At 47.3% G+C, this 71,692-nt stretch overlaps 1 protein-coding gene and 1 pseudogene across 10 annotated transcripts; one reads left to right on the top strand and one right to left on the bottom strand.

The window, feature by feature from the left end:
- The first annotated feature begins 35,617 nt into the window (after positions 1-35,617).
- Positions 35,618-36,698, top strand: Csnk2a1-ps1 (casein kinase 2 alpha 1, pseudogene 1; annotated as a pseudogene).
- A 3,037-nt stretch (positions 36,699-39,735) lies between these two features.
- P4ha2 (prolyl 4-hydroxylase subunit alpha 2) lies at positions 39,736-68,583 on the bottom strand. 10 transcript variants are annotated; one of them, NM_001399543.1, is made up of 16 exons: positions 68,329-68,583; positions 67,937-68,067; positions 59,863-59,962; positions 59,096-59,192; positions 58,567-58,718; positions 55,885-56,022; positions 52,379-52,618; positions 50,802-50,995; positions 49,883-50,059; positions 46,192-46,262; positions 45,872-45,971; positions 45,067-45,120; positions 44,588-44,647; positions 42,207-42,275; positions 41,799-41,895; positions 39,736-40,241 (listed from the first exon to the last, which is right to left on the bottom strand). In NM_001399543.1, the coding sequence occupies exons 3-16, from the start codon at positions 59,942-59,944 to the stop codon at positions 40,171-40,173; spliced, it is 1,602 nt and encodes a 533-aa protein (NP_001386472.1). In that variant the 5' UTR covers positions 59,945-59,962; positions 67,937-68,067; positions 68,329-68,583; the 3' UTR covers positions 39,736-40,170. The 10 variants fall into 10 exon arrangements, with proteins under 10 accessions (NP_001386472.1, NP_001386471.1, NP_001386469.1 ...); NM_001399542.1 differs by having other exon boundaries at positions 67,937-68,064; positions 68,459-68,583; NM_001399540.1 differs by having other exon boundaries at positions 68,518-68,583.
- Positions 68,584-71,692: the final 3,109 nt, after the last annotated feature.

The raw sequence follows: 71,692 nt of genomic DNA, 5'->3' as shown, positions 1-71,692 counted from the left end.
TCTCAATTAAGAAATTACCTCCATAAGATTGGGCTGTGGGGCTAGAGAGATGGCTCAGCAATTAAGAGTACTGGCTGATCTTCCACAGGTTCTGAATTCAATTCCCAGCAACCACATGGTGGCTCACAACTATCTGTAACGGGATCCGATGCCCTCTTCTGGTGTGTCTGAAGACAGCAACAGTGTGCTCATAAACATAAAATAAATAAATAACTCTAAAATAAAATCAAACTCAGGGCTGAAATCAACCAAGTAGAAACAAAAAGGACTATACAAAGAATCAACAAAACCAGAAGCTGGTTCTTTGAGAAAATCAACAAGATAGATAAACCCTTAGCCAGACTAACCAGAGGGCACAGAGAGTGTATCCAAATTAACAAAATCAGAAATGAAAAGGGAGACATAACAACAGAATCTGAGGAAATTCAAAAATTCATCAGATCCTATTACAAAAGCCTATATTCAACAAAACTTGAAAATCTGGAGGAAATGGACAATTTCCTAGACAGATACCAGGTACCAAAGTTAAATCAGGAAGATAAACTATCTAAACAACCCCATAACTCCTAAAAAATAGAAGCAGTTATTAAAAGTGTCCCAACCAAAAAGAGCCCAAGACCAGATAGGTTTAGTGCAGAATTCTATCAGACCTTCATAGAAGACCTCATACCAATACTGTCCAAACTATTCCACAAAATAGAAACAGATGGAGCACTACCCAGGTGGATCAAGGACCTCTACATCAAACCAGATACACTCAAACTAATAGAAGAAAAAGTGGGGAAGAGTCTCAAACACATGAGCACTGGGAAAAATTTCCTGAACAGAATACAATGGTTTTTGCTCTAAGATCAAGAACCAACAAATGGGATCTCATAAAACTGCAAGACTTCTGTAAGACAAAGGACACTGTCATTAGGACAAAACAGCAACCAACAGATTGGGAAAAGATCTTTACCAATCCTATATTTGCTAGAGAACTAATATCCAAAATATACTAAGAACTCAAGAAGTTAGACTCCAGAGAGCCAAATAACCCTATTAAAAATAAGGTACAGAGCTAAACAAAGCATTCTCAGCTGAGGAATACTGAATGGCCGAGAAGCACTGAAAGAAATGTTCAACATCCTTAGTCATCAGGGAAATGCAAATCAAAACAACCCTGAGATTCCACCTCACACCAGTAAAATGGCTAAGATCAAAAATTCAGGTGACAGCAGATGCTGGCGAGGATGTGGAGAAAGAGGAACACGCCTCCATTGTTGGTGGGATTGCAAACTGGTACAACCACTCTGGAAATCAGTCTGGAGGTTCCTCAAAAAATTGGACATTCCCCTACCTGAGGACCCAACTATACCTCTCCTAGGCATATACCCAAAAGATGCTCCAACATACAACAAAGACACATGCTCCACTTTGTTCATAGCAGCCTTATTTATAATAGCCAGAATCTGGAAAGAATCTAGATGCCCTTCAACAGAGGAATGGACACAGAAAATGTGGTACATCTACACAATGGAGTACTACTCAGCTATCAAAAACAATGACTCATGAAGTTCATAGGCAAATGGATTGAACTCGAAAAGTTCATCCTGAGTGAGGTAACCCAATCACAGAAAAACACACATGGTATGCATTCATTGGAAAGTGGATATTAGCCCAAATGCTGGAATTACCCAAGATACCATCCACAGACCACATGAAGCTCAAGAAGAAGGATGACCAAAATGCAGATGTTTCATTCCTTCTTAAAAGGGGGGAACAAAAATATTCATAGGAGGGGATATGGAGGCAAAGTTTGGAACAGAGCCTGAAGGAACGGCCATTCAGAGCCTGCCCCACATGTGGTCCATATATATACAGCCACCAAAACTAGATAAGACTGATGAAGCTAAGAAGTGCATGCTAACAGGAACCGGATATAGATGTCTTGAGAGACACAACCAGAGCATGTCAAATACAGAGGTGAATGCTAGCAGCAAACCACTGAATTGGGAACTGGACTCCCACTGGAGGAATTAGAGAAAGGATTGAAAGAGCTGAAGGGGCTTGCAACCCCATAAGAACAACAATGTCAACCAGAGCTCCCAGGGACTAAACCACTACCCAAAGACTATACATGGACTGACCCGTGGCTCCAGCTGCATGTGTAGCAGAGGATGGCCTTGTTGGGGCACCAATGGAAGACGAAGCCCTTGGTCCTGCCAAGGCTGGACCCCCAGTGTAGGGGAATGTTGGGGGGGATGGGAAGGAGGGATGGATGGGGAGGGGAACACTCTCATAGAAGAAGGGGAGGGGGCTTATGTCCGGGAAACTGGGAAAGGAAAGATTTGACATGTAAATTTTAAAAATTCAAATAAGAAAAAAGATTGGGCTGTGATCAAAATCGGGACGTTTTCTTAATTAGTGATTGATATGGACCAGTGATCCTGTGGGTCATGACCCTTTGGCAAACCTCTACCTCCAAAAATATTTACACTGCCACTCGTAACAGTAGCAAATTCCAGTTGTGAAGTAGCAATGAAAATAACTCATGGTTAGTAGTCACTTCAGCATGAAGAACTGAATTAAAGGATCACAACGTCAGGAGAGTTGAGAACCATGGCCGTCCCTGGGCTGGTGGCCCTAGGTGCTGTAAGGAAGCAGGCTAAGCAAGGCATGAGGAGCAAGCCGGTAAGCAGCACTCCTCCGTGGCCTCTGCTTCAGCTCTGCTCTGACCACCTTTGATGATAAACTGTGGTACGGAAGAGTAAGAAAAATAAACCTAACTCTTCCATAGGGGTCCCTGCGAGGGTGATCACCCTCTCCGAGTGGAAGGGGAAAGAAACGAATCCTTCCTTTCCCAAGTTGCTTTTACTCATGGTGGTTCATCACAGCAAAAGTAACCGTGACTATGACGGGGCTTTTTAGGATAAAAATCATTTATAAAGTGGGACAGTTGAAAGTGAAAGATATTTTTAGTTGATAATTTTGTCTCTTCTGCCCCTTGACTATTTTCAACAAACTTCAGGTATTAGTAGAGTACTCCAGAAATGCCGGATGAAGAATCAGTCTGGAGCTTGAGAGATGAGGGCATTGAATGTAGTTTTGTTTGTTTGCTTGTTTGTTTGTTTGTTTGTTTGTGAGACAGGGTTTCACTGTGTAACCCTGGCTGACTTGGCTTGGAACATGCTGTGTAAGCCAAGCTGATCTTGAACTCACAGAGATCTGTCTGCCTCTACTTCTCCAATGCTAGGATCGAAGGTGTGTGCCACCACACTTGACTGACATGTAGTTTTAATGGTGGCGATAAATGTACCTAAAGTCTTGCTTCTAGAAGGAAAGGTCTTCTTTCTGCTGGAAAATCCCTGGGAGAGAAGCCTCAGACCATAGCACTGACTTCAGGATATTTTTGACCGAAGTGCTTAGAAAGTGCGCTAGACCACAGGTTGCCTCATAGAAAAGGTGCTATTTGGGGGTGAAAAGGGAACCTCGAAAAGTGAAATGTCCTCTAGAGGTTTGGTGGTGAAGAGAAGGAGGAAGTGGCTGAAAGCAAAGGTCCTCTATAATCATACAAGAAACGATTCAAAGAAGACTGAACAAGAAGCACCATTAAAGGGACCACAGTTCACCCAACAGAAGAGAAACAGTTGCCCTAAGACCAATGATACAGAAAAGGCTAACACAATAGGAAAGCCCAACACAGTAGGAAAGCCCAACACAATAGGAAAGCCCAACACAGCAGTCATGAAAACAACAGAGATGTCACGAATAATGCTACTATAAATAGCAAAATAGAAAACGAAAATCATCTTTTCAGAAGTTGAAAGCCCAACAACACAGTTAAGCCCCTCCAGGAAGCAGACGAGACTGTAAAAACCGTAATACAACAGTGAGGAGTTTCTTCCAGGTGAACAGCGGTTAATGATACCATGGGTCAGAAACGGTTAAACTCGGGATAGATACTGACAAGAAAAGTTATGAAGAACCAATGAAGCCCAGGAAAGACTACAAGAAACTCAGCTCAGAAGTGAAGATTAAATCATAAGGTGCCCAAGAAAGGAGGAGGCATGTCCAAACGTGCTTAGAAACACAGAGAGCGGAGGTGGGAAAAAGAAAAAAAAGAAACACAGAAGTCAAACAAAAAAGCAAGCAATCAAAGCCGAGATGAACATAAAAGAGACAGGATCAGAAAGAGTGACAGACAAGTAAATGTCAAGAAAGAGAAGCAGGCGGATGTGAAGAGTCCTAAAAATAATTAGATAAATAAGTAAACAAACAAATAAGAAAAGACAAAGGGAAAGCCAGGCTCGGATTATAGCAATTAAAATGCTTGCCCTGCAAGCACTCATGAGGATCTGAGCCCATGTTCCGACGCTGAGCATCTCGGCACCTGCACTGCTAATCCAGTTCTAAAAAGATGAGGTGGAATTTCATGCATTGACCTGAGCCCTCAGGAGGCTGATACAGTCAGATCTCTTATAAATTAAGTACTTTTATTTTATGTCCAAATTGTCTGCTGCTGTTGTATAAAATCTTGCTAAATTAACTAACTTAAAAGGTTGTGTGTGTGTGTGTGTGTGTGTGTGTGTGTGTGTGTGTGTGTGTGTTGTGCATGCATTGTCTTAGGTTTTCTATGGGTGTGGTGGATCATAGCTGTACATTTTCTTTCAAATACATGTTAAGTTTTCTTGCCTTAAGCACCAATTCCTCCAGTGTGCATATAATGTAAACTGTAGAGTTCTGGTTTTATTTATTTATTATTATTATTTTTTGGTTCTTTTTTTCGGAGCTGGGGACCAATTTGGTTTTATTTTTGACAAGCACTTTTTTATCAAATAAAGGACATTTCCCTTTGCTCTTTAAGAAGCGGTTTTATCAGAAGCACATGTTGGGTGTAATCAAATTCTATCTTTTTACTCTGTATAAAGAGGATCTTGTAGCCTTTTTCCTTAATTCTTTTATTGTGGTAAATTAGGTTAATTTACTTTTAACAGGAAACCAACCTCCCACTAATGAAACAGATCTAATTTGATTAGAGGCTGTCCTACTTTCGTTATTGTTGCTATGACTAATACCCTAACCAAAATGCAGCACTGAGGGGAGGCATTTACTTGACTCACTATTCTCGGTTACAGTCCATCACAGCAGGAAAGCCATAGTGGCAGGAGCCTGAAGCAGCTCCTTATATCATGTTCATGGTCAAGAGCAAAGAGGATGAACATATCCTTGTTTACTTGTCTCAGAAAGCCTTTTCCTCTCTTATACTGCTCAGGACCTCCTACATAGGGAATGGTATCACCCACAGTGGGCTTCCCACACCAATTAAGAATCAAGATAATCCCTTATAGACATGCTCACCCAAGCTTATATGGACAATTCCTCAGTTAAGACTCTCTTCCCTGGTGATACATATTGTCAAGTTGGCAGTTTAAAATTAGCCATTAAAGACATATTTGTGCATTTTACATGTTATTGGATTTGATTTGCATAAGATTTTGATCTGTATTCAAGGGAGAGGTTAAACTGGAGTTTCCCTTTTAGAAAACTTTGTTAGACTTTTTTTTTCTTTTTCTTTCTTTTTTTTTCTTTAAAAGGGGAACAAGAAAACCCTTGGCAGGGAATAGGGAGGCAAAGTTTAGAACAGAGGAAACCAGGAAGGAGAATAATAATCGAAATGTAAATAAGAAATATTCAAGTTAATAAAGATAAAAAAAAGATTTATTTATTTCATGTATGTGGGTACGTTGTCACTGTCTTCAGACACCAGAAGAGGGGATCGGATCCCATGACAGATGGTTGTGAGCCACCATGTGGTTGCTGGGAATTGAACTCAGGACTTCTGGAAGAACAGTCAGTGCTCTTAACCACCAAGCCATCTCCAGCCCCCTGTTAGACTTTTCTATAAGGCTTTTGGTGACCTTCTAAAAACAGCTGAAATTTTTAGATAAATTTCAAACAGATTAAATTTAATCAAATGTATTAATGATATTCATGTATTTGATTTATTATTAATATCTATCATTTCATTTATAGTTACTATAGTAAGCATATAGTCATATGTTACTATAATTTACTATTATATAATTAATATAATAATTATAATTACTAAGTAATATAATTGTGTATAATTAACATAAACAATTTATTGTTTAAATTATTAATATAATAAAACTATTAATTTGTTTAATTTAAGCAAATTCAATTCCATTTAATAAAACATCATTCTTGCTTAACCTATTCCAGAACATAGAAAAGGCAAAAGTACCACAATTTGCTTTATGCTGACAGCACAACTATAATATCAAATGTTTCATTAAAACCATTAAAAAATACAGCCCTAAAATAGTATTTAACAGAAAGAAAGAAAAATTTGAGGTCCAGCGAGATGGTTCAGTGAGTAAAGACACTTGCAGCCAAACCGGATGACCTGAGTTCGATCCCCACAATCCACATAGTAAAAGGAAAAAACTGATTCCCACAGTTGTCCTCTGACCTGAACATGTACCGCATGGGACATGCATGTGAGCATGCACACATGCTCACACACACACATGTGCACACATACATACACACATGCTCACACACACACACATGCTCACAAACACACACAAACACACACACAAACACAAACACACACACAAACACACGCTCACAAACACATGCAAACACGCACACATACACACATGTGCACACATACATACACACACGCTCACACACACGTGCACACACACATACACACATGCACACAGTGTAAATAGATAAAAGAATATTCTCCCATTCTCATTATATTGACAAGATTTCCTGATGCTTTTAACATATCCTACAAGACTAAAAAGGAGAAACAGACTTTCTAGTTCCTGAAGGATCACTGAGAACTGATTAAAAGAAATAAAATCCACAACTACCCTCTAAAGCTATTTTAGAAAGAAAAGTACTTTCCATGGAAGTAGATTTGCCCAGAGATATCAATCATCCCAAATCCAGAGGAATGAGTCCCCCTCCTCAAACTCCAGCAGGAAAGCAGAGAGGAGACCAGCTAAAGTTGAACATGCAACAAGAAGTTTTAAGCCCTGAGGCGTTCTGAAGCTGACCAGGGTTTCTGTGGGTGTGAGACAGATTCCCTCTGACCCTCACAAGTTTGATAGTCTGATGAAGTAATTTTAGAATCTGCTCATAAACAGAATCAACCCAGTGCTGAGGATACAGGTGTTGCCACATAAGCACCTGTGTCACCTGACCTTAGTTCCCAGACCTCCATGATGGTATGGGTGTCCTGTGTACATGCAAGTCTGTGCACCAAGTGCATGCCCAGTGCCCAAGAAGACCATAAGACTATGTTAGATGCCCTGAGACAGGAGTTACCACATAGGTGCTAGGAATCGAACCCAGGTCCTCTGAAAGAGCAGCCAGTGCTCTTACCTGCTGAACCATCTCTTCAGCCCTCAGAACCCAGATACTTTTAAAAGGTAGTAATCCTACCTTTCTAAAAGTACTCGTAATCCTTGTGGTAGGGAACTGGAGACAGGCAGACCCCCAAGGCTTGCTAGCCGACCAGCCTGGCCCATCTGTAAGCTCCAGGTCAGTAAGAGACCCTGCCTCAGAAAACCAAGGTGGGCAGAACTTAAAGAATGACACCAAAAGTTGACCTCTAACCTCAACACACTCAAGCTCACACACACACACACACACACACACACACACACACACACACTTGCCCCACCACACAAATGTGCACACAAAAAGAAGTAAATTAATTATAAGTAAACAAAGGTTTATTGTTGTCAAAAATAACACAGAAGCCACGCACACATCATTCAGCATCACCTTCTGCTATAGGAGCGTCCCTCCTCACATCTACCAGCCCCTGAGAGAAGCCACTCTCACACTAGACCAGAACAGCAGCCACAAGTCAAAAAGCATTTCTCTCCAAATATGTTCCCAGAATGTCCAGGAATGCCTGGTGGACTAAGCATGCTCTTGCGGCTGGGGCTGTTAGAAGAGAACCTCCTAGTCTCTTCATTATTAAATATTAACCTAACTTTATAAGATCCTGAGGTGAGGTGCACCACCCTCCAAAACCCAACTTCTACACCATGGTCTTCCCAGCCTTTCACCTACAAGGCAGCTTCTATTGAAAGCAGGAATGCCCAACTGGACACTGGGGTACACACATACAATCCCAGCACTTGGAATGCTGAGATAGTGAGGTCATGTGTTAGAGGCCAGCCTGGGCTACATAGCAAGACCTTGTATCAAAAATTCACTGAGTTCTACATTAAAATTTCATGTAAATAAAACCTCAAACATTACCCCTTTTTTCAAAATGTATGCTCTACTGACGTAGCCCAGTGTAACTGCTGTATTTTATAGTCTTTTTAAAAGTACAGTGAGGCTCTTGCCCTCTAGCTCTCTTACTCTCTAACCCTCTTCCCCATCTAACCCTCTTCCCCATCTGTCCCTTTTCTCCCCATTCCCCTCCCCCTCCTCCAAATGCTCATGACCGGCCTCTCCTCCTCCTCCTCTTCCTCCTCCTCCTCTTCCTCCTCCTCCTCCTCTTCCTCTTCCTCCTCCTCCTCTTCCTCCTCCTCCTCCTCTTCCTCCTCCTCCTCCTCTTCCTCCCTCCCCTTTTTCCTCTTCCTCCTCTTCCTCTTCCTCCTACTCCTCCTCCTCCTCTCCCTCCTCCTCCTCCTCTTCCTCTTCCTCCTCCTCCTCTTCCTCTTCCTCCTCCTCCTCCTCTTCCTCTTCCTCCTCCTCCTCCTCTTCCTCTTCCTCCTCCTCCTCCTCCTCTTCCTCCTCCTCCTCTTCCTCCCTCCCCTTTTTCCTCTTCCTCCTCCTCCTCTTCCTCCTCCTCCTCCTCTTCCTCCCTCCCCTTTTTCCTCTTCCTCCTCCTCTTCCTCCCTCCCCTTTTTCCTCTTCCTCCTCCTCTTTTTCCTCTCTCTCTCTCTCTCTCTCTCTCTCTCTCTCTCTCTCTGTCCCTACTACCCTTTTAACTCCCCTCCCCATACCCTGAATAAATTCTATTCTATACTATTAAAAGAAAAGTGCAACGAGTGCCTCCTTACTGTAGATTTGCAAACAGCTCCATATCAGACTAAAACTCGCCCAAAATATGCAACTCTTTCCCCCTGAGAATCCTCTCTTCTTTTCCAATAGGGACTTCTTCTGTGTTGCCACTGAGCTTGGCGTACACCGCTCTTGCATTAAAAGTAACCAGTGTGCATTTTAAGTTTTCCTTTAACCGACTGCATTCTTCCAGGGCAGAACCACACATTTCTCATTTCCCACCAGCCATCACTATGATTGAAGCAAGAATACATTGGGTACAAACTGCGGCTACTCATCCCCAAACATAGACAAAAAGGAACTTTCCAAAGACAGCGTATAAACAAATTATAAAGAACCTGAAGAATTCACCCACGTAGGGGCTGGAGAAATGGCTCAGTGGGTAACAGATCTGCTGCCCGAGCGCGAGGGCCCGGAATTGGATCCCAGGAATCCAATTAAGGCCTAATGTGGCAGCAGGCATCTATAATCTCACTGTTAGTATCCCAGAGATGGGAGGAGACAGAAGCACACCATAAGACACCCTGTCTCAGGCAGAGTGGAAGCTGAGGACCAACGCCTGAGGTTGACCTCTGACCTCCATGACCTCTACACATCATGGCATGTGTCTGATGTCACATCTGAACTGACACCTGAACATACACACACACACACACACACACACACACACACCCCTTTTAAAATACAAAATTACTCTTAAACAGTAGGTGTGAACTATATAACTGTAATACTAAAGAAGATCCAGTGGGCATTCAGGGGATAGTTAATTCATCGAATCTCACCTTGCCGTGCCTGGATCTCCAAGCACTAATATTGCCAGGTGATCTTCAGCCTCAAGATGGTCAACCCTATCGGGGCCCATCTCCAACTTTACAAGTCTTTGTCAGTCCAGTGCAGAGTGCTCTTAGAGTGTCCTAGTTTGTTTTCTGTTGCTGAGATAAAATACTGACCAAAAGCAACTCAGGGAAGCAAGGGGTTTACTGGGCTCACAGGTTACAGTCCGTCATTAAGAGAGGTCAGCACAAGAGCTCCAGGCCGGATCCTAGAAGCAGAAACTGAGGCAGAGTCCACAGTATAGTGCTCCTTCCTGACTTGTTCCTCATGGCTTGCTCAGCTGGCTTTCTTATACAACCCAGACACTCACAGTGGGCTGAACTCTCCCACATCAGTCAATAACCAAGAAAGCGCCTCACACACACATCCATGGGGCAATTTGATGGAGGTAACTCTTTAGCCGAGCTTCCCCATTCCCTGGTGATTCTAGTTTACGCTAAGTAAACTAGAAAAACTAACCAGCACGAAGAATCATAGAACTACAAACTATGTATCTGGGAGACTCGAGAGCCAAGGTCATGATGTTAGGAGGCTTGGTGTCTGGTAAGGGCCTGCTTCTAGGTTCATAGATGGTACCTTTTCACTGTATGTTCACACGGAGAGCGAAGCAGGCAAGGTCCTTTACTCTTCATTCCTGCCATGGGGCCACCTTCTAAGAGGTTACTAATCCCACTCATGAGATCTCTATTCCCCAAAGAATCCACCTCCTAACATCATCACTTTGGGGTTAAATTCCAGCATTAGTTTTCAGCATTCAAACATTGATTCAGACTGCAGCAACAAGTCTGGTATTCTCTCTGCGGCAGACACCCTCACAGACTCCCATGGTTCAGATGGTCCAGTGAACTCATCTCAGGGACACTGATGAAGGTCTACTTCTTGGTTTCTGGTTCCCCATACTCAAGATTTCTTGCCTTTTGCTCCTCAATCAACCTCATAAAGCGTGGCAGATCCCACTGATGGTGTCCGTGATAGAGCCAGGATGGGGGAAAGCTGGGGGCGTGGGACATGGTAACAATTACGGGAGGTCACTTAGAAAAGATGTAAAAACCTCTCTATCAAGCCAGCCTGACACACATGTATGGAATTTGAATGTTGTCCAGCATATGACTGCCACGGTTTGAAAGTGAAGCATGTCCTTCAAACTCCTACGTTTGAACACTTCAACCCCAACTGGTGGTGCAGTCTCAAAAGATGTGGAATCCTCACTGGGAGAAGTGTTGTGGTGACAAGCAACGGGCCCTGACCTTTTGTAGCCTGGTTCCACTTCCTGTCCAATCTCTGCTGTGAGATGAGGAGTCCCAGCTGTAAACTCTTGTCACCATGAAACCGCCGTGCCGTGATGGACTGTGTCCCCTTGGAGTGCGAGTCACGATAAAGCCTTCTTCCCTTAAGTTGTTCTTCTCAGGTATTTGATCAGAAGAAAACTAGTACAAGGACTGAGTGACGAAGCCTCACTGCCCCTCCAGTCAAAGGGCTGCAGGCACAGCAGGAAGCCAAGGGTCCTGCCTTTCCTCACAGACCCTCACCACACACAAGGCAGAAGTGTGATGGATGCCAGTAGTGTAATCAACGTCATTCAAGGGGGTGGCGGTGGAAATGAACCAATCAGAACTACCACCCAGATGTCTAACTCAGTCTGAGGGACTTACCAAAGTGTTCAAGGGATTTTCCAAAGTCATGAAGGATATGGAGAAATCTTTGCCAACTAAGGTCAAAGAACAGGCTCTAGAAACAGTATCAGCACGCCGACTCAGGGAAGCCGTGAAGTCAAATTGTGTGAAATCTCCCCAAATATAAAACAAGGCTTTGTGACGGTTTAGTTGCTTTTTTTTTTTTTTTTGGTTCTTTTTTTCGGAGCTGGGGACCGAACCCAGGGCCTTGCGCTTCCTAGGTAAGCGCTCTATCACTGAGCTAAATCCCCAGCCCCGGTTTAGTTGCTTTTAATGAAAAGGAGGCACAAGGCAGTTAAATGGCTTGTCTATCATCTATGAATCCAGTCTTTGAATTCCTTTCCCTAAACATGGTACTCGGGACCTCCAACATATTATTTCCCACAATGCATTGCCCTACCTCTCATCCCCGTGCATGATGAGAACATTTGACATTCTGAACACAAACACAAACTGTAGAAGTCTCACTTATGTGCCTCGGGGAGCATTGAGCAGCAACAGGCCCTGAATTTATTAAAATTTTGGAAATTTTAAGTAGGCCACTCCATCCTACTCCTTGCTTGGTTGTCTGCTCTGTGGCTGAACATTTATTTAAAAGGGAAGGGAAGGGACTGTCAGGGAGCGTCATCTGCTTCTTAGAAATTATATTTGAAATGGGGTTGGGCGGGTAGGATCATATTTCTTCGTATTACACATACGAAATAATCAACAATAACAACAACAACGATAATAAAATTTGGTTTAATTTCACTTCAGCCCAAACGCAAACATATCTATCTAATCGTCATGCCTGATCCACGTGCTTGTGGGCTGATCTTCAGGGGCACAGGCAGCAAACACAAACTCTCTGCTGCCTTAAGTTGGTTTTCAATACGTGTCAGGTGGGAGCAAAAACAAAGAGCCCCCACTGGTGTTCCAATCCCACAGGGGCAGGCCTTGGAAATCATTAGCCTTGGCTCTGTTGCAGTTCTCAGGCGAGCTCAGGAAGGTAGGATTGACTCCTCAGCCCTTGGCAGCATCTAACATCACTTCTGGGCAGACCTAGGTGTGGGGATTCCACAGCCTCTGTCTCAGTTGTCAAGTGGCCAAGTGGCTTGACAATTATTTTTAAATAATGTATTCATTATTCAAATTTATTTAAATATTCTTGGTAGTAGGCATTGAAGCTAGCCGCACATGTGTGCTGGACAAGTGCTCTACTACTGAGCCTTGCTCTCAGCTTGGTCCTCCCAGTTTTCCTGCTTGAGCTGCTGAGAGCTGGTTGTAACTGCTCTCGCAACCGCTGCTATTGCTGCCAGTCGGCGGCCTCTACTGCTTCTGTTTTAGTTTTCCTAGCCTAGATTCTACTAAAATAAGTAAGAAAAGAAGCTGAAGGGAGCCTTTGTTGGGCCTCAGGGTAAGGCAGTGCAGGGAAGTAAGTCTCGACAGTGGCTCGCTAGGCAGCTTGCTCCTGTAAGCCAAGAAGGGGTGTGTGGACCAATCACAACACAGCTTCCTGGAGGGGGTGGAGAAAGAGGGAGGGATGTGGTGGCTCTACTCAGCCTTAGGCACTAGTCAGCGGGCCCTCAGGCTAGGTGCTCCCAGTCTGACGGTGGTGGTAGGGGGTGGGAGGGGATAGATGCAGGGTCACGTAGAGTTCACTGAGGCTTGTGACAGCAAAACCCTATTATAAAATGTTTCAAACAGCTCTGCCTGCGGCTGCACCTGGAGCCAGCGATGTCTTCTCTGAAGACTTCCAGGGTGCTGAAGACAGCTAACAGCTGGCTGCTCAGTGGCAGCCCTCCTGCACAGGGCGGCCAGAACAGGAAGGGTCCTGCTGTCAGGGGAACTCGTTTGCTTCATCTTCCACCTTGAAAGCCAGAAGGAGCACTTACAATAAGGACAGGAGGAAGTTGTCATTCATAGTGGCTTATACAAGATTCTCATGGCTTTAATTCCATTTTAAAAAGGCAGAGATTGAAAAAAAACAAAAACAAAAACAACACAAAAACAAGAACAGATGGTGCCTGCCTTCAATCCCAGCGATCGGGAGTTAGCAGCCGGTGGAGCTCTGAGTTGAAGGCCAACCTAGTCTACAGAGCGAGCTTCTGGACAGACAGGATTACAGAGAGAAACTCAGTCTTGAAACAACAAAAACAAGAAAGAAACAAGCACACAAAAGGAGCACAGGTCTCTGAAGATGTTCACCATGGCTTTAAATGCTCAGCAACAGGATTTTACTGACTTGCAACCGATGCGTAATTGAAAACAGGGAGCTAAAGAAACAAGTCAGTGTCTAGACGAGCCTACAGCTCTTACAGAGGACCTGAGTTTGATTCCCACCACCCAGACTGGTCAGCTCACAACTCCACCACCTTTAACTCCAGAATATCCAATGCTCTGTTCTGGTCTCTGAGGGGATTGCACACTCACATGTACACACAGACACAAGAAAGTACACCTTTAGTTTTTTAATTATTTTTATTTTTTAATTTTTTTTAAATTCTAAAACAGTGAACATTTAGTAATAGAAAAGCACAAGAAGCCATGATACCAAAGTGAAGGTGAAGAAGCAGCCAGCAGAAGAAGAAATCTTTAAAATAAAGACGATTTTGTAAACGGTGGGACCTCTGTTCTGCCTCCTGGAACTTCAAGGTAAGACTGTGGCTGAAGACACCACGCATTTTGGACACAGAACTGGGAGGAGGTGAGCTGGAACTCCATCCCAGAGGACCAGATCCCAGGTATCAGAAGGTACCAGGCAAGCTGCTATCTACCTGCGAAGCCCAGGGACCAGCAAGCTATGCTCAATTGTGCAATACTGGCCCCTTTATCTTGTGGGCGGCCAACTGCTGTCTGACTGGACCTAAGACCCGCTCCATAGGAGGAAATTCATGCCTGGAACTGCAGACTTAGCAAACGACCTGTGAGAGAGCTCACGGACTCTAGAGGAGAGCCTACTGCTGGTATGTTCTTAAACCAATGCAATTTCTAACTGATTTCTAAATACTCGACTTTATATCCATAGACAATCCAAGAAACTTCTTTTTGCAACAGATGGTGACCATTGTAGAAAGCCACAACTTTCTGTTAAAAAAAAAATCAGAATATAAGTAACTGCGGATGCCCGTCCCCAATGGATACATTTACAAACCAAGCCCTGTACCTAAGGCTCAGGAAACACACAGAGACAGGGGACAGGATGCTAGATAGAGTGTTCTAGACATGGGAGAAAAGCCATACCCACGAATCTCAATGGTATGGTTTCCTAAGCAAGATAGCAACACAAGCCAACATGGATGGGGGCTTTCATAAAGGCACACACATGGATAAAGAGGCACTGGCAGTGAATGGCTGCTGAGATGAGCCATTTCCTCAGGGATGAACCCTTAATGGGAGAGAAAACCTAACTCAAAGGGTCAGCCCTAAACACGTGTACATACAACACTAAATGAATTTAGGTTACATGTGTGCATGCAACACAGGAGAAGTTTGGATGTCGGAGAGGAGAGGAACAGTGAAAATTATGTAAAAATATCACTCATGTATTAAATTCTCAGGATCATTTTAAAATTAAATTCATAAAAGAAAAATTAATTTCAACATTTCATTTTTTTTTCTTCATCAATCTAAATCCTTTAAGAAGATTTAACTTTTGGCTTTACTGTGGTTAATTTGTTGGTGGTGGTGGTTCTTGTGGTAGTTTTTCCTGTTTTACCTCCTATTTCCCCTGGATCCAGTTTAAGTCTGTTCTTCTGGTCTTATCTCCTACAATAGACATGTGATAATTGCTTTAAGATATATGTTTTTAACATAAGAATTGGCATCTAGAAGTTTCCCTCTATGTTAGCTACACCTTTAGGGGTGTGAATGCTGCCAATGAGCTTTCAGTCCCCTCTAAACACTTCCCGGTTCCCCTTAGGAGTCCTCCTTTGACCCATTGGCTATCTAAGAATCTGTTAGGTAATTTTCATGTTTGTGAGTCTCACTGTTCACTTCTGGTTTAATTCAATGTCTTCGAAGAACATACAGATTGTGGCTGGGCACGGTGGCACACGCCTTGGATCCCAGCACTTGGGAGTCAGAGGAAGACGGATCTCTATGAGTCTAAGGCTTGTCAGATCTACAGGGAGTTCCAGGACAGCCGGAGTTACATAAAGAGACCTTGTCGGGGTTGGGGATTTAGCTCAGTGGTAGAGCGCTTGCCTAGGAAGCGCAAGGCCCTGGGTTCAGTCCCCAGCTCCGAAAAAAAGAACCAAAAAAAAAAAAAAAAAAAAAAAAAAGAGAGACCTTGTCTTTTAAAATGATGAAAAGAAAGAAAGAAAGACATTTTTATTCTTTTACATTTACTGATGTTTATGTCCCGACATGTAGCCTGTTAGAACTGCAGAGTGCTCCGTGTGGAAATAAGAGAGGCGTGTGTGCTGCAGTTAGGTAGACAGTGTCACAGATGTCTATTAGTCTAACTGGTTTATCGCATTCTCTGTGTCTCCTATCTCTTCATTGAGCTACTACCCAGGCAGACAGGCAGACAAACAGGCAGACAGGCAGACAGACAGGCAGGCAGGCAGGCAGGCAGGCAGATAGACAGTGTGTTTGTGTGTATTATCTCAGCTCTTTGAGAAAGGGTCTCAATCTATGGTGTTAGCTGCTATGGAACCTGAGTTCCTTCTATTGCTGCCTTCTGAGTATGACAGGTACACAGCACCAGACCCCAGCTCTTCACTTTTCCTCCCCCTTTCCTGTCCTTCCTTCCTGTGGACTTCCTTTGTGCATAGTTTGGGGTGTGAGCTCTTTTCCTACAGGTCCACCTGACTCTCCTCCGTTCTCTTCATCCCTTTTCGCTTCAGACTGGGGTTGGACTTTTGTTTGTTTGTTTGTTTTTGTTTTCTTTTGCCAGTTTAAATCCGAATGTTAACCTCCTCAGCAAAATTTTATTTCAGCCAAAATTTCAACACTAGTATTTCCATTTGGTTATTTTTATATACATTTTTGTCTATTTATAATCTATTTGGTAGAAGACAGCCAACATCCTTTTGTTCCTTCCACATAGCTGTCACTTGCTCATTGAATATATTTATTAATAGCTGGCTTGGTGTCTTTGTTTAGTAATTTCAGAGTCTGGGCTTCCAGATTTTTTCCCCCTCACAGCTGAACTTCCTGTTTCTGCGCATGTATTGCATTTTTTGGTTGATAGCTGGACATTTTGAGCAGGATAATACGGGAACTGATAGTCACACAGTCCCTGTTCTCCCGCTCCATGACTCGGGGGTGATGATATCCGGCCCGTCACTTTGCCGGATTGAGTCTGTCCTGCGTGGCAACTGACATCTCCATTCTAGCTAAGTTGGTGGTCCACTAATGACTGGAAAGAGATTTTCTTAGAGGCCTGGACCATTCGTTTTCCTGCCTTTGTTGAGAGATTTGTGCCTCACAGGATGCTTTCAATTCTCTGATAATTATTTCTACTCTCAGAAGTGTTGGTCTGAAACAGCCTAGATCATATGTTGGTGTAAGAGAAATTCCTCAGGCCCTGACTCTTGTTCTTGTTTTCCACGTATGATCTCTCTGATACACTCTGGTGGAACGCCCCAGCTCATCTTCCAGGTCACAAATTCTCCCATTACCTGTACCTAATCTGTTTGGTGTTGGCAGAGTCCCATCAAAAAAACAAAGGCCAGACCACACAACAAATGAGAAAAGAACAGGAACCACACTGTGACCTCAAAGAGAATTCACTGTGGAGAGCGGAACAGTAGAAAGAACTGACACAAACAGGAGCTAACAGCAGCTCCCAGACCTGCATCTCGGGGATAAAGGGGAGAGGACTAAGCGTTAAACCTAGGACCTTGGTGGAAACTTATCAGACCTCTGAAAATGATGGTGCTGTCCCAACTGTTCCTGGCACTCAAGGAGGGACAGAGAGGGCCCTGGGATCAAATCTCTCAATACGGAGCACCAAGAGAGTAAGGAAATGGCTCACTTAGAGAAGTGCTTGCTTTGCAAGCATGAAGACCTGAGTTTGATCCTCAGAAACCACATAAAAAGGCCAGGCACAGTGGCATGCACTTTTAATCCCAGGGAGGCAGAGGCAGACAGATATGTGGGGATCACTGGTCTTGCTGACTTGGTGAGCTCCAGGTCAGCGAGAGACCCTGACTCAGAAAGAAAGGTAGACAACTCCTGAGGATGTTGCCTGAGATGATTGACCTCTGGCCTACATTCATTCTCTCTCTCTTCCTCTCTCTCTCTCTCTCTCTCTCTCTCTCTCTCTCTCTCTCCCTCCCTCTCTCTCTCTCTTTCTCTCTCTCTCTCTCTCTCTCTCTCTCACACACACATGAGCACATACATTCCAGTATATACATGTACATTCATACATGTATACATACACACATGCAGACATACATGTGGACACATCCTTGCATGTGTACATACATGTGCACACTCAGAGAAAGAACACCAATTCACCTGTATTACTACCTATGAGCAATAAACATATTTCTATAATAAAGATGCTTCTAGAAGACTGGGGTGTGAAATGGAAAGCCTAAACAAATCCTACTGTGTACTGTTGTTGGACTGACATGGAGAGGGGCAGCCAGCCAAACAGGAAGGAGCATTGTCTCCCTCCCCCTGAGCTCTGGTGTGCCTCTAGTGCCCCTAGTTGGCAGAATCTGACAGGAAACCAACTGACAAAGGGGAAGTATAGTTTGCCAAGCCCTGACTCAGAACCACGAAGTAGAGTACAGAAGGGAAGCAGCGTGGTGACCCAATGCTCTCATTCGTTCCTACCCAGTGACTTCTCAACTTCAAGAGTCAGAGTTTTAGAAAGCAAACCTGGCTCTCGTCTGGATTCGGTGCCTTTTTTGAGGGAACTGTGTTTACCTCCTTGCATTCCCTGTATCATGCATCGGATGCACAGTCCTTTCGAGCATGCCTCTTCCCATAAGCTCCACTACTATCCGAGCTCACTCTGATTTTGACTGTCTTTGGAACCAAGAAGAGTTCTTTTTGGATCTTAAATTGTGAACTCAACCAGCAGGAAACCAGCTGACAAAGGGCTTGGTTTTGCCCCGGCACCAGGACCATAAAGCAGAGCTATGGCCTGGGTTTCACGTGCATCACCTCAGTCGAGACAACCCAGTTCCTCAAAGTTGTGTTGGTGCCTATGCGAAGGGTAAGAGGAGGCCAGTCCCAGTCAGCCTATGGATGAAAAGGTTAGCTTTTCATTCTGCTTGGATGAAGAGTTTTCCTTCACCCAACAGGCATGTGATTTCATCTGGTTTCCCACAGAAATCAAGACCCTTATGTGCCCTGGAAGAAGGTTAAGGAGTTAATTAGAACTGAGTACATGACTTCCAAGCTTGCTTCACTGATACAAGAGCTCCAAACAAGGATAGGCTCAGTGATCCAGGACAGAGCCTTCCTGATCCCCTGTGTATTAAGGCTCACAAGTTCTGATGTTCACATGGTTCTAGCCTCTGGCTTCAAAACCAGAGAAAGATAAGAACTCCTGCAGAAATGTTCAAGGTTACAACCTGCATAGTGTATTTGATCCTCCTCAGAAAAGAGCCCGCATCTCACCTCAAAGCTAACTATGTCATGTGGAAACTAGCTATGTCATGTGCCACCAGTAGCATAGAAACTCTGAGAGGCAAAGTCTTGTCAACCCACAAGAACAAGCTCTGATGTTTTGAGGAAGAAGGCTGCAGGCAAGTTTCTAGCCATGAAACACACTCTGCCATGACTGATGACACTCCATAAGAAATCCATAACAGTTTAGAGACCATGAGAGAACTTAACACCTTACAGAAAAGGACACAGCATGATTGTTTGTCCCTGGGTATGTGTGTGGGGGAGGAATCTTTGTATTGCTAAACTCCAGTCCTTTTATGACCTCCAAAGAAGTGTCAACATCTAGTTCATTCACACTTTCTGCAAAACTTGATGCAAATATGTGAATTAGGCTCTCCCATCCTGGTGGAGAGCAGGCTCACTGAAGACAAATGCACCCCTGCCTCCTGATTGCTGGCTGCTTATATTCAGCTAGCTTTCTCCTCTATTCTCCATTCTAGGCTCCCAAGCCAAGGGAATGGAGCCACTCAACATAGGCTTGGAGCCAAGGGAATGGAGCCACCCAATATAGGCTGGATACTTCCACATCAATTAAAAATCAAAACAATACTTACAGGCCCACCTGATGTAGATAAATCCTCATTAAAACTCTCTGCCCAAGCCTGTTTAACAGCCTGTTTGACTGAGAAGTAATATAGTCCATTGCTTTGCTTCAGGTCTAAAAAGAAATTGGCTGTACAGACCAGATTGAGGGTAGGACCCAGAGAGCTAAGAATGACTGAAATACTCACGTAGCCTCTAGCCCCTCAGATGTACTCAGGGTGGTGATGAGATACCGGCCAAGAGCTTGGATGCTTTGGTGGTAGCACATGTCAGGAGTCATCCTTGCAAGGAATCCTTTATATATCTGCTTTTCCACATATGGTCTGTGACAACTGGAAAATGCAAGAATGGCACCTTTGTCTTGGGTCCTGTGGAGACTGCTCCTCACCTCTCTGACGGTGACAATACCATAGGCACCGCTATCTACCATCCGCTGTCCGTCTCTTCCACAGCAGGCTGTGTCCTCCATGTTCTGACATTTCCATGCCTCCTGAGAAGCAGAAAGTCACTTTGGTGCCTTTCATACCCATTACCGGATGCTGGAGGACCATACGGCCAGGGCTAGCTTCAATACCATGCTTAACTATTGGGAGAACCCAGCAATCGTGTAGAGAAAGCAGTGACCAAGGGTCCTTTGAACTTTTACCACCTTGTGAGTTCTACATACTTGTTGTTCCCTTTGATATTCCCAGAGACACCCGCGGTAACAAGATCCAAAGGAGCAAGTGCAGAGGTTTTCAATGTCAAACTTCAGGAGGCAAGGAACAGGAACAACAACAACAACAACAACAACAAAGGAGGTGGTGCCCATATTAAAACCATATTATGAAAGTTTCCTTGCTGCTTTAGGAACTCTGAGGATTTTCTCTCTATGTAAGAACTTTAGCATTTCCATGGTATACTACATTTAGGTTGGATTTTGACTGAACCTCTGACTTTCAGATAAGCACACTGGTTTTTAGAATTCCAGAAGAGCCCTGTTTGCCATGCTGAAATAAAACATTGATGAAGGGAGCCCATGACGTAGGAACTAATAGTTAAGTAATTCAGTAAGGAATTGCAAGTTCATTTCGTATTTTAATTTGTAAATTAATTAATTTAATTCATTAATTTCATTAATTTAATAATGAAAATGGTTTCATTCTCTCTAGAACTAAAAAAGAGTCATATAGCTTCTTGTAACTATTTAAAAGGTAACTGCTATTCCTTGTTAAAAATTAGTAAAATGGGCATATGCCAAGCTGGTGTATAAATACAGCAGAGATGTCCTTAAAGTATAAAACTTAAAAAAATAATCTTTCATTTTGGGCTTCAGTGTGTGTGTGTGTGTGTGTGTGTGTGTGTGTGTGTGTGTTTAAGACTCTCTTTCCAAGCGATCCCAAGTTGTGTCAAGCCAACAGTTAAAATTAACCAGGATAGGAGCTAAAAATCACTTGTAGAAAATACCACCCAGGCTGGCCAGTACCAGCAGATGTGAAAACTTTAGGCCATGTGCAGCCCAGGAGCCTGAAGCAAGCCATCAGCACTGTGGCACTGTGAAGTTCATGGTTTTAGAGGTCAGCATCTGCAAGGCATTTAGGGGCGCTCATTAGTCTGCTACAGCTGTTTTAAGTGACCAATGTGTGCAAACTAACACACAAACGCACACACGTATGGACACATGCCACAGAAACTAAATAACTAATGGACACAGGAGTTGGGGATTTAGCTCAGTGGTAGAGCGCTTGCCTAGCAAGTGCAAGGCCCTGGGTTCAGTCCCCAGCTCCGAAAAAAAGAAAAAAAAAAAACTAATGGACATGGTAGACGCCTAAAGGGATGAAAGGCTCCACAGGAAACTGGACCGCCAAGAAGCACCTCACTAGGATGTAGCCAGAATGTAAGCGTGTTATAAATACTTTGGTTTGAAGAAAAAGCAAACCAGCTTAGCATAGAGGAGATATCAAATGAATCAAATCTCCTAACTGGAACCTTTGGTCTCCACCATGATGATCATAAAAAATAGTAGAGTTTGGGCTGGAGAGGTGGCTCAGCAGTTAAGAGTGCTTGCTGCTCTTCAGAGGTCCTAGGTTTGGTTTTGGTTCCCATCACTCAGATCTAGCAACTCACAATCACTCTAACTCTAGCTCCAGGGGATCTGATGCACTCTTACACACACACACACACACACACACACACACACACACACACACACACAATTAAATTAAATTAAGCTGGAAAAGATTTTCAAGGAAACAAACTAGAATGGACAAGAAACAAACCTGGATTTAACAAATGACTTGGATGTCTGTCATTATATTTCGTCCAAATTATATTTGGCACTTTGTGCCAGAGTGACTTTAGATACTATGTAAATGAACAAGGGTGAGTGCATCTGTGGGTGGCATATTATTTTAAAAGCTGTCCGTAAGCACAGAGGATACATGAAGCTGCCTCAGACCTTGCGGAAGAAAAGGTTCTTTACCGATAGGGTAATGTCAGATCCTTAAGGCCACCTCTGGTTCCGTTTGCATCTCTGATATGCATCAAAACCCACTTCAAAGAGGAAATGCAGGCTCTTATTTTTGTGGTATTTTGTGGTAGCTCTAGAGTAAGAGATTTTTCCATTTACAAGCTGAAATATCTTGGGTAGATTAGTTCAACTTGCTAAGTTCTAGTTCTTACTGTGTAATGCTGTTAGTGTAGCACGGATTGAAATAGATGAGGTTCACCTGACACACAGCCCTCTGATTACTATAACTAATGGTAGGATGATGTCATACAGGTGAAGGCAGGTGCAAGCTAGAATGAGGCTTGTCATTGGACAAGAAGGGTGGGCGGGAGAAAAGTTTGAGGGAAGAGGAGGAGACTGGAATGGAAAGTGACTGCAGAGGAAGCCACCAGGAGAATGTGGAGGCAGATGTTAAGATTCCTCTCTATGTATTTACAGGTTGCTATGGATATTCTTAAGGGATGGATGTGTACAAGGTTTTGTGTGTCTAGGTGAGCAAATTATATCTTATCAACTGGATCAGAGGTTATTGTGTTGTGTGTTCTTTCACGTGCAATTAAAGTTTGAGAGTTTGTGCCACGTGGTGGAGACACTGGGCCACCACAGAATTGGGATGTATATTTCTGGCATGGTGGCAACCTGCCTTGGGAACTGGATGTCTAGAGAGATTGTTGCTCAGATCAGAGAGAGGCCTTCGGCAGTGTGGTATGGGATGGAGCAGAGTGGGTGAGAGGCTTTGCTGACTGAGATGAAGACGTCTACCAGAGATCTTGGGGCACTGGACCTAGTGGGAGTAAAAACAGCAGTTTTTTATCTTGTTTTTTGTTTTGTTTTTATAATTTTACAGCAACAACAAATTACTTGTGTCTCCCAAATGTAAAGTATCTTTCTTTTTAGAATTACCATATTTCCCAAATTCAGCCACTGGAGCCCTTCTGGCCCTCTACATTTTGAATAATGATGGTAGCTGCATTTATCGAGAAGTTACCCTGTTGTAAAAGAATGACAAGTATGTATAAACTCATTTAGTACTTCGGACAGTTCCAGGGAGAGGAGGGGACTTAGCACGATGTAATAGAGCAAGGGGCTGAACCCTGTGTGTTTAGTGACCTGTCCAGATGGTGCAGGGAAGTGCGAGAGCCAAGCAAGCTGTGAAGATCGTGTGTCAATCACTGGGCCTTAGCTATCTCAGCTTAAGCACCAAAGCGGATACTTCTGAACTCTGGTATTTGCACCCTGTGGAGCAACAACGACAGGGGCTAGAGTTGTCAGTGTAATTTCTGTCCCTATGAGTTGGATCTCAGTGACCAAAGTTGTAGCAACGGAAACACATTGTTAAATCAGCTAACAGTGATAAAGGGTCCACCAATTAAGCTTAGTAGCCTGATTTGAATCCTGGAGCCCACATGGTCATAGGAGAAACTAGCAGAGGCAAGGTGTCCTCTGATTTCCATAGTTGCAAGCACCCGCTTTCATATACACACCCACTCCACTCATACACATGCACACACATACACATGCACACTCACATGCACTCATACACATTCACACACACTTGTGCACACAATAACTAAACAACACACTCACTGCACAGGGCCGTACACTAATGGCATTCACCCTTCTTGCAGGGCTTTTCTGTGCCTTTTCAGGCTAGTCTCTACCTTCTGAGGCACATCCTGCAGGCAGAGTTTGAAATGAGCTTAGGGAAAGGCTATCTGTTAGCATAACACCTCACAGTCAGTTGCCTCCCAATAGGAAAAGAATACGTGTGAGAATTCCGTATCTTTGAGTCAAAACCTGATGACAGAAGAAGAAAATCTTCCCTGGAGAGTGCATGCATCTTTCAAGTAGGCGATGATGCTCATGGAAAAAGATAAAGAAAGGCCCTTGGAAATGCCACTACGGGACGGGGCGCAAAAGTCAGGGATAGGTAGCAGAACATTCTGGGTCTTGGTGGATAGCAGTTCTTTTTCAAGTAACATAGCCAAGAAGGGCACTCTTCAGACCTGGTGAAGAGAAGACAGCTGCATTCTTTTTCTCCCCGAACTTTGGCATTTCTTCCCTCTCCAGAGTCCATCTGAAGCTGGCAAAGATCACACCCTCCCTGAGCGCCCGGAAGGCAAAGATTCTGCTGCTATAGGCAATTTGAAGCCACCCCATATCCCATACCCGGATTTAAAACAGAACCATGTTTACATAACATAACTGGTTTGTTTTTGTTTTTTTTAAAGACACTAAAATTCTCAGAGCAGCCATCACCTCACCCCACAATAGGCTGGACTAGAGTGGGGACTGGAACCAAGCTGGAGCTTTCGACTTCCTCCCCTGCTGGGGGGGGGGGGGGGGAGGCTGCGCATGCGCACTCTCGCACCAGGCTACAACTTCAGCCTGGCTCGGTGTGTTTAGAGCCTGCTGTTTCCTAAACCCGGCACACCTGGCATTTAGAACATACACTTTGTAAACATTTGACCCTCGCCTCAGTAATTAACACACTATTTAGCCGGCTCAAACAAAAGGCAGTTGACTCATCTCTGACTTCTTTTTTTTCCTTTCACGGCACACATGCAACAAGTTACCATATCCTGTCATCTTTACCTTCCTAGTGTATGTAGGCCAGGGCCAATCGGTTCTCAGGGCTTCCGTCACAGCCAGCTCATCTGCCTACTGTACCCTCTGCTTGGATGATGCAATGGTCTCTAAACCGAGCTGCTTCCTCCCACCCTCCTTAACCCTTCTCCTGCCTTTCTCACAAGCAAGAAGAGAGCCCTGTGGCCTACAGGGCAAATCCCTAAAGCTGTTGTCCTGCTTCCATGATCCCATATGTCTTTCTGGCTGCTTTCTCTACTCTATTCATCCACGGACTCTGCGTGCTACAGTATTGACAGGACAAGCAAGACGTACCCACCAATACAATAGTGACGTGTGGCATGACGGTTAGGATAGTAACCGCGATGGTTTGTTCAGCACTGTTAGAAGGTGTGGCCCTTCTGGAATAGGTGTGTCACTGTGGGCATGAGCTTTAAGACCCTCATCCTAGCTGCCTGGAGGTTAGTATTCTCCTAGCAGCCTTCAGATGAAGATGTAGAACTCTCAGCTCCTCCTGTACTGTCCCTGCCTGGATAACACCACCCATGTTCCCACCTTGATGACAATGGACCAAACCTCTGAACCTGTAAGCCATACACAATTAAATGCTGTCCTTATAAGAGTTGCTTGATCATGATGTCTGTTCATGACAAACAAACAAACAAGCAAACAAACAAAATCCTAACTAAGTAACCAACCACTTTCTCATTGGATCTGAGGCCCACTCCACAGGAAGGAATTTGTATCTATTGTAAACCTGGCCAGAAGCTCAGGGACGGTGAAGTCAGTTCCTAGTGGGGAAGCTACATCCATTTTGCTATATGGATACAACGGGCGCAGCAAATTGCTTTCTAAATATTTATGTTTCTTCTCACGGATTAGTGTTGCTGTCAACTTTGCGCATGCGTGCGTCTGTGTGTGTGTGTGTGTGTGTGTGTGTGTGTGTGAGAGAGAGAGAGAGAGAGAGAGAGAGAGAGAGAGAGATCAGGGAAGCTTCTTTTTACAATGATGGCAGTTACTGCAAAGGCTTAAAATTGGCCAAAATTTAATATTGTCTTAAATTGTACGTCTATATCATACACCCCAGACTCTGGGAATATCACAGAAAAAGATGGGGAAAGAGTGTAAGGCTGAGCAGGGGCGGACGTGGAACGCTGCTGTTGGCCATGAGATGACTACCAAACTCTTGAGTGCACAGCGGCTATGAATTATCAGCACAGGCCTTACACAGAATTGAACCCAGGAACAATCCACCCTGGTGTCAGGAGGGGCTCATGGGGTCTCACTCCTCCCCGAGGATTTATAGACAGTTACCTGTTACTGGAAAGGAGACAATTTCTTTAGTGGTGTAGCCACTGGTAAATTGCCCATAATTCTGCAGATGCCTCACTAATGTCTATTCACTGGTTCACAAACAACAAGAATCCATGAAAGTAGATGAGTGTATTAGTTACTTAGCCACCGTCCCTGTTGCCTCACAAAATACTTGACAGAAAGAACTTAGAGATGAGAAAGTTTATCTTAGCTCACAGTTCAAATGTACAGTTCATCATTTGTGAGGAAAGCTTGCGCCTTCATTACTTTTCCATTGCTGTGACAAAATATCACAACCAGGGCCACTTATAAAAGAAAACATTTAGTTGAGATTATAGTTTTCAGAGGGTTAGAGTCCATGGTGGCAGGGCAAAGGCACAGCCACAGGAACAGCTGAGAGTTCCCATCTTGATCCACAAGCAAGAGGCAGAAAGAAAGATACAGGAATGGCAAAGCCTGCCCTCAGCAACACACCTCCTCCACCAAGGCCACACCTCCTAATCCTTCCCAAACAGTTCTGCCAACCTGGGACCAGCTATTCCAACATGCTACTCTATAGGGTTCATTGTCATCCTAACCATCACAACTTATAAACAGAAGCAGGAAGTAGCTGGTCACATTGCATCTGCAGTAAGGACATAGAGGGATATTAATGCCTTTACTCCGCTCTCTCTCCTCTCCTCTCCTCTTCTGCCTCGCTTCCTTTCACTCCGTCAGGATCCCAGCCCATGCAATGCTACCGCCTACATTCTTGGTAGGCCTTCCTACCTCCTCACTTCACTATCCTCAAATAAGCCCTCACAGAGCAGCTCAGAGATTCATTTCCACCCAAGTAGTCCGCAAGACCAACCATCAGAGTGGGGACCAGTTGGGAAGAGTCAGCGATGAGCAGGGATAGAGGACAATGGTCAGAGAGAGAAACATAATCGAAATCCATTATATACATGCAGTAAAACGCCATAATGCAGTCACCTATTCTGTATACCTATTCTGTATAATTGTACATGTGCTAAGGACACTTGAAAACAGAACCTGAGCAGTATCCAAGGGAAAGCGACCCAAAGGAAAGTACGGAGGAATTGTAGTCAGAGAGATTGAGGAAGACACAGAAGACAGCTGGACTGTGGAAGCTAAAGTTGGTAGGTAAAATAGAGCAGCTACTGTCTTCCATGGCCTCTTTCCAAAAGCAAACGTTAGGTACCATGTGGGCACAAGCGCAAAAGAGCTGAGAGAGCTATAACTTCGGAGACAGGGAGTCAGTCTCAGAGCGAGCCTTACCGGCTGCGTTACGTTTTGCATCACTATGACAGCACAATGGCTTACTCGGACTCACTGTCCAGAGGTTCAATGGCCATCCTGATGGGGAGGTTCTCAGCCCATGAATGCTCAGCTGATTTTCTCCTTTCCCCGCTTTAATTTATTCTATATGGCGGCCACCATGTTCAGGGCACACTGATCCTCGGTGGAACGTCTCTGGATACACCCTCACAGGCACACGCCAAAGTGTGCATCATTGACTCTCCTGAGACTTCTACTTTAAAACAAAACAAGGTTTCCTTCTGCAGCTCAAGCTGGTACCACAATGTGGTAATCCTCCTGTTTTGGCTACTCAAGTGCTGGGATTTCAGGTATGAGTCACCAATAATTGGAGTTTCCAATTAAGTTGACAAGGTCAGCCATCAGACTGAGAGCATCAAGGCAATGACTTGGGAACGGGGAAGTACCAAGGATGGTTGGCTCTGCCGGAAGAAAGCCTGAGGCTTCAGCGGCTTTATGCTCACACAGGAGCCTCAGGTCTGTTTGTGCTTTCTTAAGAAAGAAAACTGATTACGCCAGGCAATTCTTGAAGATCTGTAGTCCAACCAAGCTAAGGACTTCGAAACACACAACCCACAGTTATCAATCCAAAGTCCGTCCTAAGCTTCTGGCTGTCCAGTCCATGATGCTGTTCTTAAAGAGTCTTCTACAAATCAGACTTTCAGATTAACCAAGGTTCATATCTGAAGGCAGGAAAATGATGCCCTCCACTGTTCATCTCTGCAAAGGTACACTTTATTTTAGCATCAGTTAAGGCAAGCTCGAACACAAAATCTGAATTAGTAAGACCAAAACCCTCTGAAATTGCAGGGAGTTTTCAAAGGGAAAGTCTTAGAAATTCTCAGTGTTTAATGCAGTGGTGACCAAGGATTCCAATTTCATTTCTGTGGCTCCAATGAAAAAGAACTCGGGAAGAGAGGGCTTTGAACTCACAGTCCCAGGTGATAGAATGTCACTGCAGGAAAGGGATAGCAGCAGGGGCTTGAGACAGCTGGCCACATCACATCTGTAGTCAAGAGCAGAGATAGGCAAATGCAGGCTTGCTTGAGCTCAGCTAGCTTTCTCTACTCTTATATAGTCCATGGCTCTCTGAATAGGGAATAATGTTGCCCACATGGGCTGGGCCTTCCCACATCCTAACAATCAAGACACTGTCCCACAGACGTATCCACAAGCCAAACTGATCTAGATGGTTCTTCATAGATACTCTCTTCCCTAGTGATTCTAGGTGGTGTCAGAACCAAGGAATAAAACTAACCATTGCACTACCTTAAGCCTTATTTGAGAACATTCATAGAATTATTAGTGAAACCCACTCTAGATGTTGGCCCAATAAGTGTGTCCCGTGGAAATCTGGTAAGTTCTAAATATAGAGTTCAAGAAGGAAGAACAAAGCCCAATTTAGTAACTCATAAGCGTGTGGTTGTCATAGCAGTGGAAGGGAAAGAGAAAGAGGAAGGGTACAACACAGCACATACGAGAAGGCCGGGGAGCCCGTAAGGGATGCTGGGAACAAAAGGAAGAAGACGCTATCAGCTGAAGAAAATGCTGACGGAAGTGTCCTCCAGGCTCCACCTCTAGGAGGACCAGAATATTTTATCAGACAGGTTTAAGAACCGAGTTAAGGACTAGCTTTGTAACATTTCTAAGAAGGGGAAGTGAGAGAGCAATCAGTGTGCTACAAAGTTTCGATTAGCTCCGGGATGAGATGAAAATCAAGATCACTGTGGCTGGGTAGGATGATGCAGGCTTCCAATCCCACAACAGAGGCAGGCAGGTCTCTGCATTCCAGACCAGCCTGATCTACACAGGGAGACAGTACGTTTCAGCCTAGCCAGGGCTACACAACAAGACAGTTCCTGGCTAGCCAGAGTAACATAGTGAAAATGTGGAGGGGGCTGAGGGTGGAGACAACAGCTGTGAGCTCAAAACGAGAGGGGGACTGGGAGACAGAGCTGTAGTTAAGTTTTAAAATCCTTAATTGCCATAAAAGCCTTAGGACCCAAATTTGTTTCTCCAGGGATCACCCAGAGCATGCTGTCTAGTGAGAATGGCCACACCAATGAACTCTGGGCTAGACTAAGAGGCCCTGCCTCTATGAATAAGGAGGAAAAAATAATCAATGATGGTTGATTGGTTGATTGATTGATTGGTTGATAATTCCTGACATCACCCTCTGGTCCAACCCCCACCCCACCATCGCACACAAATAGAAGAGGGTGAGGCTGGTACTTTTGTAAGATTCTATTGGCTACACATGTATGATGAGAAAGAACTGGCTAATCGGGGGAGGGAGGAAGATGCGGGTATAGTGAAGACAGACTTCCTGGGGGCATTGGCCATCCACCTTGCAAATGCACTTCTAACAAGTAGAGAAAGTACCTTAAACATCAAACCGGGGCTCTTTGGCACTTCCCTACTACTGACCTCTTAATCCCCAACGTTTTGCAATAACAACACTATGAATAAAGTTTTGCTAGAGTGTAGAAGAAATCTTTATAAAAGTTAAGAAAATTCTTCAACGTGCACCAGCCCTGGGAAGAATGTCCAAGACAACTGGAGGTCAACAGTCTGAGGATCTTTTGCTCTGCCTGGTTAGAAATCACAGAAAGCAAGAAGCTTTTCAAGCCTGGCTGGTGAGGGGTGGAGAAGGGTTCTCTGGCTGCTACCATTCCCCTCAGCCTTTGGCTGCTGAGAGCAGAAGCAGTAGGTCAGCAGAAGGAGCGTCAAGTGGCGCCCTCTAGTGTTATATCGATGTGCACGCCTATCTAGACCCTGCATCTTGGGTCCCAGCAGCCCCTCAGTTATTGGCCCAGGATCTCAGACCCTTGTTCCTGAGCCTTGACAGTTATCATGCCTCTGCTACTTCTTTTTGCGTGCGTTATCAGCTCTGCTTGCAGTAGTAGAAGTACATGCGACATCAGACCCAAGAACAGGTTTCTTGTGAGTGGTCTTTTCTTACCTACAAGTGTCAGCAGAAGAGAGTGTAATGGGCTTAGCCTGAGTGGCCTGTTCACATGACCCAAGAAGGGACATTTGGACTAATCACAGCCATATTAGAACTAATACAACCTCCTCTTAGGACCAATCACAGCCATTGAAATTTGTGGTTTGGACCAATCACAACCTTGCCTCTTAGTCCCTCTGCCAGACCACAAAAGGAAGTATTGTCCTTCTGGCCAACATGGAAATACTCCAGGGTCATTTAGAGTTCACCAAGGTTTATGATAGAAAGTCTGGTCGTTCTAAGCAGCTCTGCACTTCCAAAATGGAAATGATAGCTGTGATGATCGTCGTGTAGTTTCCTTAAGGTATATAGGATCATAGACAGTCCTTTTGGCATAAGACAGCCAAAGTTAGGAAGGTGGTTATAGAGCAGAAGACATGGTTGTCAGAGGGTGTTACAGGCTAAGATCTAATCATAATACAGGGATAGGATCATAATTCCTTAAGTTAGAAATGATAGTAATTGGGGTTGGGGATTTAGCTCAGTGGTAGAGCGCTTGCGTAGCAAGCACAAGGCCCTGGGTTCGGTCCCCAGCTCCGAAAAAAAGAAAAAAAAAAGAAATGATAGTAATTTATCTGACAAATATGATGGACTGGATATCAATTATATATCATACTTTGTAATTTATATGATTGTTATGGTTTTGTTCAATTTATGTCTGGGAGAAGAGGGTTTTGTTTGCTGTTGCTTTTGTTTGTTTGGTTGGTTGGTTGGTTTTTTTGGACAGAAAAGGTGAGACGTAGAGGGTGGTTCTGAAGCTAAGGTCCTGTTTTCCAATTGGTTCATGGTCTATCAATAAAGATGCTAATACCAATGGGCTGGGTGGAGTGGGCAGGACTTCCGGGGCCCCACAGGCAAGCTCGCAGATGCACAGGAGATTTTTGCCATGTTTCAGTGGAAGCAAAGGTGACCAGCCATGTGAGATCTTGGGCAGAGCGGCCACAGGCTGCTTCTCCAGGAGGAAGTTAGGTTGTTGAGCTGGTACTAGGTGTAACTAAGCAACTAATGTCAAGGGCAAATTTAGAGCGTGGGGCTAAGAGTTTTCGGAAGGGCATGCCCAGCAATTGAGCCAAGAAGGCAAGTTGAAATTAAGCAACATGTGGGTCTGTGTTTTTCATCTGCGGATCCAATATACTCTGGGCAGGGGCTGGCAGTGTGACCCATTCCCAGAGCTTAAAGCAGGTAGCAAAAACTACACGCAACCAAGATTATGACAAGGTTAAAGGAGGTCACATGGCTACACATTAAGACTGGTGTCCTTGTGAAGTAGATTAGAGCACAGACAACAGACAAGAGAGTGACCATCAGAGGCCAAGTGGGAGGTCTCAGAAGAAATTCGACCTGTAATGTCTTGGACTTTCGTGCTGTAGAGCTGTCAAGAACAGATTCGCATCATCCATCCATTCCATCAGTAAGCGCCATTTTGTTTTGGTGGTCCTAGAATGCTCGTGCGCATTATGCCTTTATTAGACAAGCAAGGAGAAGGTTCCTTTTTACAATTAACTTCAACATTCTAAGACTGAGGTCAACTAGATTAAGAAACAAGGCACTTAGTTTTGTTTTCAGTTAGGTTCTGTTGCTAGGATAAGATACCCTAACAGGGGCCAGGCATGGTAGTGCATGCCTTTAATCCCAGCACTGGGGAAGAAGTGGCCGGTGGATTACTGAGTTTGAGGCCAGCCTTGTCTACCACTTGAGCTGGGACCACACTGAGAAACCCTGTCTTGAAAAATAAAAAATCAAACAAAAAAGCTGGTGGTCGGAACAAAGAGAATGAATGCATACATGTTTGCTTGCTTGCTTGCTATTGCTCAGCTCAATGTCTCTACTTTTCTATACTACATGGCCCCTGCCTAGGGAATGGTGCCACCCACAGTGGGCTGGGCTTCTCCACATCTATAAACTAACATAATCCACCCCCAAAACATGCCACAAAACAACACAAACTGGACAATCCCCCATTGAGACTCTTTTACAGGTGATTCTAGGTTGTGTCCAGTTGAGAGTTTTCACTTTGCAGGGCAAATTATCATGGACCTTAAGACAAAGGAAAACTGCCAAAAGACCTGAGAAGCGAAAGGGCATGTGACAGTCAACTTCCATGTCAAATTGACTAAACCATGGTGATCGACTGTTTGATCAGATGCCAAGCCAGCCTGTCACCGCACATAATAGAATGCCAGAGATACTATCTTAGTTTTGCCAAACAAAAGGGAGACTTATGTTGCCAGGCAGTCAAAAGGGCTGTAAGTACCAGAATATCACAGAGCAGCAAAAGAGAGAGGAAAGCAATGAAAGGCAGTGAACGACAGTTAAGTGAGAATTTCTCAAGCTTAGAAAGCGGGGGGGGGAGGGGGGGAAGACCAGCACACAATAGACGTAAGATTTATGGTGTACAGAGTTTAAAAGACCATAGTTTCTAGTAGGAAACTGGATGAAGCATGAAGTAGTAGGGTGGCATAAATTATATAATTGTAAACTATAAGATTACAGGCACCATACCTGGCTTTCTTTATTATTTTTAAAGCCCTCTGTATATATTTGAAACTGGTCAAACAGAGAAAGCACAGGCACACAGGCACACAACATTCTCTCTCTCTTCCTCCCTCCCTCCCTCCCTCCCTCCCTCCCTCTCTCCCCCTCCCTCTCTCCCTCTCTCCCTCTCTCCCTCTCTCCCTCTCTCCCTCTCTCCCTCTCTCCCTCTCTCCCTCTCTCCCAATGATGTAGACTTCTTCCAGCCAGGATGGGACAGAGTATAGTACATCAACTTTTAATCTCCTGGCATCCTTTAACATCAAAACAACAACAAACAAACAAAAACATGGCAGCCGGGACTGAAGAGATGACTCAGAAGTGCTGGATGCTCTTCCAGAGAGCACAGGTTTCAGAGCCAACACCCATGTACCATCCGGAACACCAGCCCCTGAGGATCTGAGACCAAACGTCTTTTATCTTTAATTCATTTGCAGATTGTAGACCTGTGGTGAGAGTGGGGGTCAGAGCACCTTGGGCAGTATGAAAGGACACTTGAAGACAAAGCAGGACATTAAGGGGGAGGAGGGACTTGCTCAAACATTCACCCTAGTTACTCATCGAGACACTCTACACTTTCTGGATTCTGAAGTTGCACAAGCTGGCAGGCTGGGATGTTAAGCAGAAAATCTCTGGCACAAATTCAAGTTTTCAAATTCTTTGAAAAGAAGAATTAGGGAGCAGTCTAGACACAAAATATCCGAGGATCAGACCCGAGGAATGGCCAATGGGGACAGAGCACGGTAAATACTCCAACGGGAAACCTTTAGGGGACAATAGCCTGGTGGGGGCGGAGGGCACACTATGTAGTCAACAAAAACTGCAAGCCAACCTTAATCAAGTCAGCTCAGGCTCTGGCTGGATCAAAGTCCCCTCTGCCTCATACAGTGTGAGTCCCTATGCATGAAGCCATCACCACCCAGGGCCTTTGAAATTTGTCACACACAGCATTCAGAATTCAATAAAATGCCAACAGCAGACCAAAAACCAGAACACAAGGTGACTTAAAAACAGAGAGAGCATGAAAGCCACAGAAAATGAAAACCACGGAGCTATCAGACAAGAACGTTCAAGGAACTGTTTTCATCAATCCAAGAGAAACATGGAGGAAATAAAAGAACAATTACCCAGAAAACTAGACCCATTTTTAAAAAAAAAATGAAGGGGCTGGAGAGATGATGCAGTGGTCGAGTGAACTGGAAGTTCAATTTCCAGCACTCACTTTAGACGGCTCACAGCTGCCTGTGACTCCAGCTCTGGATCTGACGCCCTCTTCTGGCCACAAATACACATTACATAAATCCTTCAAAAAAAAGAAAGAAGCCGAGGTGAGGTCAGTAGTGGAAGTGCTGGTCTAGTTTGCGTGAGGAGGCTCTGGGTTCAGTCTCCAGCGCTGGAGAGGGGGCTGAGGGAGAGGAATGGAGGTCCATTGAAAAGGAGAGTGGGAAGGGGAGGAAGGGAGGCAGAAAAGAGACAAATGAACCACCAGACAGACACACGGAATATCTAATCTTGAGCATCTGTAGGTGGGAGGCTAGGGGACGCGGGACAGAGGGTAGGACGTATGTGATAAAACACACGCTTTATCAACCAGATCGGCGTCTCAGGAAGAAAAGGGAAGGGAGAGACTGGGACAGAAATGATACTTAAAAGAGGTAATGTCTGAGAAATTTCTAGAACTCGTCAAACACCTCTGGTGGCAGATTCAGGATGCTCTGTAAACGCCCAGAAGGAAAACAGAGAAAGAAATCCTATGCGATGACACATCAAAGCCATGAAAAACTAAAAATGGAAACAATGTTAAAAGCTACTGGCAAGGAGAGGAGGGGTTACCTTCAGAAGAGCAACAAGAAGAGGAGATAGCCTTTGCTTTATTAGAACTAAAATTGAAAAAGACGCACGGCAGCAGAGGCATTTGGAAATGATAATGAACAAAGTTGAACTATCTATATCAGTACGAAAGACTAGAAGAAGACCCTAGAGACCATTAAATACAGAAGAGTGTTCCGCACCAACAGGCACCATTACACAGGATACTATACACAGGGATGCCATGATAAAATACCATACAATGGACAAAATGATCTATTTCTTTTTTATTTCAAAAGTGAAGATCAAAGCCAGGGTGCTATCAGATTGTCTGATGATTGTATGCCTTCTGGGTCAGCTATCCTCTTGCTATCTCTTCCCACGGCAAGAAGATAAAGTTCCCTGGAATAACGTTCATATGAAAACTGTACTGGCAGGGGCTGGAGAGATGGCTCATCGGTGAAGAGCACTGACTGCTCTTCCAGAGGACCTGGGTTCAATTTACAGCATCCACACGGCAGCTTGCAACTGTCTCTAACCTCTGTTCTAGGGGATCTGGCACAGACACATACACAGGCAAAACACCAGTATACATCTAAAAAATAAAAATAAATAAAAAATATTTTTAAAAGGTATACCGGCTAGCTCCATGTGAATTAGATACAAGCTACAGTAATCTAAGAGGAGAAACCTCAAAGGAAAAAGCCAAACGCCTCCCTAAGATAAGCTGTAGCCCTTGCAGACACGGTGAAAGACCCTGGGTCACCAACCCTTGCCTTGGGTTTTGAACATGTAAACAACACAGACTTCAAGCAGCTGTGCCAGTCGTTAACAGACTATGACCTTAGATTTTACATGTACGAAATTCTGAAAGCCCTGGATTATTGTCACAGCATGGGGATTGTGCACAGAGATGTGAAACCCCACAATGTCATGGTTGATCGTGAGGACAGAAAGCTTCAGCTAATGGACTGGGGTTTAGCTGTGTTTTCCCATCTTGGCTAAGCTTATAATGTCCAAGTTCTCAATATTTTAAAGGTTCAGAGCTACTTGTAGATTATTAGAGGAACAATTATAGTTTGGACATGTGGAACTTAGGTTGTATGCTGGCAAGCTCTTCCGGAAGGAACCGTTTTCCCATGGACATGACAATTACAATCAGGTGATAACGTGTTACTCCCCTTAAGAAATTTACTGACCTAATGGGAAGATGGCCAGGTCTGGAAATGCATTAGAAATTCAGTGGGTCTGGGCTACCTGTTAGAGAGGAGAGCTAAGGTACTGGGAACGGAAGGTTTATACGACTCTATTGACCACATTGAATTAGATCCATGTTTCAACCAAGGGCAGACACTCCCGTAAGTAGTGGGAACGCTTTGTCCACAGTGAAAACCAGCACCTTGTCAGTTCCAAGGCCTTGGAATTTCTGGGCAAGCTGCTGCGATCGACCACCAGTCATGGCTCACTGCAAGAGAGGCCATGGAGCACCCTTACTTCTCTGTTGTGATGGACCAGGCTCGAAGGAGTTCGACTAGCACACCTGTCAGCAGCGCCAATATGAGGTTTCTTCAGTGCCAACCCCTTCACCCCTCAGACCTCTGGCAGTCTCACCAGAGATCGCTGCTGCCAATTCACTTGGGATACCTGTTGCAGCTGCCACTGGTGCCCAGCAGTAATGACCTCATATATCTTCTGATACCTGGACAGAGGTGGGGAAATCCATCCTCTCCTTGAAGCAGCTTGCGCCTGGTTGGGAGGGGTGAGAACACTTCAGAAGCACCATGTCTGAACCGTTGCTTGTGGATTTAGTAGTTGAGTCATAAAAAAAATATTGTAGGCTGATTTTCTTTCTTTTTTTTTTTAAATAGACTTTTCATAGCTCAGGGGATTCCCTGAAAAAAAATCACCTACAGGTGGAATATTTCATGGGCAAATTTTTTTCTCCCCTTCCAAATTCAGTTTATCACTACTAAAGAACAAAGAAAAACTGGCCTCGGTCCCAGCTGCTGCGTTTGAGTGGAGATTTCGTCCCCTTCCCACGTTGCCCTCCCCACGTGGTACACTCTTAGGGCTTATGTCTCATGTTCTTCTCCAGAGAATATAAACTGTAGTTCATCAAGGGAGGTGGGGGGGAGAGGTCGGGAGGACCCAGCCCATCCTGAAACACTGTTCTGCTGGCTGGGCACTTCTTCTCTTCTCCCCAGGACTGCGTCCACCCATGGCTTATTCCGGCCCTGGTGGTAGCTCTGTCTTACTTACATCAAGGTGTTAAAAGTCTACCCAATTTGCAGACAGATCCAAAAGCTTTTTTTTTTCCTTGAACGAATCATGTCTTACTAACCTAACCCTAAATGACTTTAATTTTAGTTTCCATTTGTGATACTTTCCTTTCTGGGCTCCTACTTTGGTCTTTCCCTTTTTCATCTCCAGACATGCTCTGCTTCATAGCTGGTAGGAGAGAGAAGGCAAAATCGGTTTTCTTTGACTTGGCCATTTTGAAGTCATTTAGTTAGTGGGCATATTTTATTGCTTTTTAAAATAAATATTGTCTGTAGAAGTTTCATGCTAGCACTCTTATGAGCTAACGGGTGATGTGGCCACACTGGGTTCATTAAGCTTTGTGCTTTCCCACCTCCTGCCTTGTCCTCTCTTCACACGCCCTCTAGTGAGGGGCCCTGCTCTCAGTTGTAAGTGTATTTGAGAGGCAGGAGCAGAGCCACTATCTCTAGTGAACCAGAAATGGTAGACCTGTAATTGGGGGAAACTATCAGTTCTCTTGTTATGGCCCCGCCATCCCTTGCTGTGTGTGTATATAAAACTTTGTCCTTCGTATGTGAAAGATCTGGTGTTGGAATTCTTTGGTGTAAATAAATGTTTGGATATATATATATATATATTGAAGCTGTAGGCAGGCCTGCAGGGCATTTTCTTTGTGATTGATGGAGTAGGGCCCAGCCCATTGTGGGTGGGGCCACCCCTGGGCAGGTGGCACTGGGTTCTCTAAGAAAGCAGGATGAGCAAGCCGTGCGTGCGGAGCAAAAAGCAGCTCCCCTCCACGCCTCCTCGTTCCTGCCCTGCTTGAGTTCAGGTACTGACTTCCTTCAGTATGAACAGTGATGTGGAAGTGTAAGTCACATAAACCTTTTCCTCCCTGACTTGCTTTGGTCATGGTGTTTTCTCACAGCGATAGTGGCCCTGACTAGAACATAGATCTCCCTAAGAGGACTTAGTCCCATGACCTCATAGACTCCAAAGATCCCACCTTCTAATACCACCGTGGGCCAGGCTTCTGACATGGACTGGGGGGAGCACAAACATTTGATCCACGACACGCACTCAGCTGGTTTGGTTAAAACCTAAGCACCGTACCTCACCAGACGCCAGAGGAAGGTAGGGTAAGAACTTTCATTTACTTCCAGTCAGTGTGGGTGTAACACACTGTAGTGCATCATAAGGTAACACTGAAGACTGACCAAGGGGAAGTCCACGTTAGGTAAATATCCTAAAGAAATATATTTGCCTGAAGTCGTGTATAAAAGTCCTTTGTCGTGATATACAAAGACTGAGACCCTCTCCAACGTCCATCTGTCGTGTTGACTGTCTTGTGTTATTGACCCATTGTGATGATGAATCTTGAGTGTCAACATCATAGACCCTGGAGTCAGTTAAGAGACACACCTCTAGGCAGCCCTGTGGGGGCACTTCCAGGAGGGGTTAACCGAGAGGGGAGGACCCTCTCCACAGTAAACAACCCTTTCCTGTGGCAGCACAGATGCAAAACTGTCCAGCACAGCAGTTCTCGCTCTTCCTTGCCTGCCTTTGCATCTTCCTGGTGTGTCTGCCCAACTGCTGCTTCCTTCACTGTTTCTTCCACCTTCCAATGTGGACTGAGGACCAGGCCTCAGCATCAGATTGGGACAACTGAGTCACCAAACCTCAGAGACTGAACAACTGACAGTTCTCAGCCTCTCCAGTGTAGCTGGCCACCATTGAACTACCCGGCCTGCATCCTGTAAGGCAATCTAAGAAATCCACTTGGTAACATACATTCATCCTCCCAGTTCTATTTCTCTGGAGGGCCCTGCATGAACTGTTTTAAAAAAAAAAAACTCCGTGGTAATACAGACCTTTAACACAGTACCAAACGAAAGAAGCCAGGCAGCCCAATGTACAGGGTGATTCGGTTAGTGAGAAACTTGGTCAGTGAAGATGGGGTAATTGTATTCAGTGACCTGGTCACAGGAGGGAAACTTCAGTGGTGACCGCAAACCACCAGCCCACGGTTATCACTGACCTTTGGGGACGGAAGGAGATGTAGTCTGGAGGGCCTCCCACGTGGCTCTCAAGAAAGTTGCAGCCGGCAGAAGGTGACGCAAGCTTTCACAGTTTTCACATCTGTCAGCGGGGACGACTCAGTGAACATGTCTCAAATCAAAAACTAACAGTTTCCCATGTGTGAACACGTGTTCTCTGGGTGAACGGTGAGATAACTTACCACCTCTGATTTCCACACTGCAGCCTGGACACACCGGTGTCAAAACCAGTTCTAGAACCCAGGGCTAGTCTGGCAGAGATGCATACGAAATCGGGAAAACTGGCTAAAAGAAAGAGCTTCACATCCATACATGTGCGTGTTTGTATGTACACAGGCATGTGGAGACCGGACACCCACTTCAGGCATTTTTCTCTATGAGCCTCCACCTTAGTATTTGAAGCAAGGTCTCTCTCTGAGCCTTGAGCCCCAGTTTGGCTAGAATGCCTGGCCAGCAAGCCCCAGGAGTGCTTGTCTCTGCCTCCCTAGCACTGAGGGATAGCAATGCACTGTGAGGCCCACATTTTTATGTCCATGCTGGATCTCAGAATTCAGGTCCATGTTCATGGGGCAGGCATTTTAAGCCAAGCCAGACCCAGTTCCTGGAAGCAATACAAACACCACCAAACAAGAATAACGACAGAACCAAAACACTCCGAAGTAAAGCTCTTTAAGGCTTCTGGCAGGAACATTTTATTTTGTTTTGTTTTGTTTTATTTTATTTTTTGGTTAAAGCCACAACAAATAGAAATGTCATAGAAAACAAACATGTAAACAGTGTCAGAACTTTGGTTTCACTGAAACATCGTCCACCTGAAATATCTGAGGTACAAAGGCACCGTGCTGGGTGCTACAGTCTGGCTCTACTACAGCCATGACAAGACTACCCTGGGAGCCAGGGCAGGCATAGGCTGGCCAGAGCCTGCGGCCCAGGTCACCCAGGACTCGGCTCAGGACACACTCTCTCAATTCAGACAAACACTGGCTCCCCCAATGGCCTGCTTGACAGGAGCTGGGACATACAAAGGAAGCTGTCACACTGAACTTGAAGATGATTTGGACTGTGGGACAGGGAGGGGCAGAGCAGAAAAGGACGTCAATCGACTTCCGTTGTCCCACAAGGCCTCAAGAACTCCTGTCCTCGCTCATGGAACCACTTATTGGAGACTGTGAACAGAAAGCAAGTACGTGATCGGTTCAGTAGCCAAAATGAGTGCTTCCTCCATGAAGACCACTGCCCCGAGCTCTGCGGGTAACACTCCAGCGCTACACGGCCTTAGGCCTCAAGCTGCTCAAGTGCTGTCCTCAAAGGCAGGAGCCAATGTGGTTAAGTGTGAAAGACCTCAAGAAGCAGGGACAGGGACAAGCAGAGACTGAGAGGTGAGGAGGGGAACTATCAGCACTGGGCAGGGGTTGGCATGAGCCTCGGGCCCTGTGAGCCACAAGACAGAATCTTAGTGCTGTGGGCACCCCAGCTGAACCACTGTCCCTGCCACGTCACAGGCATGGACGTTGACTGTTCCTCAACCGTGGGCTCTCTCCTGAGGAATGCAAAGGTAACAGGGCACATGACGTGGCTCCTGTTACAAGCCTCAGTCTGAGCCTAAACCCCCAGAGCCCACATCATGGAAGGAAGGAAGCAATTCTTTCAAAATGTCCTCTGACCTTTACGAATGTGCCATGGAGCTTGTACACACGTACACACAACACATACACATACACACATACACACACACACACACACACACACACACACACACACACACACACGATTTTTTAACAATTTTTTTTCTTTTTTTTTTTTTTTTCGAAGCTGGGGACCGAACCCAGGGCCTTGCGCTTGTTAGGCAGGCGCTCTACCACTGAGCTAAATCCCCAACCTACACACGATTTTTTAAAGTACTGCATTACTTGAAGTCAGAGATTTCAAAGTACAATTTAATACCCATGATTAACTAAACCAACTGTCTAGAAGACTTATGACTAGTAGCATATATAGCGAAATGACAAACTTTAGTTAAAATTAACACGCAGCGCTTATGCGTGACTTATCAGTGCCTTCAACGGCTAGTAGATTAGACCTACACTGTACTTTCTCCTCCCCAAATCAGCAACTACCACATTTTTGTTTGTTTATTTTACCTTTTCTGTGAGCCAATCACTACTTATCCCCTAAACTCCAAGGGTTTGTAAATGCATGTAGTCCCTTCCTGTCACATTCTAGGCCAATGCCTTTTCTAAAAGCTCTCCCCAGCTCTTTCAAGGATGAGGCTAAAGTTCATCCTGTCTGGTCTGGTCCTGGCCTCCAGTCTCATCTCAGACCTCTCCTTCTTCAAGTAACAAGGACAGCCAGTCTCCCCAGCCTGTGACCTAAAATGCTAGTTGCAGCCACAAGTGTCTTGCTTGCCTTGGAAAGACACCTTGTCTCCTCTGTACTTCCAACTCTCTCTATGCTCCACTGAAACCCTTGCCAGAGCCCACTCCTCTGGAAGGCCATGCTGGGCCTATGGTGCTTACGCAGTCCAAGCTTCCTCGGCTCTCTGAGCATCGCTGAGTGCTGGCAGCCAGCTGTGGCAGCTCTGGCTGGGTGTACACACAGCAGAGAAAACCTTTTACGATGTACAGAACTGAAAGCAGTTAGCTGTTGTCTCTACCTCTGCACCTAAGGCCAACCATCCACCGCCAGGCTGAGGCACCGTCAACGCTACCCCTCAAGCCACTCACCCCACTTGCAGCCCACAAGCACAGGGCAGGCCGCGTGCCTCGTTCGATAATCGCCTTCCCCGCTCCGAAGAAGGTTATACCAAAATACAGCCGTGCCCTGGGAAAGAGATGAGCTGTCAGCACATCCTAAAGATCAGGCACAAGGAGCTGCTCCAAGATTCTAGAGCCCCTCCTTTCCTGGGTTTGGGAGATGGGGCTCTAGGACTCTGGAAATGGAAGTTTCCTAAAAAGAACCAATCCTTCAAAAGGAAGGAAGCTTAGGGACCCACCTACCCTGAAGGGTCTTCCTCACCATCCCTTCTCCCTAGTTAGAAGTTGGGACAGTTCAGGGTGCAGGTGGGAAGGGATTAAGGTACATCACATTGACAGTCAGTGGCACTGGGGGGACAAGGACCAGGTCACACTCACCTTCTTGGGCCAAATCGCAGCTCCCAAGTCGGGGAAGACAGTGGCGCCACCAGCTTCAACATCACTCATCTGGGAACATAAGGCAAAGAGCTTGGCCCCTCTAGCTGAGGATGGCAGTGCAAGCCCGAGGAGCATGGCCTGGAGGCTCTGCTCTACGGCTAGCTTCAGTCAAGAAAGACTTCCCACACGACACTGGATCAGTGCGGTTCATCAGGACAGCCTTTATGGCTGGATAGCCAAGTGCTAAAGCCCCCAGAAGTCCCACATTCAGGCTGTCCTTGAATGGGAGCAATCCAAGCCGATTTAGAAAATGACTATCTTCAGCTAGAGAGATGGCTCGGCGGTTAAGAGCACTTGCTGCTCTTACACACAACCCAGGGTAAGAGCACTCATGGATGCTCACGACCATCTCTAACTCCAATTCCAAGGATCCAGTGTCCTCTTCTGGCCTGTGGGCACCATGCATGCATGTGATACATGCAATACATATACACACGTGAGCAGGCAAACACTCATACACTATAAACACATGGAAGGAAGGAAGGAAGGAAGGAAGGAAGGAAGGAAGGAAGGAAGGAAGGAAGGAAAATAAATGCCTCCCTTGACCCCATCTTGAGCCCTCACCCAGAGCCTGGGCCTTGCCTAAGCCACTGTACTCAGTACACTACTCCGCACACAGGAGTTCCCCGTGACTTCCAACTTCAAGAGCACCCTTTTCCCCGTGTGGCCATTTTTTCTGGCCTTAGCTGTTCTAATCATACCTTCATCTTCCCAGAATGCCATTCTGCCTCCCCTGTGGTAAGACTAAAAACTAAATTACACTTTTACTTGAAGTGTTTTTTGTTTTCTTTTGGTTTTGGTTTGTTTTCGTTTTTTTTTTTGTTTTTTGTTTGTTTTGTTTGGTTATGCGATAATAAAAATAGCCTATAAGGTAATAAAAAGCTAAGAAAAAAAAAGGGGGGACCCCTAGAGCTAAGAAATTTCCCAGTATGACACACAGCAGTCTAACTGAAGAGGCAGGCACTCAGCGGACTCCTGATAAGAAAGATGAAAAGACCCAGTGGCTTCCCCAGCACTGGGGTTCCAATCCAGAGTCTCCAAGTCAGATACACTTGCCTCTGTCTCCAGATACACTAACCTTTGTCTGTTTCCCAGCATCTCAGACACTTTCTCCTCCAGGCCCCCACACACTCCTCTTTGCCAAAAAAAAAAATGTTCCACAAATTTCCATTCAACTTTCTTTTTTTTTTTTTCAACTTTCGAGTCATAACTGACATGCTATTTCCTAAATGAGGCCTTTACTAAACCCCATGCCTGGGCAAACTCTTCAGTGTTTGTCTCCATGGTAACCAAGTAACACTCTCTCCCATGCTTCCAGTGAGTCTCCCATGTCAGATCTCAGGGGTTACAATGGGACCTGCTCAGCAGTGTGTGTGCAGAACAGACCTCTAGCACATGATTGAAACTTAGAGGATAAATAAGCTTTCTTTCTCAGTCCCTTGACTACGCTTCCTCAGAGTGGGCTATTCCAGCCGGGAAAGGTAAACTGACAGCCTGTAAATGGGCCAGGCAGCAGGAGGGAAGCTGCCAATCATGCTTTGAGGAAACAGAGGCGGTTATCTTTTAAAAGCCCCTCCCTGCTTCCTGTGCACTCCACCACCAGGACAGAGCCCACCTCGGCTCTCATCCCCAAAGCTCAGAGTAGCACTGTGTCCATCCAAAGGAAGCAGAACCAGTTACAACACAGACATCTGTTAGGGAGAGTGGGCTAAGGGAACCAGTCAGTGACATGTGCAGACAATTCCAGGAGTCCACTTGGATGAGGTTTATGTGGTCTCCAAAAGCAGGATGGTGGTGGTGGTGATGGTGGAAACTCAGGAAATACTCAACAGAAACAGAGTTTCCATTTTATGAGGCGAGAAGAGTTATGGTAACAGATGCCAAACGGTCCACATCAGGGATGGGTTTAATAAGTATCGCCAAGAGCACACCATAAAATTGTTACGATGGTAATTTTTATGTTATGTATATTTTACCACAGCTAAAAAATAATAATAAAATAAAAATGTTAGGGGCGGGGAGCCAGGGAGCAGGAGAAAGGCAAGCACACCGCTGGGAACCAAAGCCAACCATCTCTACTCTAGGCGAGAAGGGACCCGAGGATCCACTATGCAGCGGCTGATGCTGAGCCCCGATGGGGTGGGATGCAGGAGCCCTGTGGCCCCAGGGTCTCCACGGGGCCCATCAGGGACATGCATCATACTCACGTAGTTTAGAAATGTGGCCACACGGTTCCCAGTCCCTAAACGCTTGAAAGCATCTCGCTCATCGCTCTATAAAATTAAGTGAGAGTGAACAGAAGTGCCCGGCCCAGTACTTACATAGTTAAGAAACGTCGCTAACCTATTGCCCTCCGTTTTGAGGCCGCTGTCAAAGGGTCGCTGCAACAGACAACAACTTTTATCCAAGTTTGCAACTAACTTACCCGACACCCAGAGGACTGGGACCAAGGGACAGGGGAAGGTAATAAGTATGCCTTCCCTTGAAAAGCCAGGAATGGGACAGGATGACAAAGGGATCCCCGGCCAGAACACAACAACGGGGAGGGGGAAGAGGCAAGAAAAATTTTCGCAGGGACCTAGAGAGGTCTGTGGCTTTATTATCAAGCCAAACACCCGCACAGCAGCAGGATACAACCAGGCTCTGCTGGGCTCTGCGGATGCTTTGCCGGCAGCAAAGAGGTTTTCCCTTTCACCTGGTAGGTGGCGGAGGGATGCCGTGGGAGCTGAAATGTTTCTAGAAGCTCCAACCTTCTCAAACCAGCCAGAGAAGAGCCCTCCAAAGACCATTAGAGCCTTACCCTCGAGAAGTCAAAGTGTGGTTCGTACTGTCCCCCCATTCCGTAGTTTGCGACCTGGAGAGGGATTAGGACATCACGTCTGTCATCAGTCTGAACAGCCCCAGAGCGGCCCAAATCTCCACAGATAGCATCTCCCTAAGCCTGAGAACAAGCCCCAAGCTGTGTATGTGTGTGTGCGCGCGCGTGTGTGTACTGTATGCATGTGGTATATGGATATGGTGGCGTGTGCACACATCCGTGTGCATGAGAGGCCAGAGAAGGATGCCACATGCCCACTCTATCATCCTCCACCCTCCATCCTCGACACGATGAACCTGAAGGGAAGCTGTCATCCAGTAAGTCCCCTGTCAGTATTCTCCATGGCAGCTGAGGTGACAGCAAAACGCTTAGCCACGCTCGGCTTTCTGTGCAGATGCTGCGAATGTGAACTCAAGGCTCATATGTTCCCCTGCTGGTGGTACTGTTTGGGGAGGCTGGAATCTGGGACGTGGGTAGCAGAAGTGGACCATAGGTATGGGCCAAGAAGGCTGTGTCTACTGTTGGTTCTGGCCAGCCCTCTGGTTTCTGATTCAGCAAGATGCGAACAAGCTATGTTGTAAGCTCCTACTTCCAAGCCTCCCCATGGTAGACCAAAACTGTGAGCTGAAGCGGACTTCTCCTCCATCAGTCGGCTTCTGTCAGGTCCTCTAATTAGGAAAAGAACTAACGGAGAAGGTGAGCCTTCTCACACAGCCCGAGCACCTTGGGAAACCACCTCGCCCAGCAGAACCCCTCCCAAGGCCTGTGGTCCCCAGGACCAGCCCACCTGCAATAGCTCTGCAGTCTTCACCGTCAGCCCTGTGATGTGCTGCATCCTGCGGTTGACTCGGGCCACAACAGGGTCATCGTCTTCCTCTAGCCAGGAGCTGGGCAAAAGAGCAAAGATGAAAGGCACGGGCAGGCTTAGATGACGTCCTCAGCCCAGTCAAGGCCAGCTCTAATGGGCAACACAGGGTAAATGCTAGAGAGCGAGGGGGTGCTGCGGAGGCTGGATACACTGGCGTCACCATGCTCCTGCGTCCTTACCCGGAAGCTCCAGAGTCGGGCTTGACCAGCTACCCCGCCCCACCCCACCCCACTGCTCACCTTTTGGAAACTCTGTAGCTAGCAACAGTGAGGACACCTGTCTTGGGATCACGCACAGTGGCTCGTGCGAGCTGAAAGGGAGAACGGGAGAACAGTCATCCTTCTTGGTGTTGGTGTTTCCCCAGAGAACACTGAGACCAGATGGGCTAGCCACAGCTGCAGAGAATGGCTCTAGCCAAGTTCCCACGGTGCTGCAGTCTAGTCTCCACTCTCCTGTGCTACCACACCCTCCTCGCTCACTACCCACCCTTCACCTACCAGGAGGATGCTGTTAGGCTTATGAATTCTGCTTGGTTCGTACATTTATCTCCCCTGAACCAGGCCTTCCTTGACAGGCCCACGCCACACTGCGTGAGCACAGTCTGGGCTTTGAGGATTCCACAACACTCAGACTGGGCCATCTCTGAGCCTCCACTTGAAGCTTCTCTTGACTTGGTCAAGTTTTCCCACCCTTCTGCCGAGAAGCTATCTAAGTACTGTCTGCTGTGCCTCCCGCCCTGCTGGGCTCAGCAAGGAGACAGTTTCTAGTCCCTTGGGGCTCTCCCAGAGTCAACAAAGACAACAGCAGGAATCTGAAGTATGTGAACGCAGAAGCCACCCATTAGGGATTATGGGTAAACACACACACACACACACACACACACACACACACACACACACACACACACACACACACACCATCCCTCCTTCTACCTTAACGCCCAGTCTGCTATAAAGGCTTAGCAAGTACTACCAGCAGGGATAGACTTGCCTACAGCAAGGGTGTGGTGTGGACTGTCCTAATGGGCTCACATGATGTGGGCTCCGTGAGGACAGACATGTTGAGGCAGAACTATAGATGAGCCAAACAGAATATTGCCAACTCTTGCTTTTAATAATTATTTGATTGGTGCCTACTGTGTGACCAAGGCATCATATAACGTAGTCAAGTGGAGACAGTAGAAAGCCAGCCAGGTAATTGTAGCAGACTACTGAAAGCTCATGGGTGAGCTTTAATGTCCTGTGGAAGTGCAGCCTAAGGGTTGCAGTGGATGGATGGATACTGCTGAGAGCCGGGCTGATCCAAGTCATTACTCTCTGAGGCCCTCATATATGGAAGGAATGTCTGATTCTTGGAGGATTCAGTAATTGGCTGGGACCATGGCCTTGGGGAGCTGATGCTTTGGGTCCTAAGAACCAAACCCTTCCCACCCTAAAGGCCCACAACTGTCAGTCTCAAAATGGTGTGCTCATCTCTGATGCCCTCACCCTTGAGATACCCTGTATTCCCCTTGTGCAACACTGCTTGATTAGCTTCCTGCTGACTTTGTCCTACTGTGTGATAGCCTTTCTGTGGTGCTGTCCCATGTATACCTTGGGAACGGCATATAAGATGCTGAACTTCTTAAAAAGCTGTGTGGCACAAGACATATCGTATTCAAGACCTCCCGAGCCTGCCTGTTCTATCTTCTTTAACTCTGATCCCCCTGGCCCTTCCTCCTTGGGACCCTGCCCCTCTGCATGTCCAGGTTAGGGTACCAGGTCTCAGAGCAGCAGGGAAGGCCCAGGATGAAAGGGCACTGGCCACAGGATGAGGCGCCATCATGTAGTGAGATGAGAACAGACTGGAGGGAAGCAGAGACCAGGGTCTGCTGCCATCTCATGGCCAACCTGAAATAGAGAAGGCCTTATGCAAGGGAGAGATGGTCGGTCACAACAGAAGGACTACTGTGCCACCTTATGGAAAGCTAACAAAGAAGAGAGCAGAATGAGAAAAAGACCTGAATGTTGGAACAAGGGTCAGGGCAAGAGATGGCAGTGGCCTGGGACAGGAGGTGGCAAGAGGGACGGAGAAGAGGAGCCATAATGGAAGTGTGGTCAGGAAGTAAATTGACCCATCCAGTCACTTCGCCTCATAACATTCTAATGTGAGGATGGCAGCCAGCATACCCAGGGAAGATGGCTTCCCCAGGCTCCTGTTTACGGTCCTTCTCTGAGCCTAGTGGATGGCTGTCCCTGCCACTAGACTGTGCAAACACTGGAGCCTCGGCACTGGCCTAGTGCCCAAAACAGACTTTGGGCAGCTGTGCTCTGCCCTGGGGACAGACGGGGCTATTTTGAAAGCAGACCGGGGACTCACAGACAGCTGCCAGGCATTCTCCACAAGCCAAGCTAAGCTCACTGGCCCCACTTCAAAGCCAGAATAGCATCTGTCTGTCCTGGCCTCTGGAAAGAAGAGGTCAGCGCATGACGGCCAATGTGTATGCTTGTCACATGACTCCTGTTCAAAACACAGTTATCCCAATGCCAACCACCTTCCCGATTCACACCGTTTGTGGATTCACATGTGCACAGAGAATGTTCAATGTCCAAGACTAACTAAGGCAGGTAAGGAATCTCTGGAGATTTTGGCATGACAGGGCCTCTCTCATCTAGAAACCAGGAAAATAGTTTTCTTCTCTAGAGGACTTTGGAACTGACCCAGGAAGTGAAATGAGCCCTGGTTACAGTTGTCCATACACATTGACTAGATTGACTCTAAGTGACATCCATGATACCAACAACAGACTCTGTCTCCAGATGTGCTAGGTCTTCAAACCAAGGCTGTTCTAAGGCTTCAGGGCTACTACAGGACCTATCTTAGGTCTATCCCTGAGCAAAGCTTCTGGCCACCTTAGCCTCTACAATTCTACTACAGCCAAAGACCAGAGGAGCCGGCTAATTCCTCCCTCTCCTTCACCCGTGATAGGAGAACATGGGGGAAATGGCGGTCCCCAGTTCTCTTCAGAAGAGATTAAATGGGATCAAATCATCTATGGGCTTGGAATCCAAGAGTAATTCTATCAACCTGACATATATACAAAACCAACAGCCAATGGTGTGCATGGCAGAAATACCAGTTGGACTTCCACGACACTCAGAAACAAGACACGCATGTCCATAGCAGCTCGATAAGACAGTCAAGGTGAAGGAGTTATAAGTATTAGGAAAGATAAAACAACACCTTCCTTGCTTAGAGATGACAGTCTTACTGAGGTAACCCAAGAAAGTCAGCCCAAAAAAGGATTAACTTCTACCACCTCTGATCCACGCAGGCCAGCTTTCTCCATTTTCTCAAGGGAAGATGAAGATGAGTTGGAGTCTTTGCAACAGACAACAGTTCATAAACATAAAATGCCAGAGGCAATGCTCACCCTCACTGCAGCCCTCACCCTCACGGCAACCCTCACCCTCACTGCAGCCCTCACCCTCACTGCAGCGCTCACCCTCACTGCAGCCCTCACCCTCACTGCAATGCTCACCCTCACTGCAGCCCTCACCCTCACTGCAGCTCTCACCCCTCACACCAGCCCTCACCACTCACTGTAGCCCTGATCAGGAGCTCCAGGGATCTCTCTTTTCTACAACTATGCATTTCCTGAAAAACGACCCATATGCCAGCCTTTCAATCAGGTGAACTGGTACTTGTCACTGAGATGCCCCATTCCCAACATGGCCTGCTATCATAGCTTATGTCTATCTATTCTGGGTCCCTACTTTTCCTTCCCCACCAGGCCATGAACCTTCAAGGTCAGGCTGAGTCTGCAGCTTGTCAATGGATTCATGCAGCTGTTGGTGAGAGTGGGGGATGGACAAACTTCGACACAGAGGCAGCAGGAGGGCCTGCACCCCCACCCCATGCAGCCCCAGCAGGACCCCCAGAGACACCTACTTTGGGCTTAGCAATCTCCTTGATCCTCTCGATCTCTTCGTCCGACATCACATCATAGTACCTGACGATGTGTGGGCTGTCCCACTCGTCTTCCTCTTTGAAGGGGGCAATGAGGAGCTGTGGCACTCTGTTTCCATGGTGGTATCTACAGAAAAGCCTCTTCTGCCTCCGGGGTGTCTGGGGAGCACAGAGCACAAGGCCCAAGCAGAGTGAGTCCTTACCCTCAGTCACAGCCCGCTGTCTGCATACACTGGTCTCACTCTCTATGACCAAGACTGGCGTCAGCTTCTCCACAGAAAAAAACCAAAGCAGGAAGTGACGTCACCCAAACCATGCAGCTCCCCTTCTCTTAGAAGATCACCTCTTTCCCTGTGGCAGAGGGCACTCCATGACCCTTTTCATGGGGATTAGAATAGGTCTGAAGCACTATGGATGAGGAGACGCCTTTCCACACAGAAACTATTGAGAGCTGGTCAGGGGCACAGGAAAGGTGAGAGCCTCCCTCATATGGATATGGAAGGATTAGTGGGACCCATGGCTCGCAAAAGCCAGGGACACAGATACCAAACCCCAGCAAGTATTGCCTTTGTTCATCACTGAGTCTTACATGTCATTTACACCACGGCTACCCTTGGGACCTGAGATACATCCACACCCATCATTTTCTTCAAACCAATGAGTCAGATGATAGTAGGCACACTGGGGTGAGTGGGGCATAAATACTGCCCTGGGAGGGCGGTAATTCTCCCTTTAACACCCAAGGAGGCAACCCCCTGCCCTGTGCATCAGCAAATGCCCACCTTCCAGCCTCAGCTGACGTTGAGAAAAATGCAAACAGGCAGTGAAACCTGCCACGTTGCCTGCCCAGAGCCAGCGCTCAGAACCCCAGCCTGACTACCAGCCCCATCCCAGGTCTCACCATTTTGATGCCCTCCCCTCGACACAGGCTCTCATACACGTCCCTCTCGGGCAGGTAGTCTACAGGCCTCTCGTACAAGTTTTCCTGCGATGCTAGTCCAGCGTCCGTCTGATTCGACAATGATTTTCCTCTTTCTTCCTCTAACAGCCGCTCAAAGTACCGCAGGTTCCCTCCGGCTCGTTCATGGCTCGGGTCTAGAAAAAGGGAAAGAAAACCACAGACTTCTGTGAGGTCATCCACGGAGACTGCCCTGCGAGCCATTTCTTTCCCATTGGTATGCTACGCTCTGCTGGCTGCAGCACCTAACCTGGGCTCGTCACTCCAGCGACAGGGGAAGCACATTTAGCTAGTAACTGGGGGGAGGGGAAACCTTCTCAAGCCTCCTGGAGGCCCCTCGTGTTCTGAGTTCTGCCTCCTCCCTGTCATTAGCTGTAGCTATTTAAACCCATTCCCCAGAGTGTAGCCAGGTCTAGCAAGCTGAGATACTGGTGAAAGAGAAGGGCTGCAAGGCAGGCCAGAGGGCTCGGCAGGTAAAAGTGCTTGCTGCCAAGCATGACAACCTGAGTTCAGTTCCCAGGACCCATGCGGTGTGAAAAGAAAGGACCAAGTTGACAAGAGATGAGAGAGTTCTTCTCTGACCACAGGTACACTGTGGCACTTGTACACTGACACCCCCTCCCCGCCACCACACGCACACAATTAATTAATTAAATACCACGACTCTTTATTTAAAAATAGAAGAGTCCCAGCTCTGGTGGGCATCACAGTATCCGAAGCAACCACCACAGCAGGATTTCTACGTCACTCTCCAGGACAGCAAGACTGAGTGAGTCCCAGAGATGTTCAGTGACTTCTCCACACAGGAGGAGAACCAGGATGTCCTGAGCCCTGTCCAAGCCTCTTACTAACTCACCTGATGGGATCTATAAAACCCTCTACCCTTGTTGGTCTTGAGGGATGCTCAAATGGGAGCTGACCTCACACTTGAGCCCCCAGAAAGCAGTGGCAAAGCCAAAAGCCAAGTCCTCGCTGCTCTGTGAAACTCCAGGCAACCACATTTCCATGTATTAGTAAGAGGCGCAACTCGGGGCGCTTCAGAGACTCGGAGCTTTGGGTCTTGTTCTGTCCCACATCACAAGACATACAGAAGACAAATGGCATGGTAAGTCCCACTTTAGACCTCAGCTGGAACTGCTGTCACTGCGGCAATCCGGAAGTAGGGGACAGCTTACTTCTCAAGCTATAGTTAACATGGTGAGGGGTCCACCCTGCATAGTGGTACAAGCACCACAACACTAGGTCCTTATTTTTAAAAGTGCCATGGCACACACACATGTGCACACGCACTCGCACACGCATGCCCATGAACGTACCACACACATGAGCAACACGCACATGCACACAAGGATGCTAGGGGCATCCTAATATGAGGAGTCTGTACAAGAAGCTACTCAGTGATTGAAATCATGGAAGACACACGTCACCCTCCAGGTAACAAACGGACTGATTTAGTTCCAAGAGACGATCAGGTGGGAAAGTCAAGTTCCCTTGCTACCCCAACTCCCTAACCCCCTTACCAAGAGAGAGCAGGCGACGGGTGAGTTCCACCGCACGGTGCAGGTCACCCAGCTGGAAGACGGCATAGCTCAGGTAGTCCAGCACCAGGGATTTGGTAACAGTGGCCTCCTCCCCAGCATCCAGCTGCTTCAGCACCTGCTCCATCCACAACACGGTGTGGTAATAGTCTCCTTCGTTGTAAGCTGAGCGGCCCATCCCAAAGCAGTCATCCACACTCAGCATGGCCTGGTACTTTGTTCCTGAAGCAGGAAAAACAACCATCGGATTCCGAAAGGATGCTGGCTTAAGAAGGGAGATGCTCACTTTAGAAAAGGCCTGGATCATTGAAAGGGGCACATGACCCAAGCCAGAATACCACCTGGACTTCACGCCATGCACCATGAAATGTCATCATACGCACATAAACAGGTTAGCTTAGCTCAAGTTAGAGTTCATAGGCTAAGGCTCAGACTCCTCCTCTCAAGTGGGAAGGGGCTTTGTGAGAGGGGGTTCAGAAATCCCACCCAGACGCCGCCCTGAGGTCAGCGGCATAGTCTGGAGGGCAGATGGCCGCCGTGTAACTCTGAAAGCAGGAAGCGTGGCTGAATTCAGGCGGCATGAAAGCTCTACGTGAGGGCCATGACATGCAGGAAGAGTCTGAAGGAGGAACGAACAGAGAAGGTTCAAGGCTGGACCTCAGGGAACATAGATGGAGTGGCATGAACAGTGACTAAGAGGAACAGGTGACAGACACCAATGGGGACAAAGAACAAAGGCTGCAGTCCGGTAGGGATGTTAGAGCAACGGCTCAGTGAGCCTCATGCCTAATGGGACATCTGCTGGGGAAAGTGACCACAAAGACAGTTCCGACCTGAGAAACAGTATTAGCTCTAGGGAAGACGCAGAGCTTACGAGAGGCTTGGGAGGGCAAAGACTGTGTGTTCCTCAGAGAATAACCAGAGGGCAGGTCCCACAGAACAAGGAGGGTTAGGACCTCCCTGCAGACCACAGGAATCTCCCTATTAAGTGCTATTGGTCGTGGCTGGAAAGCTCGACCTGCTGGCACATCACTCTCTTTGCCTAAAGTCCATAATGGGCATCTTCCCAGAAGGAAACCCTACTGCAGTGACCAGACTCTGTTCATCCTGGTGGCTCAGGATCTGGGGTAGGTTTCTCAAGGAACATGGGATAGGGATGTCAAGAGAGCAAACACAAGGTGTAGTCATCAGCAGGCCAAGGATGAGGGGACTTACGGGGCCCCTTTCCTCTCTCCACAAGTCTCCCTGAATCTCCCCTCTTTGGGCCCAGGAACCTATTGTGGGCAGGATGTGTAACATACATAAATAAGTTGTGGTCTGGACCCAGATGGGGCCTGGATGTGCAGACCTTACTGAATACCTACCATTTGTGTGACTCTGGGCAATTTACCCAGCCTCAGACTCAGTCCCCTTTCTAATCAGATATCTATCTACATAGAGACGCCAGCATCAGTTTTAAAGGACTGGAGCCAAAAGTTCAATGGGATGACCTATGACGACATTGCCTCAGGATGTTAAAGACCAGCAGCCATAAGCAACATGTCTTGTGAATGCCAGGAATGTGAAGAATGACTTCCAGAACTCAGCATCCTCTCTACAAGCAAACTCAAGTGTCTGCTCCCTGAACTCCCTGTGGAGTCCTCCACAGCTAAGCTGTGTGCTGAAGGGTTATCTGACAGGGAGGAGCCCAGAAGGGGTAAGAGTACTGGAGCAGAGGGATGAGGATGCTGAGAACAGCAGGCAAGGAAGCCAAGGAGGCAGTGGGACCTCAAAGACCACCTAGAGGGAGACTCTGGGGTCACTGTGAAAGCTGAGCATTGACCTCAAGTGGATAACACAGAAAATTATCCCACATAAGCTGGAGATATGAAAAGGGTCAGAGGGCATTAAAGAGACAGAATCCATAGACTACGGTTATGGCTTAGGCTTCCAATGGGCAGAGGTGATTTTTGCACCTAAGCTAATAGATAAAGACTAAGGGTAATCAGTTCAAAACCAGATGGGAATTTCGATTTGGAACAGATGAAACTATATATGAAACTTGTGGAAACTATAGAATGTCCAAGTTGAGATGTCTACAGGCATTGGCCTATCCTGGCCGGAAGCCCAGGAGGCAGGCCTTGACAAGGAACACAGATCTGCAACACATCAAGGGATGGCAACCAGGAGCCTCCGTGGGGAAGGACTCAGAGTGAATAGCGGGTGAAGTTCTGGACAGTAACTCCCTTTGCCCTCTGACCCCTTCAGGGCACCCAGGGGCCTGTTCACTGTGGAAGGATGCTGTCAGGATACAGCTCCCTTCTACCGCCAACCATGCCTCCGAGCTACAAGTCAAAAAGCCTCCCAGAATTACCTCCTCTTTCTGGCCTCATAGTTGGGCTTGGCCCGACACCTGACTGAAGCAGGAAAAAAGAGAGCAGTCCTCCCTATCAGCTCAGAAGAGTCCTCCATACCAAGAGCCTGGGCCTTGACTAACCAGTAACAGGACATCGAAGAAGGAAGGCAGCTCCTACCACCCGTGGGTTCTCTGCTATATCTCCCCTAGGCTCCCAAGGAGTAAGGTAGTGTTTAAATCAAGAATGAGGTCCAGCTGGATCCTTGGGAATATTGGTCTCAAATAACCCCCTAAGGCCAGCAAATCTTATAACCACTAGCAGTGGGCATTAAGCAAGAAAAATTTAAAAAGCCAATTTAAAGAACAAACAAAAGCCGAGGGATGAATTATCAGATGAGTCAAAAGAGAAAAATCTGAGATCAGCACCCAGAATCTAGAACATCAGAGAGAAAGAAGTGAACGGCGCCAGATGCTACCGTGAGGTTGAAGTTATACCTGTAATCCACCAGCTGGCTTTACTGGCCCAGTGTTCCTGGTGAGTTTGAAGAACAGGATCTCAGACAGAAGGCATAAAGGCTCTGTCGGCTCAGGAGCATGTGGGAACCAGGGAAAATAAATCACTACCCAGCACCCTCATCAGGAGAGGAGAATGGGCCCAAAAGAACATTGGGTCTAGGGTAGAAATCCAAGAGATGGGCAAACACAGAGACTTCATAAAAAGTCAGATGACAGAGAACAGGGAAAGGGGGATAAACAAGAAATGAGCGGCCAAGGGGGACTGTATATGAACTCGAGGAGAGAGCCCAGAGAAGTAAGGATTGAATGAAAGGGAGCAGACTAAATGTCAGTGGGACATAAGCAGCAAGTCTACAGATCGGCCATGACAGAAAGCAATGCGAGGCTCAGGGATGGAAGCAGGTAAGCCATCCTCCGGGAGTGCGATGTTCGGGGAGTTTCCTGAGCTACAATTCTCTACTACACCAGAGGAGAGGTCTTGGCTAATATCTGAATCAAGACGTTGGGGTAGGGGTTGAAGCATGGAAGACCGGCACCGAAGGGAAAGCCAAAAGATCTGCACCGACACCAACGTGCACCTAAGCCAGTCTGACCTGCCCAGACACTGGGAAGACATGAGCAAAGGAAGCTGCATTACCTGGAAGCTCCCCTCTAGAAATCATGTCCGGATCCAGTTTGTAGGTGTCCTGAAGTCGCATCAGGGCTCTGGCAGCTCCAGACTCGTCCTCGTCAGTGGGGAAGAACTGCCGCTGAACTGAGAGGTTAGCCACAAAACCTTCCAAATGACAGTGAGGACAAGGTCACTCTTGACCCAGCGGACAGTCACTAGGTCTCGGCCTAATGGGATTTCCCTGTCCCGTCCCTCAAAGGCTGTCAGCAGACTGGAGGCTCAGTGGTGGCACACATTTGGCGTGCGGCACCAAGATAAGAGTACAAACAACAATAACAAAGAACTCCCCTTCTTCAGGAAGTCCTCCATGGGGGCTCCTCCACAGAACTTTCTTAGCCCTCCCTGTGCTATTCATTTGGAATCAAAAGGCCCTGCACACAGCTTAGCACATAAGAGTTTAATAGTCAGGGTATGAGTTCCCCGTTTTGTACTCAAGACCACAGCCCAGAGCCTAAGCAGATTTGAACACTGAAGTGGGCCCTAGGTGGCTTTTCCAGGGCCATAAGCCCTGGTCCCAAGCCAGAGACACAACTCTTGTTATTTCTGGGCTCCAAGCAGAAGGCAGGCCTTGCTATACTAATGATTCAGGCCTTGGAATTTGCCTAAGAACTGGGAACTGGGAGGGGAGCTACAACACATTCTGTCCCTGGCCCCTATCCAAGAGCAGCAGCGCCCACTGCTACCTCCTCTCATCACAGCAAGCCAGGGTATGCTTGCTACATCATCTTCTTCACAGCTATATGGTCAGGAACTCGGAAGACTTTAGTATACAGGAAAAAAGAAAAACTCCTAGAAATAGCTATGCTGTACTCTCAGGGTTCCCCCTTATCTCGGGCAAGCATCCAACATCAGCGATGAAATTCAATGATTGCTCTCGGGGCCTATCCCATCACCTTCCAGGTAATCGTAGCGTTTCCTGATGTTGATGGGGCGGGCCGTAGGGACAAGATCAGACATCGGGAGTGCAGAGATCTACCTTCTACAACTATGCAGGCTTCCCTGCCTACCTCTCCAGAAAGCAGGCAGAACAGCCTGTTCTGAGCTGTTCTGAGCAGCAGACCCAGCCCAGGAAGGGGGCGGGGTCTGGGAAAGGCAGTGGCTTCTGGAGGCCGTGAGCTCACTGGCGTAGCTTCAGCAGCTCTGAGCTCACCAAACCCTCCCCAGAGACTACCAGCCCCCAGCCAAACCCAACCCCGGCTGGTCACGTGGCTGTAACCAGTCTCAGCCAGAGAGACAGCTAGTCTGAAGTTAATCAGCATTCAGCAACGTGAAGAGGCCCAGCCCAGCCTGAGGCTGGGAATCCTGTGGCCCACCTCCAAGCCCACCCTTCCATTACCACGATCCTCCTTCACTCACAGAAGGTCCTACCCCAGAAAAACCTTTTAACACATTTATGCTCTGCCCTGTAAAGACCGTTTCTAGGTATTTAAGTTAGAAAATAATCAGAGGCAGACCCAAAATACATGTAAAAGAGGGCTGAAAATCTGGACCGGTGCAGTATCCCTGTGAAATGACTATCCAGCCATTACGGTCACGGCACAGGCACACTTAGCTGCGTCTACAGGAGCTGGGACTGAAAGCACGTTTATGTCGAATCCGCACAGACATGCTTTGTTTGTAAAAGGCACAGGCAGGAAAGATTCAGACGAAGCCTCCGTTCCCCAGCTTGCCTCAGCCCACTTGACTCAATTCGAATGAATTGAAGCATGTGAGTTTTTAATCCTTTAATCCATGTATAGCACCATTTACTAACAACGTTTGTTATTAATCACACGAGCAGATTCTTATGGTATGTCTGAATGTATGGTGTTTGTAAATGTGTGTGTGTGTGTTTTCTCATGTGGGTGGGTGCACATGGATGCCTGTCAATGTATACAGAAGTCACGTGTCTTCGTAAATCACCCTCTATTTATTTACTGAGGCAAGAGTGCCCAAGTGATCCCAGAGCTTATGGATCAACTTGTCTAGCTAGCCAGCTTGCCTGGGAAATTTCATCTCTGCCTCCCAAGAGCTGGAATGATCCAGACGCATCTGCCGAGCTAGCCACAGTTTCTGGGGATCTAAACTTCAGTCCTCACACTCGGATGGTAAGGGCTTCACCCACTGGGCCATCTCACCAGCCCAAGATTATAGTTTTCAAAAGTGATTTTTAAAAGTTTATTTTATGTGTCTGAATGAGAGTTCTGCCTGCATGTGTGTCTGCACCATGCATGCCTAGTGCCTGCAGGGGTCAGAAGAGGGGGTCAGATTACCTGGAACTGTAAATACAGATGGTCGTGAGCCACCATAGAGGTCCTGGGAACCAAATTTGGATCCTCTGCAAGAGCAACCAGTTCTCTTAACCATGGTGCGATCTCTCCATTCCCCAATTTTAATGGTGTTTATCAGGGAGTTACTGGATTAGGCATCGTGATTTTTTTTTTACGTGATATATTTTACGTTCCTGAAGTTTGTTTTAAAAAGATGTATTACTGAAGTGTAATTAGAAAATGTCATTACCAGGAGGCAATACAAAAGGACAGGAAGTGATGATTACTGCACTTTTAAAACAAACCAACAAGGACAGCTCCAGGCAGAAGCAGACAGGCACACGGACAGGCACAGGGACAGGCACACGGACGCAGCCGATCTCTGCTCACTCTCCCTCACCTGCAGCCGCGTCCTGGAGGACAAGGTCCCCCAGGGCAGGCCAGTCTGTGTTCAATCGCTTCACCAGCTTATAGGCGTTCACAGGATGGGCCAGGTAGCCCTCGGGGTCAGCAGCTGACTTGCTGGTCAGGGCCTCCATCTTACTGGCCCAGCTGCGGAACCAAAGGAAAAAGAGACTACCGCACCCACCCACACAGGGTGTTCATTTCCCTGGTGAGGTCCAGGGCTCTTTCATCAAGAGATGATAAAACACGAATACAGTAACTTCCTAGATACTTCTAGCCCTTAATCTAGGTAAGAGCTGGGAACTCTGATGTAAATTAAAAAGTGTGAAGTAGAAGAGGAAAAAACAAGATGGTAGCTTCCCAACCCCTGCACTCAGCAGCTCCTGAGGACGAGCACAGGTTAACTGTAGGTCAACTCCCCGGGTCACCTCTCAATTACTTTCTCTTATAGACACTTTGGACGGGCTTGGGAAGAGGAGCAACAGGGATGACTTAAGTGTAGGGGGTCTTAGGACATCGGACACCTCTTAATCTTGGAGAGCTTGGCTTCCTCTGCCAGGATGTACTCCTTCAGAGACTGGACGAGGTCCTTCTCTGCATAAATCAGGTCGGTCATGTGCCCTACAGAGAGAAGCATGGACCAGTGAGAAATGGATGAGGAATGGCCTGTACAGGAGAGAAGTGAATACCCCTGCCAAGTACATGCCAGTAAACTAGGAATCACAGGGACTGGTAGTTACGGGGACCTATTCGTTCACATGGCCGTGACCCCCGACCTCAGGAAGATAGAAGCAGAGGTGTCAAGAAGTCTGGGCAAAGCGCACGTGCACTGGGAACTACTTTAGGAGAAGTTCTAAGTCTCATTCTCCCACTGTCAGCCGGCTGGTCCTGTCATAGGGGCATGGACATCTAAGGGCTCATCACGTGGAGATCAGCTCTTAATTTTCAGTTGAAAAGGAGAAGATCTGGTCCTTGGAATAGAGAATTTCCATTGCTTAAACCAGCCTCTTGCCAGGGACTGAAAAAGATCTGAAAGCTACTTGTAGTCTGCCCTTCCAGAGAGGAGAGCCCAATTCAGAAACCTGTCTCCCAGGATGCATGTTCATGGGGATCCCCTGGGGTGCAGGGGTCAGGGATTGGGGCAGGAGGGAGCCTTTGTAAGTTCCACTCTCCCTAAACTGGTCAAAATCAATGACTAAACTACCCTACCCTGAACGAGCCTCAGGCAGTGGCAGCCCCTTGCATTTAGCTGAGGGCTGCTTAGGAAGACTGGAGTTCTAGTACCACATACCAATGGAGGTGAAGAATTCCGCCTGCACCCAGCTCAGGACACCAAACCAGGACATCAGCAACACCAACACCTGGAGCTTCATGACTGGAAAGGGCGGGACCTGCAAGGTGTCCAGGAACAGTGATCAGATCAACAAAGTGGAAAGACATGGGTGGTATAAGCCTGGAAACTCAGACTCAGACTGGGTTAGGAGGAGCAAAGTTCAAGGCCACCTGAACTCCATAGCAAGACTCTGTGAGAAGACACATCCATGCATGCTGTGCACACACATAAACACACACTCAAATATGTCACTAAATAAGGCATTTGAGATCACCCAGGACATGGAACCAGGGACGTGTGCTCACTTCTGGCCCCTGCCTAGATTTCATTTTATTTTGTTTTCCTTTTGGGAGACAGGGTCTCATTTTGGAGCCCAGGGTGGCCTGGAAGTCACAGTCTTCCCGCCTCAGCCTCCCAATTGCTAAGATTATAAATGTATACACTGACTTCCTGCCTGCTCGTGTTTCTCACTTTCTAATACATGCACCGGGAAAGTGTCAAGAGCCACACGGAGGAGGAGCCAATTCGGAAAGTTCGTTCCCAAGGTGTCATGATCATCGGGATCTAAGGAGGGGGAGAAGCATCTCTGCAAGCTCCACTCTCCCCAACCCAGTGATGGAGGCCATGGCATCTCAATGTGAAAATGGGCCTCTGGAAGGGACCTCCCTTTGTATATGAACTGAGGGGTTGCCCACACAGAGAAGGGAGGGGCCTGTTGCCACATACCAACGGAGGTGAAGGTTTCAAGGGCCTGGATCCCATCCATAAGGAAGTGACAGCACAGAAGAGACAATGACAAAGAAAGCAAATAATATGGCCAGAGGACAAAGCAAGCTGAGGTACCTGGCAGAGAGTCAGCAGAAGCGGAAAACTGACCTCTGCCGGTCTGCACCTGCCTCACAGTGGCAATTCCGAACAGACTATGGCTCTTCCTGTAGTGAGACACCTTCTCTGGCCACTCCCTACTCGTTCACAAGTATTTAGTTACAACCCGGAGATTCCAGGCACCAAGCTGGGTGCTCAGGATACAAAGGTGAGTCAGTCACACACAGCCAAGACACTAGGGCTGGGCTGCTGACATGGGGATGAGGCCAGCCACTGCCTTCTCATCCGACTAGAAATAGACGCAGTTCTGAGAGACGCAGCCGCAACCTGGGACAGGCTTCACTGGCAGCCGGCCTAAGGACACAGCAGAGGCTTTGGATGTGTCTCCCCATCCAGCCATGCAGCCCGGAACGTGCTGAAAGGCCAGCACACAGCTGAACCTCGCCTGCTCTTCCTCTTCTTGTTCCAACTAAGCCAAGTCTCTGGAATGGCTCAGGTGGAAATTTACTAGTATATGGAAAGCAAAGAAAACAGAGATGACAAAAATGCCCAAAAATATGTAGGAAAATTTCAGAGTCGGGAAGCTCTCTGATGCCGGGGGCCAGCCAACTGCCCTTCAGAGTAGAGGCAATTCTCTGCCCAAGCAGGAGACCAGACCAGATCTGGATGGAGTGGGGGCTCCATACATCTCCAGCTGAGTGGCCAGTTACAACTCATACCTAGTCAGAAATCAAGGAACCGGGAAGCCTCTCCGTTCCTTTCAAATACCACCCACAGTCCATAGGTGGAAGCAACCAGGTTTCTTTATGACATGAATGCCAGCTGATTTCCTCTGGAATGTGCTACCTGGCTTAGATGAGTCCACCCACAGATCCCAGCCGGGAGACACAGCCTCAAAGCATCACACATGGGCTTTAGAAAGCGACTTACCAAGCACCTTCAAAGTCCTGTTCTGGCAGGGGAGGCAGGTATGGAAACCCTGCTGGCCCAGAGAACAAGGCACCCTGAGGCGAGCCGCTCTCAGGCTGCCACATTGATGCTACCATTCCAAGCAGGGGCATCTGCTCATTTCTTCTCACCCCAGGGCCCCGGACTCAAAGGGATTCATATAAAAAAAGTCATCTCACTTGGGCCAAGTGAGGAGAGGCGCTTATCCAAGTGCAACAGCCCTCTACAGTATAAGGAATGTCAGCCTCTGAATCAAAGCTACACCCAGCACTCACCCGGGACAGAAAAGGTAGACATTCGTGTGTCTTCCTGGGGTCAATGCTGTCAAAAGCCTTCCCAGGAGCCCTCAGAAACCCATGAAGAACAATCCAGGAGGTGGTCACAGTCAAATCCCATTTTATGAAACACAGCACCAACACGGCTGAGTTTTTAGGAGCCGCACCTCAGGGTGTAGACTAATGTCTATCTTGTAGCAAGCACCCAAAGAAGTAGCCTTCATCAGATTTGTCCAGACAAAACACAACTAGAGAGTTTACACGTTGTACGGTAGATTGATATCGGCTAGATAACAATAAACACTGTATGGACATCAACACAGAAAGATCAAAGCAGGCTGGCAAAGGCCAGCCCCCAGTAATACATGCTGTATGCTCCATGTTTTGAAAGGAAAAAAAATTACCTCTGTATGCATGTAGGAAAGAATTATGCTCTAACCAAACCTTGGTGACGTGATTTTATTTTTCTTTTTATCTTTGTTTTCTTGATCTCCCTACAAGACATTCTACTAGAATGTCTTAAATATATATGTATTTATTTATTTTGCAATGTGTTCGCTAGGTAAAGGAAACAAAGTAAGACATTCTCAACTGAACTCCAAAGGGGCCTTGGCAGTCCCAGAGTCTGGACCCCTGTCGGGAGGCCTTGCAAAGCCTGCCAATGTCCCAGCGACAGCAATTCACCCACCAGGCAACTGGCACCGTTTTTCAGCACGGTGATTCCAAGACACACAACCAGCGGTCCCGCAGTGAGCCTGCTCTTTGGAAAGTGCATTTATAACCTGGCCAAGTAGCCATGAAAAGATGTTTCCAGCTGCAAACCAGCAGCGTCCTCAGCTTCTCCCCTTACCTCATCGGGGAAAGACCCTCTGCCAGGCTCCCAGCTGCAGCCCAAATGCTACAGCTTGTTCTTTCACAAAGCATTTAACAGCCTAGAGACTGAACATGGGTTTGCAAACAGGTCTTGCCTAGCACAGGGCAAAATACTGTCTGCCCAGCAAAGGGATAACTCGCCCCAACAGGACTCCTCAACCTCCTTTTCCACCACTGCCTGCCTGCTGCACTATGGCTAACTCCAGGCTGGCAGAGCTGAGAGGACCCAGGTACTCAGCCCAGAAAGAGTTGTGCACAGGTTCCAAGTGGCCCAACCACTGAAGCACATGGATGTCCGTAAGCACCAAACGTTCACCCAAGTCTCATTCCTGGACACTGTGCCTCAGTCATCACCCTGGTCTACCTGTAGCATGCCCTTCAGCCATGCAGGCCCTACCTGCTCTGACCTCTCCACCCCTGGGCTGGCTTCCCTCCAACTCTGTTCTACCAAGTAGGCAGCAGGGCTTGCTGAAGCCCTCCCTTTGGCTCCCCACAGCTAGCAAGATACGGTCCAAATACTTTAGCCCAAAGGGCCCTTGCAGTTCTGTGACCAGGCCCTGCTACCCTCTCCAGCCCCATTGCACCACCCAAGACCTCAAACCTCCAATGACTTCATGTGAAAAATATTTACCTTCACCAAGAGCCTTGTAAGAGCAAAGATCTCCACTCAGTGAAGCCAAACGAGCTCCCCTCTCCCAAGAGTCCTCCTGAGTCTCATCTCTCAGTGTCCATTTAAGAAAGCACATAAAACTGTCAGTAAAGGGACTCTCTGGCCTTAGATCTGCAGCACCCCCATGGCTGTCACCAGAAGAAATGGGAGCTGAATGGACTTGACAAGAATGCACGTGTCCAGTAAAGTATATCTGTCCTTACATCATCTCTGTTCACAAGAATGCACGTGTCCAGTAAAGTATATCTGTCCTTACATCATCTCTGTTCAGTACACGGATGCTGAGTGCCACCGCCACCTGCTACAATAATAGGGCAGTGTACTAACAGAGAAGCTCTCAGTCCATATCCCCAACGCTGAGCTGGGTTCCCATCAAGGCCTCAACAAACGGTCAAGTTAAACTTGAAGACACTATTGACCCAAGGTGATTCTCAGGCCCCTCCCACTCCCTCTAGACTAGTCTCTCTAGGGGCTACAGAGGGACCAGACTGAGGAATGAGGGAACCACGGCTGACGAAGGGTGAAATACTTCCGCCAAATACCTTCTGTGAAAAGCATCTGCAGGCATGGAGTCCCCACAGAGCTTGCACACAGAAGTGGTCAGACCCGGCATGGCTGAAGAGTCAGCCAATCTCCACGCAGAGGGACCAGCTTGCTAAGACACCCCCTTGCTGTTTCCCATTCTTCTCTCCTTTCCCCTCACCCCAGCTGCCCTGCAATACACTTTTCCAATAAGTTTTAAGCACTTAAGCTCTGCCTCGGGCTCTGTTTTCTGGGAACCTAGTCTAAGATAACCATGGTTTATGTTTCCAAAGATCTTTCATTTCTACCATCTAATTCTCACAAAAACCTTGTAAGCCAGATAATCATCTCTGCTCCAGATACAATACTCCTGCCTTGTCCACAGAGAATAGATTCCAAGAACCCCCGTACGTGCCTAAAACCACAGATAGTATCAAGCCCTGTATATGCTGCCTCTCTTGGTGAGTACACACCTATGATAAAGTCTAATTTAGGAATTAGACACAATGAGAGATTATCAACGGAACAAGGTGTAATAATTACAACAATGAACGAAATGAAACGGTCAGTGCCGGGGCATTACTGAATAGGTTACCTGAGCACGATCACTGTTAATACTGCACAGTCCACCTGATAACCTTGCTAAAAAGGACAGAAGGAGGAGCAACGGGTAGAGTATACTGCATGGATACACTAAGGAAGGAATGAGACGCTGGGAAGGCCCGTGTAGAATGGTGCAGAGTCCGTCACAGAACTTAGGAGAGCTTAGCATTGTTTCTGTCTACTCTTTTCCAGTTACTATGTCATGGTGTGGTTGACACACAGATGATGGAAACGCCACAAAGCAGGAGTGAGGAGGCACTGAGTACTGAAAGAGAAAGACCACCGAGGCTGCCAAAGGCTTCCTAGACCAGACACGTGACACGTGGGCAAGCTAAGCACCCCGGCTAAGGCCCCTTCTGCAAGACACACTGACACCATCCGATCTTACTCAGTAAACTGTGTCACCTCAGAGCACGCGTGCCCTCCTGAAACTGCAAAGCCACACTGCACTCCGATTGAAAACTTGATCATGGGTGTCTCAAAGATTCCCAAATACAAGCCCGTGGCATCTGGACTTGGAGCTGACCAGGAAAAGGGGAGCTCATGGACGAAAAGTAACAACACAGTTCCCTGAATTCAAGCGGGAATTCACTTTTACTGGCCACGTCACACATCTTCAGCCGACCCGGCTCTGACAGCCCGCCATGTACACTTGCCACGGGGTTAGAAAGATCCCGACTTAAATCCTTGCTCCAAATGTCATTTCCTGGCTTTGTGACCTTGGACGAGTCCTAGACTTCCTGTTTCCTCATTTATACAGTGGAGATCATCCTTGGGACGGATACCTGAGAGTCCTGTGTGTGAACTGAATTAGATGACACATGCTAGCAAGCTGCCAATCATCGAGTTGATTTTGACCAATCGTCAGAGGATCACAGGAACTCAAGGGGACCTGAAGTGGGCCCAAGTTAGTGCCTCTTGGGGTGGGGAAGGTCCACACAGGGAGGCAGTGAAGAAACAAGAAAATGTCAGGAGGCGAGTGAAGTCTGTGTCCCCGGAATGCCGGAAGAGATGACGTATTCAATTCAGGAGAGTGGAAACAGGTATCACCAAAGTATGCGGCACTTGGAGGGGATCCTGGAATTGGCCAATCGCAGGCTCTGAAGCTCACCAATAAAAGGTTCCCAGGCAAAAGGCAGGGAGCAGAACCAATACCCGAAAATATCTTATACTTCTGTGCTTCTGACCTGCACATTCCAGTCTCCCACAAGTACCAGGCCTTGGGATCTTCACCACTCCCTGGCTCCCAGGAGTGCCAGGTACAGAGCGGACAACCTCTAACAAGCATTTACCAAGAAGTCTGGAGCAGAGGCTGGCCTGCAACAGGCTCAAACAGATCTTATCAGGGCTAGGGAAATCACTATCCAAACAGGAAACCCTCTGCCCTGCAATGGCACCATCTGAACAAAACCCTGCTTCTCAAAGAAGTCCAGTCCAACCTTCTCATCCTACTCTGCTCTTGCTAAGAAGAAAAACTGTTTGTCTATCTCTCACTCCACAAGCCATAGGTCTCAGCAACCCCCTTTGCTCTGGGATAGGCTGGTGTCCCCTCAGGCACGTCAAAGGTCTAAATGACTGGATTTGAAGGCCGTTTTTTTTTCAAAGTTGAACTCTTCTTTCCTGGGCTCTGCTGGACTTTCACGTGCCTGCATTTGCTGCCAACCTCCATCTGCATAAAATTAAGTTTCTTGACAGATCCCAGAAGCCAGGGACACACCCCCCCAGCCCTCGGCACACTATCAGCCAGCGTGGCCATAAGTCAGCCAAGGCCTTCGGTCCAGCCTCAAACCCTCCCAAGGATGTGGGAGGGTGCAGTCAAAAATGGAAGCTTTCTCAGAAGATAAGGAAACCCTCAATTCCCCTACTCCACTCAGTCCCCAGAGTTGCACGTCCTCAATTTCCCACTGATAAGCACCCACACGAAGGGCTCCTCCCTGGGCCCAAGGCCAGCTTCCAGTGCTAAACAACAATCTCAGAGAGATTATGAGCTGCCTGTGGGCAAAGTGAGCTGCTCCTCCCCTCCCTCCTCTCTTCCCCATCATGCTAGCCCCAGGTCCTGTCTAGTCAGATACCAAGCACACACTATTCAAGGACCGACCCACAGTCCATTGTGGGAAGTCCAATTTGTAGATAAGTAAACCACTCTCTGCAGAGCCCGTGACAAAGTAGAAGGGACTCCCAAAGGCCATACACAATGCTTCGGTCGAACTGTCACTGAGCCTGCCTGCTGAGCTCTCACAGTACTAAGGAGGGTCAGTAGGAATCCTCGGGATAAGACCTCCAGGCAACTCACTCCATCCGTGCGACGTAGCTACTGGCTGGACCACACTGTGGACAAGCTTGTGTGAGAACAAGAAGGCCCAAGAAGAAAAGAATCCAAAGGTTAAACATCCTGTATGTGGAGATGAGCCAAGAGGCTGGGCCCTGAGGCACAGAACCATATCGAGAGACTACACCCTGGACCACTTGAGAGGCAATGGAGAGATACGAGCCAGAGGAAATCCTGGTCAACTTAGCAGGGAACTCAACCTTGGGTTGACGTGGATGTGATATAAACTCAAGAACAGGCAACAGCTTACGAAATCACCCTATAAACTCGGAGCTAGTCAAGAGACCTCTGCAAAGTCTAGGATGCTTGAGGACTCCATATGCTACAAAGTGGTGCACCCAGACCCTGCTCTTAGGACCAGGAAACCCTTCCAACAGGTGGGATGAGGTGTCAGTAACCAGATGGCCTGCATCAAGAAGCAAAAGCCTTTAACGTGTCATTCTGCAGGGTAAGAGTCCACTGCGTGTGGCCCAGTCAGTGAAGCCACGTCGCAAGGATGGAGTGAGTTGGCCAGAGACCTTTCCCAGTGAGTCTCTCACACTCACGCTCCTTAGCTCTTTGAGAACTCAGCAGAGTTGCTGTAGGGAGCAACTCAGTGCTCTCTACAGCACAGTAAATGACACATTATAACACAGATGACAGGAACATCCACCTGTACTTCCCAGTAAAAACCTACGACAGAAGTACCCTGATCCATGCTCATGCTGCAAGGGTTCAATGGACTCCTCCACAAGCAGATTTCTCATTCCTTGTGGGTGGGGCCCTTGGACAGTTACTCCCTATAGCAGCCCTTTCCCATTACCGTGGTTCCACTAGAGTACCACAGAAGTGATACTGGCCCAAGCCTGTGGCCACTCAGGATGTTTCCTCAAGTCCAGGTTCCTAAATGACAGCTCCAGTTTACAGGGGCTCCCATCTCCTGTCTGGAAGCATCCAGACATCTATCAAGTCCACACAGCCCAAACTCCACACCAACTCAGTACTTACCTTGCCGGTGCTCTGGACACGGACTTTCTGAGTCTTCCCTTCTGCCTGCCTCCGTCCTTGAAAGTCTCCAGGCACAGAGAATGCTCTATTTGTTGAATCAGTCAGCCAATCGCCACCGGTCTCTGAAACTACTAAGGGAAAACATCAGAGGTTCGACAAGGATGTCCTCTGACAGATAGGAGGAGACTTTCTGATTTAACAGCCCATAAAACTGGCAGGCATCAAGCTGATTCCTGCCAGAGTTGGAAGCCAGGGGCCAGGCGGGTGCCTCCGCCTTAGATCGGGGGCGACCCTGGGGTCAGGCCGTCCCTTCCCGGGAGCTTGACCCGACAGGCTCTCCAAGTGTCCTGCCCGGTCCGGCCTAGTAGTACCGGCAGGAAGAGACCGCTGACCTCACCGCCCTAACCCTGGGAAGGGACACGGGCGGGAACAGGAACCCAGGCGGGTGCAGAATCAGGGCGCCGAGAGCGAGACTGAGTGACCCCGGATCCAGCTCCCGGCTCCGCGCAGAACAGAACGCACCGCCGGGTCACCGGGACCCGAGGCCAGCCCGGACGACGACCCCGCAGATCCGCGCTCACCTGGACACGCGCAGCAGCCGGCGTTTCCAGAACCTCCCGCGGCGTCGCCCGGGCGCTCTCGGCTCCGCCCTCGTCAGAAGCTCCGCCTGCTTGAGCCTCCGCCACGTCCCCACCTCCCGCCCCCCGGGCCCGCCTGGGCCTGGCTCCGAGCCACTGGAGCCTTCGGGAAGGCCCGAGCCGCCCGCCACGCGCTGCACGTATGCGGTGCACGCCTCCCTGCGCCGCGTGGGACCAGCACGGGGAGCGACGCCCCCATCCCAGCCTGCCTCAGTCCTCTGTGGTCTCACCACCCCCACATCCATCACCACCAGCAAATTGCAGGAGGCTGGCGTTACTGAGGATTGGAATTGAGTGTGTCGGGAGGGGACCTGCTGGAGAAAGAAAACCAGGGTCTGAGGTGTCCGTGCATCTCATCTCCAGACGACCCATCTCCAAAGCCTAACTGCATCTCTGAGAGCCTCGGGCTGGCCTGAACTACGGCTATGTGAGGAAAAGAAGTTGCTATAGCCTGGAGCATCCCATCCTGGGGCCAACCTATGGCTTATCACACAGGCCAATGAGATTAGACACTTCAACCAGCACAGTCTAAGAGACAGTCAAGAAGACAGGGATGCAGCTGTCCTCGATCTGAACTGAAGGATGCTCTGGCGGCCGGGCAGGTTCCCACGCCTGCCCTGTAAGCTTGCTTCTTCATGAATGAGGGAAAGCAGTCTGAGAATCTCATCAGGGAGCAGAGCCCAGAACGGAGATGCCCAGTCTGCGGGACTGAGCCTGGAGTTTGGTGTGGATTCCCTGTAATGGCATGGGCCAGCCAGATGGCCCAAAATAGGAAAGACAGACACACAGAAACAACTTAGAAAATACTACCCAGCCACTTGTCTGTGTCAGCCAACAGCTCAGCTGAAACCATATGCAAACCTACATCTGCTATGCCACAGAAAGTAGTTTGCCCAGATCTTCCCATGCCCGCCCACTTCTCGGTCCGAGGTGGTCACCCTTCCCCCTACCCGCCCCCATCCTCTCCACAGGATCTTTCCCATTGGCCTATAAATACCTTCAAGTCGTGACTATGGAAACATAACCCTCACCCCACTCTACCACCTACTGTGCATCTCTCCTCAGCCAAGCAAGCAAGCAAACAAAATCTCTCTCCTTGACCTATCTCTCAGGCCTTCTAGCTCTACAACAGCTCCAAACAGTTACCATATTGTGTTTCTTGCTTTACTTTCGTTCAATCATCCTTACATGGTGTGTGCTCTTTTTTAAAATTATCTTTAATCGTTTTTTACAATCCAGTCCGTATGCTCCTCCTGTTCTGCCCTCTGACAGTTCCTCATCCCATTCCTCCTCCCCTGTTTCCAAAAGGATGTCCGCACGCCCCCAACACACACACACACACACACACACACACACACACACACACACACACACACACCCGCCAGGCCTCCCCATTCTCTCAAGGGTTAGGTGCGTCTTCTCTCACTGAGGCCAGACCAGGGAATCCTCTGCTGTACATGTGTCTGCAGCCTCAGACCAGCTAGTGTAAGCTGCCTGGTTGGTGGCTGGATGTCTAAGAGATCTCGTGGTTTGTTGAGACTGCTGGTTTTCCTATGGGATCGCCTTCCTCCTCAGCTTCTTCTAGCGTTTCTGTAATTCACCCACAGGGGTCCCTGACTTCAGCCCATTGGTTGGGTTTAAATATCTGCTTCTGTCTCAGTCAGCTGCTTCTTGGGCCTCTTAGAGGGCAGCCATGCTAGGCTCCTGTCTGTGAGTGCATCCACCATAGCGTCAGTAATAGTGTCAGGCCTTGGAGCCTCCCCTTGAGCTGGATCCCAAGTTGGGCTGGTTACTGGACCTCCTTTCCTGCAGTCTCCTCTCCATTTTTGTCCCTGCAGTTCTTTTAGACAGGAGTAATTCTGGGTCAGAGTTTTTAGCAGTGGGATGGCAGCCCCATCTCTCCACTCGATGCCCTGCATTTCTACTGTAGGTGGGTTCTACAAGTTCCCTCTCCCACTGCTGGGTATTTCATCTAAGGTCCCTCCCTCCCTTTGAGTTTCAAGAGTCCCAGGTCTCTGGTATGTTCTAGAGGGTTCCCTTCCCCACCCTCAAGGCTGCGTATTTACATGCATTCTGCAGGCCTTCAGGGTTTCACTCCTGGTCTCCCCTCCCCATACCTGATCATGTTCCCCCTTTCCCCTGCCCCTCCCTCTCCCCTCTCCCATCCAGTTCCCTCCATCCCTCTGCCCTCTGCTTTCTTCTCCTTCCTTAGTGGGACTGAGGCATCCTCTCTTGGGCCCTTTGGCTTGTTAAACTTCTTGAGTTATGTGGATTGAATCCTAGGTATTCTGTGGTGTTTATTTGGGGGGGGCTAATATCCACTTATTTGAGAGCACACACAAGGCATGTCCTTTTGGGTCTGAGGTACTGCACTCAGGATGATATTTTCTAGTTCCATCCATCTGCCTGCAAAACTTATGATGTCCTCACTCTTAATAGCTGAATAGCAGTCCACCATGTAAATAAACCACATTTTCTGTATCCATTCTTCCATGGTGGGGCATTCAGCCTCTGATTCTCACAAATAAGGCCACTATGAACATCGTGGCGCTTGTGCCCTTGTGTTATGGTATGGGTATGTTTTGGGTATATGCCCAGGAGTGGTATAGCTGAGTCTTCAGGTAGATCTATTTCCAATTTTCTGAGGAACCTCCAGATTGATTTCCAAGGTAGTTGTACCAGCTTGCAATCCCGCCAGCAATGGAGGAGGGTTCCTCTTTCTCCACATCCTTGCCAACATGTGCTGTCACCTGAGGTTTTGATCCATTCAGATTGGTGTAGGATGGCATCTCATTTTGATTTGCATTTCCCTGATCACTAAGGATTTTGAATATTTCCTTAAGTGCTTCTCAGCCATTCAAGATTCCTTTGTTGTGAGTTCTTTGTTTAGTTCTATACGACATTTTTTTTGATTGGGTTGTTTGGTTTTTGGAGGTTAGCTTCTTGAGTTCATTATATATTTTGGATATTAGCCCTCTATTGGATGTGGGGTTAGTGAAGATTTTCCCAATCTGTAGGTAGCTGATTTCTCTTATTGACTATGCCCTTTGCCTTACAGAAATGTTTCCGCTTCATGGGGTCCCATTTATCAACACTTGATCTTAGAGCCTGAGCTATT

The sequence above is a fragment of the Rattus norvegicus genome, chromosome 10 (genome assembly GCF_036323735.1).
Source record: "Rattus norvegicus strain BN/NHsdMcwi chromosome 10, GRCr8, whole genome shotgun sequence".
NCBI classification, from domain to species: domain Eukaryota; kingdom Metazoa; phylum Chordata; class Mammalia; order Rodentia; family Muridae; genus Rattus; species Rattus norvegicus.
The sequence above is the reverse complement of the archived record's forward strand: the minus strand, read 5'-3'. Positions and strand labels throughout refer to the sequence as shown.

What these genes read in the sequence shown, in the direction of transcription:
- P4ha2 (NM_001399539.1), bottom strand. Translation starts at nt 59,944, where the DNA reads ATGAAGCTCCAGGTGTTGGTGTTGCTGATGTCCTGGTTTGGTGTCCTG. An exon ending in AGGAGATTGCTAAGCCCAAA is followed by an intron (nt 46,263 to 49,882) that starts GTAGGTGTCTCT and finishes TCTCCCTTTCAG; the next exon opens with CTCGCACGAGCCACTGTGCG. An exon ending in GCTTGTGGGCTGCAAGTGGG is followed by an intron (nt 40,242 to 41,798) that starts GTGAGTGGCTTG and finishes TTCTGTTCACAG; the next exon opens with TCTCCAATAAGTGGTTCCAT.